At 44.5% G+C, this 72,089-nt stretch overlaps 2 protein-coding genes and 1 pseudogene across 2 annotated transcripts; 1 reads left to right on the top strand and 2 right to left on the bottom strand.

Moving 5' to 3' along the window:
- Nucleotides 1-52,256: 52,256 nt before the first annotated feature.
- On the bottom strand, nucleotides 52,257-58,312 carry LOC109783313 (uncharacterized). Its single transcript, XM_020341928.4, has 11 exons — nucleotides 58,080-58,312; nucleotides 57,476-57,521; nucleotides 57,291-57,377; nucleotides 57,156-57,177; nucleotides 56,979-57,061; nucleotides 53,935-53,967; nucleotides 53,434-53,512; nucleotides 53,290-53,342; nucleotides 53,036-53,096; nucleotides 52,834-52,916; nucleotides 52,257-52,680 (listed from the first exon to the last, which is right to left on the bottom strand). Exons 2-11 carry the CDS (start codon nucleotides 57,488-57,490, stop codon nucleotides 52,585-52,587), a joined length of 612 nt encoding a protein of 203 aa, XP_020197517.1. The 5' UTR covers nucleotides 57,491-57,521; nucleotides 58,080-58,312; the 3' UTR covers nucleotides 52,257-52,584.
- On the top strand, nucleotides 54,506-56,018 carry LOC109783304 (1-aminocyclopropane-1-carboxylate oxidase homolog 1-like; annotated as a pseudogene).
- Nucleotides 58,313-60,745: 2,433 nt separating the features above from the next.
- On the bottom strand, nucleotides 60,746-63,159 carry LOC109783293 (protein transport protein SEC13 homolog B). Its single transcript, XM_020341910.4, has 2 exons — nucleotides 62,854-63,159; nucleotides 60,746-61,974 (listed from the first exon to the last, which is right to left on the bottom strand). Exon 2 carries the CDS (start codon nucleotides 61,947-61,949, stop codon nucleotides 60,996-60,998), a length of 954 nt encoding a protein of 317 aa, XP_020197499.1. The 5' UTR covers nucleotides 61,950-61,974; nucleotides 62,854-63,159; the 3' UTR covers nucleotides 60,746-60,995.
- Nucleotides 63,160-72,089: the final 8,930 nt, after the last annotated feature.

Below are 72,089 nucleotides of genomic sequence, written 5' to 3'. Positions count from 1 at the left end.
ACAACAATTCATCCAGGTTTCCATATAAATTTAATTCCATAACTATGTGAACATGGTGATAGCACTGGTCATACCAAATGATGTAATGGTGTATGCTCGAGGGATCAACCACGAGTAAGACAACATTATGCATATCGTTGGTTCTGACTTGATTTGATGATAGCCCATACGCAAATCAAAGATTTGGGTAAGACAATAGATCCAACAATTGATCACGAGGATCAATCAATGAAGATATCATCTTTCTTCAACACACACACAGACACAAGATATCCCTTTGGAAATGAACTAAGTTAGAGAAGCTTTTATCTTCCAACTCTCCAAGTTGTTGTTTAGCTTGACCAACTAGCTCAGGGGTATCCAACACAGATTCTTGGAGAAGGGGTGGTTTATTGGAAAACCAACTTGTTCACAAACTCAACATATCGGTCAGGGACAACCTGGTGGTACTTCCAAGAAGATATTTGGAAAATCACGATCCACCGACATGTTATTAAGATCGAGAACAATCTTGCTTTTCAGGGCAAGACGATATGACCGAATAAGCAAGGACTGACACTATCCTAACTCATTAATTGAAAAGTGCACCGGGAATAAGGACTACGTAGCACGATCAACCTTAGAATGATGATTCAATAGCCAACATGCTAAGAATGAGAATATTGTCCATTTACTACCAAGCAACGGAGTTGCTAGGAGTATAAATTTCACACATCATAGTTCACTTGTTGGCGTTCCGGTTGCAACAACACGGGACCAAGAAATGAGTGATGATGGCGAGGAGTATCACTGCAACAAGAATTCATAAGAGTTGGTGCAATTCTCATGACATTCTTGACATAAGACGGTAATACTTCAGGGTAGAACAGAATCAAAAGCTGGTTTGGCATTTTGATCTGCGGAATACAACTACTTTGACCCAATCCCAGAGATGGACGAGGTACTGGAGTTTGTTCCTCCTAGCCATCCAGAATAGAATGGCTTGACGGACCACAAGAATAATAGGCATCAATGAGCACGATTGCACATATACTCGTGACTATTAATTGATAGACGAGGGCCAGAAAATTAGCTAAGGAGGGACAACCCAAAGGAACATATGATTTTCTGAGTTGTGGATGCATAGATTAGTATGTCGAATCAAGTTCAACAGGTTTCTTCCGGATAACCCATGCAGAAAGGTAGAACTGGCGGAATCACAATTTTTGAATGGAGAGCTCATCGAGAGCGCTCTTGTTGTGATCATCGGTTCAAAGATCTTCTGCCACAGTGGTTCATGGTATTGGAAGAATGATATACCACGGACCTCGAGGACTATCACAAGGGTTACTAATATCCTAAAGGAACGAGCAAACACTAGCTACACGAGTTAAGTAGAGTGAATCTTGGGTTCAAGAACCCAGAAATAGAATGCCTACTAACTAAATGGCATCACGGGATGCTTTCGAGAATAACGGCCAGAATCATCACACCGGGGATGCAAGCATTGCTAGATTACTATGTGGTCCTCTAAGACACCTAGGGTCATAATAATAACTCCAACATATACAACGAGGTAACGAAGTACCTCAACTCGATGATTAGTGTGGTTAATCTGGCCCAAAGGAACATCGAGAACGGACGGAAAGGATTTGCAAATGCATCAGACTATTTAGGAACCTGGGATGACTCGGACAGCATAACGGCTGTAAATGCTCAGAAAAGATTCGAGACATCCTGCAAAATGGTGGCATAACCACTCAACATCACAATATCAAGGTTCTAAGGCCAGCTATGAACATACGGAAGTAGTAGAAACTGAACTGAGACTTGAAACTATCAATTCTATAAGTCTATGGATTAGTAACACGTGATCCTGATAGATAGACGAGAAGCCTAGTTCTTAATTCCCGTAGAAGAGAAGAGGATGACTTAGATCAGAAGGGCATAAGGTAAAGGAGTAAAAAGAGCCTTACGTTCCATTCCACAATCAATTCCCTTACATAACTAAAGCATTTCTAGACTCAACTTCGACCAGTTTGGCTTGGTAATCCTACAGGCAGTCAGGCTCTGATACCAACGCTGTCAGGACCCCGATTCTAAGTCACACCGATCTAGCCTGTAACACCTCATATCACTTTGCGGCCTCACGCACAGTATTCCCACGGGTGTCGCCTTACCATGGCCCGGGACCGTTTGCGCCTTTTGGCTCACGTATATGATAATGTCGCTAGCATCCATATGACAGAGAACCCGGGCCGACATGACTAGTCGTGAACCCAAAGTGGCACTAACTTACGGGGGCAGGCATACATGAATCAACATCGAGCATGTCGGTCAGCAACGTGTGAATCCGGGCTGTAGCACTTGGCTAACAGGACTCCGGGAACCCGGGCTGTAGCAGGCTAGGCAGGACTCCGGATGTCACCGCGTGAAATTTCCCCGAAGGGACAGACATAGGAACGAAGTGAATCACATGCCGGCCAGTCAGGTGTCCGGAGCAGTAGTGTTGGGCTAGCAGGACTCCGGTGAACCGGGCTGTAGTGGACTACTATGGCTCATGGAAGCACAAGACTACATTTCCCATAAGAGAGGCTACCAAGGATAAACAACTAGGTTGTCGGATCCCACACATACCAAGCATTACAATCATACACGCAATATGCTTGATATGTGTAAATACAACATGGCATCACAACATAACTCTACGACTCAAGTATTTATTCATTAGGCTCCGAGGAGCGAGATATTACAAACATGGGTCTCATGACCCAACATTCAGAGCATACAAGTCAAACACATGCGGAAGCTTAACATGTCTGAGTACAGACATCTACAAATGAAAAAGGCTGAGAAGCCTGACTATCTACCAGATCCTGCTGAGGGCACAAGATCATAGCTGAGGTAACAAGCTAAACGTCGAAGTCCACACGGAACTACTAGCGAGACTGGCGTCTCTCTGCAAAACATAAAATAAGCAAACGTGAGTACAAATGTACCCAGCAAGACTTACATCAGAACTATCTACATATGCATCGGTATCAACAAAGGGGGTGGTGGAGTTTAACTCCAGCAAGCCAGCTTTGACTCGGTGGCTATCCTAACTACGACTGCAAGTAACTCTTGTGAGGTGGCGCACACGAGTCCACATATTCACCATATCAATACTCCACTATGGATCCGCTCCCGTCTCCCTACGAGAACGCCATCCATAGCACTCACGCTTATCTTGCGCATTTTAGAGTATCCACTTTCACTTGTCTATGAACTGTTATAGGCAACCCAGAAGTCCTTTACCGCGGACACGGCTATTCGAATAGATGATGTTAACCCTGCAGGGGTGTACTTCGTCACACACGCTCTCACCACTTACCGTCGTTTACACGACATGTACTCGGCAACCTTCAAGCGGAAGCCCAGCGAGGGTGTCGGCCACAGCCTACCTAAACACTCCAGTCTCAAGTCCAGGTTTATCGCCTATTCAGGTTCCATCCGCAGGGAGTCCGGCCGAGGTTTCCACATACGGCCCCGAACGATGTGTGCAGGGTTCCCGTGACACCAAACGGGCGCCCGGTACACCGTGCCACGTGCCTACCGCATCACAGCCCACCCCTCGGGTCAGCGCGGTCTACGGCCTCCAGCATACTACAAACACCAGAAACTACTTGCAACTCCTGGACAGAGGACAAGGGTGGTTAAGAAGCCGAGAGGGTCCATTGGTTTCGGGCCCAATGCGTGGTAGTAACTGTTTCATGGATCACAAACACAGAACTCAGTTCCTGAGGACGGCTTCAATGAGACAACCCACCATGTACTCCTACATGGCCTCTCACCGCCACCTTTACCAGATCGTGTTCACACACTTAGCTCACACACAGTAGGACATGTTCATCACCATTCCAATTCATCCCCGACGAATCAGACCCGACTCAACTCTAAGCAGTAGCAGGCATGACAAACAAGCAGGAATGAGTAGGCACATCAGGGCTCAAACAACTCCTACTCATGCTAGTGGGTTTCATCTATTTACTGTGGCAATGACAGGTCATGCAGAGGATAAGGGGTTCAACTACCGCAGCATGAAACAGTTGCATCGTTGTTGTCCTAATGTAGTAAAATAGAGCAGAGCGAGAGAGTGGGTTTGTATCGGAATGAACAAGGGGGTTTTGCTTGCCTGGCACTTCTGAAGATATTATAGTTCTTCATCGGTGTCATCGAACTCATCGTCGGAATTACGGCTATCGAGAGGGGACAATTACCGGCAACAGAGAGAAAACACAATCAATGCAATGCAACAATATGATGCATGGTCATGACATGTCAAGAATGTTATGATTTACCTTAATGCATCTAGCAATAGTTTAAATGAAGTCCATATGAACTAAGGGTTCATATGCAAACTCCACATTTAGCATTTAAAATGTCATTATCATGTTTTCACCTATACAGCAGGTATAACTTAGTTTGACATGCATGAAAATGATGCAGATGGATAGATTGCATTTTTCTGATAATTTTTCATATATAATTTGTTTCATTTGGAGTTATGGTTGAATTTCTATGAATTTTAGAAGTTTTGGGTATTTTCTGGAATGTCCTGTATAATAATAATTCCAGTAATTAAATCGTTTATTACGTCAGCAGTGTGTCATGATGACATCAGCGGGTCAGCGGGGTCGTCCAGGTCAAACCTGACGTGTGGGTCCCCTATGTCAGTGTCACTGTTAGTTAATTAAACTAATTAGAATTAATTTAAATCTAACCCAGGTTAATTAGCAGGCGGGCCCCACTTGTCATTGACCCAGGGGAGGTCAAACCCCTGGTCAACTGGGCTGACGCGCCGGCGTTTAGCCGCCGGAGAGGCCAGACGCGGCGGTGGGGTGCGGGATCCGTGCTCCGGCGACCAAATGGGCGGCGGAGAGCATCTACACGCAGCTGGGAACGAGCCGCATCGATTGGTGGTGGTGGTGGAGCTCGGGGTCGCCGGAATCGACACCGGCGATGAGCTGTGCGGCTGCCGGGGTACGGGTGTAGTCGAACCCGTCGCTAGAGAGCACGGCGAGGGGCGTGCGATGGTGCTACGGGCTCCTGGAGATGCGGTGAAGCTAACGGCCATGGTGGTGCGACCGTTGGATGGCCGGAGCCTCGTCGGCGGCAGCGCGTGCGGGCGAGCTACGTGCAGTTGCTACGGAGCTCGAGAGCGAGAACGAGAAGGGGGAGAAGGTAGAGGAGCTCACTGCGGTCACGTAGAAGCAACGACGCGGTCGGGGACGGGCTGACGATGTCGGGAGGTTGCCGGCGATCTCGGAGCACAGGCGGAGAAGTCGAGGGTGCAGGGGGCGATGCAGGCCGTTCGGCGTTGCCTGACTCGGCTGAGAGGACGAGGGCGTCGAGACGGAGCTGCTGGACAGCACGGGAAGGCGAGGGGAGCACGGTTGCTGCGGTGGTGGCGAGCGGTGGCGACGAACCCGTTCGGGTGGGTGAGAGAGAGAGGTCCAGGGGAGGGAATGAGCACGGGGGAGAGCGGGAGGGGTCGAGGGGAGCGCGTGGCGTCTCCGGGGACGTCCAGGGAGAAGCGGCAAGCAGGAGGTGGCCGGGGCGCGTGCCGGCGTGCGGCAAACACACGCCTCGCGTCCTTCTGGCGCGGGGTGGGAGACGACTGGCAGATGGGCCTGGTGGGCTGCTACAGTGCCAGGCCGGCCAGGTAAGCGCCAGGTATTCTCTCTCTTTTTTTATTTGTTTCTGTTTTCTAATATTCTGTAGTCTTTAGGGCTTTATTAAAAATACTTAGACACTTCCAAAAATCATGAAAGTACTCATGATCACTGTTGGGAATATATCCTACAGTAAACATTTTAGTTTATGATTATTTAAGCATTTAAAATATTTAATAGCATTTAAATGCCCAAATGCAAATAGAGTATGATTTAATCCAGAGCCCAAATATGTCATGGAAAAATGTGCATCACCTCTGGTTACTGTTTCCAGCATTTTCCAAGAATGATGACATTTTTCAAAGCCATTTGGATTTACTGAAAATATTTTGGTTGAACCTAGTGAATTCCTTTAATGCTAGGGTTTAGGCAATCCCCATTTCAAGTTTCTTTCAAAGTTTAAACAGGATGCACACATGAAGTTAGCCTAGTGCAATGTCAGAAGCTAGGGATGTGACATCAATGAGCCATTTGATCACCAAAATTATTCCAAGTTTCTGGACAGAAATGATGTTTGTGAAGCAAGTACCATTTTGGCTTGTCCATTTGGTATGAGCTTTTTACAGCATCTTTATATGTCCATATCATGAGGATTTGCCAAGTTGCATACAATTCCATAACACCATGTGAGTGCATCATCCAAATCTTGATTCTGGACCAATTTTGGGGTTACACAGCAACTATATTAGTTTGTGCTCCATTATGCTCCAAAACCTCCAGGATCATAATCCTTCCATAGTTAATCATCCCAGACAACACCATTTGACCCAATCATTTTCCTGTTGATCAGCAGATCTCTGCCAAGTTTGATGCAGTAAACTTTAGAGCTTAGTTACCATTTAACCATAGCACCCCAGATCAAGCCATGGACTCATCAATGCTCCATTTTGGAAGGACTATCAGCTAGACAACATTTTGGGTGTTGTAGAGCATTGAATGCCCCTGTTCACGTGGTGACTACGACAATGGCGTGCCTGTGCGCGCGCTCTGTGCGTAGTGGCCGCGTCCAGGACGCCGTTTCTGCTTCGTCTGCTTTCCCCTCGTTGTCTTAGCGCGCGTGAGCATGTCCATTGTCTTCCTCTCGTCGTCGCCGATCACCTGGCCCCCGCTCCCCCTCCGGCAGCTTCCTCACCGATGCAAGCCGTCACGTGCCCACGGGCGCACAGTGGCGGTTTGGCTCGGTTCGTCGCCGTCATCATCTTCCATGCGCTCCCTTGGCCGCCTCTTCCCCGTGAGCTTTCTCCCTGTGCCTCCATCGTCATCTACCTCCGAGCTCATGCGCGTGGGCACGCGTCTGCGGCACCGGACACGCGTCCGCGGCGACGACAGCGCGGCACACCCCTCTCCCGCCTATATAAGGCCACCCTGACCTCGTCTTGCTTCACCACTGGCCTCCTGCACCTCCTCTAGCCTCCCCTGACCACTTCCCCGAGCTCGAGCCGCCCTCCCCGACCACCATTGTCGCCATGGCCGCCGGCCATGCTCGGCTAAATTCCCTCAACGTCGTCCCCCTCCTTGGCTTCCACCACCACCAGAGGTCTCCACCACCACCCCGAGCCTCCCCAGCCCCTCCCCGCTTAGCCGGAGCACCCGTGGCCACGAGCCCGTCGACGACCGCAGCTCCCTTCCGCCGCGACCATGGTCCCGACCTGCCTGATGCTCCCTGACGTTCGGGTGGTGGAGGGACAGGTCCGCCTCGCCGTCCTGAGCACTCCGGTGGTCCAAGCTCCGCCGGAGGTGGCCCGAGTGGCCGGAGCGAGCGCCGGCGTCGGAGGCCTCTCCTCTGCTTTATGTGCGGCGTCGAGGGAGAAGAAGGAGAAGGGTAGGAGGAGAGAAGAGGCGGCGGGCCCCGCTTGTCAGCGAGACCAAGGCCCGGTCCCGCCACCACTGACGTGTATAACTGGAGACGTACTCCTAGGGAGTACGCTTTCCCTTATCGAAAGCATATTCCGCTCCTTCTTCGGTCCAGAATGCGCTTTCCTCTCTGGAAAGCGTATTTCTGAGAAAGGTGCGTTCTGTTTTTCCAGCCGAGGGCCTGTTTGTGATGATCTCATTACAGATAGGTCCCTGGCGGAAAAACCCTTACATCTTTTTACTCCCAACTCCAAATCAGGTGATTCGAAAGCCCACCTCTTCGTTTCGTCGAGCTCGTTCCGATGGAATCGTTTTCACCATGTTTTGACATTCTGAAAATGACCACTTTGCCCCTGCCCTTATTCAGCCCCTCCGAGAGAGTACGCTTTCCGACGATTCATTCCGCGAGCTTCTCTCACTTTCTTCCGTTGATTTCTTCCACCCCAAGCAAGCCACACCCTCCATTTGCATGATTGCAATGCAGTGACATGGTTTCTTTATTTAAACTTGTTTAAAATATTGTTCTAGCTACTTGTGATATGTTCATGGCATCTCTCGGAGTATTGCTTTGATCTTGCTATTGTCATGATATTGCTTGGAGTTCTAGGACTTATATTTTGATGATTATGTGGATGACATGTGCTTTTGGATTCTTAGTGGCTATTATGATTATTTTCATGATGGTATCTGGTATTATTTTGGAGTATTACTTTGCATATTACGTTGCCTCTGGATTATTAGCGGCTAGTATTATTTTCATCATGATGCTAGTTGATATTAGGTTTTGGAGTATGATGTTGGAGATGACACTTGCATGTGGAGCATAGTTGGATAGTTAGTTCTTGATATTTGAGTAGTAGTCTTATCGTTCTTGGATTCATCATGATAGTAGTGTTATGCTGTCCTCGGAGTATTTTGGTAAGATGATATTAAGCCTTGGATTATTTGTGGGATATTTCTATGACTTGGATTATAGTTTTATAGTTGATATCGGAGTATCAGTCATCACGGTTATATTTTTGGGGATAAATTCCATCATTAAGTTGGAAAGGTGCCACCGAACCGGGCTTTCTCCAGTGCAACCACATTTGCCTTTATGGGAAAGCCCTAATGTGATGCTATTGCCATGCCTCTCGCTGGTGCCTCCAACGAGGGAAGGTTATGGGCGCGCACTACCCTGATCAGGTAGGCGGACATAAGCCATGTGTGCCCGTAGTTGGATTTTGCGCGCGTGTATCCCCGTGTGGGATAGTTTATGTTTTGGCCACGACGGTGGTTGTTGTGTCTTTGGTAGACACGGGGCCACCCAGAACTTGCCCAGTGGGGAGTGAGTCGGAGTGGCCGGGAGAGTGTCATGGCAGTAGATCGGTTTTGTCAGAACGCCGTTGGTCCACCCGAATGGGAGTGCGAGGCCATGGGTTTCGTGGTGTGGGTAAAGTGCGCTACCTCTGCAGAGTGTGTATTTAAATCTATCGATAGCCGCGTCCTCGGTCATGGGCATGGGTTCGTACTAGGTCACACCATTCGATCAACACTCACATGATGGAATGACTTAGAGGTGATGTATATGTTGATATTTTGAGCAGTGCAGATTGGCAGGATGTTGATGATGATGTTAGAGACCAAGTGTTGGTCAGGGTTGTGATCGCCGGAAAGATCACAGTTTGAGACCAAGTGTTGGTCATGGTAGTGATCGCCGGAAAGATCACCGTTTGGTTTTGATCACGAGGTGATCGAGATGGTATATTGCTTGGCCGGTTAGCCAAGAGAGATATGGTTATGGAGATATGAGATGTTGGTTTATCAGTATTGTAGTAGTTCATATTAGGCTTAGTAGTTGCTGTCGTATCATGGTAGTTGTTAATTATTAACCTGTTAATGCTATGTTGTTGTCTTGCCTTGATGTTTATGGTTGTTGTGAGCTTGCAAGTACATTCAATGTACTGACCTGGCGTGTCATGCCAGATTGCCGGTCATGCCATGATTGCTTGATTGTTTGTCGAGGTGTCCGTTCGTGCGAGCTATATCGTGTCCCAGCCAGAGTCCCTGCGGAGTGGAGTTCACCATCTTCGTCGTTGTTCCGCTGCTAGAAGTATTCCGCTGCTACTAGTTGTTCCGCTGCTAGCATAGAGCAAGTGCAGTATCGCAGGCGTAGTGTCGCCGTGCTGATGTGCTTCTTTGTAACATCAGACCCTTGTATTATTATTCTTGTAATAAGAGCTGATTTGTTCTATGTCAAGCAGTGCCGTATTGCAGAGACTTTTCCTCAATCTCTGGGCTGGAATATGGGGCGTTTCGGTTTCTCTTAGCCAAGGTGCCACAGGCTTGGTATCAGAGTTGGTCTGGCTGTAGAACGCCCTAGTCAGCACAAGCGGTAGAAACCGGTAGTAATCAGTAGTATAGGCTCTACCTTGTTTGTTGCAAGTTCTCTCAACAATAATAACATAATTGGATCACATAACTATCCCTCAACATGCAACAAAGAGTCACACCAAAGCCACTAATAGCGGAGAACAAACGAAGAGATTATGGTAGGGTACAAAACCACCTCAAAGTTATTCTTTCGGATCGATCTATTCAAGAGTTCTTACTAGAATAACACCTTAAGACACATATCAACCAAAACCCTAATGTCACCTAGATACTCCAATGTCACCTCAAGTATCCGTGGGCATGATTATACGATATGCATCACACAATCTCATATTCATCTATTCAACCAACACAAAGTACTTCAAAGAGTGCCCCAAAGTTTCTACCGGAGAGTCAAGACGAAAACGTGTGCCAACCCCTATGCATAGGTTCATGGGCGGAACCCGCAAGTTGATCACCAAAACATACATCAAGTGGATCACGTGATATCCCATTGTCACCATAGATACGCACATGCAAGACATACATCAAGTGTTCTCAAATCCTTAAAGACTCAATCCGATAAGATAACTTCAAAGGGAAAACTCAATCCATTACAAGAGAGTAGAGGGGGAGAAACACCATAAGATCCAACTATAATAGCAAAGCTCGCGATACATCAAGATCGTATCACCTCAAGAACACGAGAGAGAGAGAGAGAGATCAAACACATAGCTACTGGTACATACCCTCAGCCCCGAGGGTGAACTACTCCCTCCTCGTCATGGAGAGCGCCGAGATGATGAAGATGGCCACCGGTGAGGGATCCCCCCTCCGGCAGGGTGCCGGAATAGGGTCCCGATTGGTTTTTGGTGGCTACAGAGGCTTGCGGCGGCGGAACTCCCGATCTATTGTGTTCCTGGATGTTTTTAGGGTATATGGACATATATAGGCAAAAGAAGTCGGTCAGGGGAGCCACGAGGGGCCCACGAGGGTGGGGGCGCGCCCAGGGGGGCAGGCGCGCCTCCCTGCCTCGTGGCCACGTCGTTGCTTCCCTGACGTACACTCCAAGTCTCCTGGATTGCTTCCGTTCCAAAAATAACTCTCCCGAAGGTTTCATTCCGTTTGGACTCCGTTTGATATTCCTTTTCTGTGAAACTCTGAAACAAGGGAAAAAACAGAAACTGGCACTACGCTCTGGGTTAATAGGTTAGTCCCAAAAATAATATAAAAGTGTATAATAAAGCCCATAAACATCCAAAAGAGATAATATCATAGCATGGAACAATCAAAAATTATAGATACGTTGGAGACGTATCAGCATCCCCAAGCTTAATTCCTGCTCGTCCTCGAGTAGGTAAATGATAAAAACAGAATTTTTGATGTGGAATGCTACCTAACACATTTATCAATGATATCTTCTTTATTGTGGCAAGAATATTCAGATCCACAAGATTCAAAACAAAAGTTTAATATTGACATGAAAACAATAATACTTCAAGCATACTAACAATGCAATCATGTCTTCTCAAAATAACATGGCCAAAGAAAGTTATCCCTACAAAATCATATAGTCTGGCTATGCTCTATCTTCATCACACAAAATATTTAAATCATGCACAACCCCGATGACAAGCCAAGCAATTGTTTCATACTTTTGGTGTTCTCAAACTTTTTCAATCGTCACGCAATACATGAGCGTGAGCCATGGACATAGCTCTATAGGTGGAATAGAATGGTGGTTGTGGAGAAGACAAAAAGGAGAAGATAGTCTCATATCAACTAGGCGTATCAACGGGCTATGGAGATGCCCATCAATAGATATCAATGTGAGTGAGTAGGGATTGCCATGCAACGGATGCACTAGAGCTATAAGTGTATGAAAGCTCAACAAAAGAAACTAAGTGGGTGTGCATCCAACTCGCTTGCTCACGAAGACCTAGGGCATTTTGAGGAAGCCCATCATTGGAATATACAAGCCAAGTTCTATAATGAAAATTCCCACTAGTATATGAAAGTGACAACATAGGAGACTCTCTATCATGAAGATTATGGTGCTACTTTGAAGCACAAGTGTGGTAAAAGGATAGTAGCATTGTCCCTTATCTCTTTTTCTCTCTCATTTTTTTAGGCCTTCTCTCTTTTTTTAGTCCGGAGCCTCATCCCGACTTATGGGGGAATCATAGTCTCCATCATCCTTTTCTCACTTGGGACAATGCTCTAATAATGATGATCATCACACTTTTATTTACTTACAACTCAAGAATTACAACTCGATACTTAGAACAAAATATGACTCTATATGCATGCCTCCGGCGGTGTACTGGGATGTGCAATTAATGACTCATGAGTGACATGTATGAAAGAATTATGAACGGTGGCTTTGCCACAAATACAATGTCAACTACATGATCATGCAAAGCAATATGACAATGATGGAGCGTGTCATAATAAACGGAACGGTGGTAAGTTGCATGGCAATATATCTCGGAATGGCTATGGAAATGCCATAATAAGTAGGTATGGTGGCTGTTTTGAGGAAGGTATATGGTGGGTGTATGATACCGGCGAAAGGTGTGCAGTATTAGAGAGGCTAGCAATGGTGGAAGGATGAGAGTGCGTATAATCCATGGACTCAACATTAGTCATAAAGAACTCACATACTTATTGCAAAAATCTATTAGTTATCGAAACAAAGTACTACGCGCATGCTCCTAGGGGTATAGATTGGTAGAAAAGACCATCGCTCGTCCCCGACCGCCACTCATAAGGAAGACAATCAATAAATAAATCATGCTCCGACTTCATCACATAACGGTTCACCATACGTGCATGCTACGGGAATCACATACTTTAACACAAGTATCTCTCAAATTCACAACTACTCAACTAGCATGACTCTAATATCACCATCTTCATATCTCAAAACAATCATAAGGAATCAAACTTCTCATAGTATTCAATGCACTTTATCTGAAAGTTTTTATTATATCCCTCTTGGATGCCTATCATATTAGGACTAATTTCATAACCAAAGCAAATTAGCATGCTGTTCTAAAGACTCTCCAAATAATATAGGTGAAGCATAAGAGTTCATATATTTCTTCAAAATAAATCCACCGCCGTGCTCTAAAAGATATAAGTGAAGCACTAGAGCAAACAACAAACTACTCCGAAAGATATAAGTGAAGATCAATGAGTAGTCGAATAATTATGCAACTATGTGAAGACTCTCTAACATTTAAGGATTTCAGATCTTGTTATTTTATTCAAAGAGCAAGCAAAATAAAAAAAATGACGCTCCAAGAAAAACACATATCATGTGGTGAATAAAATATAGCTCCAAGTAAATTTACCGATGGATGAGGACGAAAGAGGGGATGCCTTCCGGGGCATCCCCAAGCTTTGGCTTTTGGTTATCCTTGAATATTACCTTGGGGTGACTTGGGAATCCCCAATCTTAGGCTCTTGCCACTACTTATTCCATAGTCCATCGAATCTTTACTCAAAACTTGAAAACTTCACAACACAAAACTTAACAGAAAACTCATGAGCTCCGTTAGAGAAAGAAACCAAAACACCACTTCAAGGTACTGTAATGAAATCATTTTTTATTTATATTGGTGTTAAACCTACTGTATTTCAACTTCTCTATGGATTATAAACTATTTTACTAGCCATAGATTCATCAAAATAAGCAAACAACACACGAAAAACAGAATCTGTCAAAAACAGAACAGTCTGTAGTAATCTGTATCATTCGAATACTTATGTAACTCCAAAAATTCTGAAATAAATTGGTGGACCTGAGGAATTTGTCTAGTAATCATCTGAAAAAATAATCAACTAAATATCACTCTCCAGTAAAAATTTTTAGCTAATCTCGTGAGCGCTAAAGTTTCTGTTTTTTACAGCAAGATCATAAAGACTTCACCCAAGTCTTCCCAAAGGTTCTACTTGGCACAAACACTAATTAAAACATAAAACCACATCTAACCAGAGGCTAGATAGATTAGTTATTCCTAAACAGAACCAAAAATCAAGAAACTAAAATAAAATTGGGTTGCCTCCCAACAAGCGCTAACGTTTAGCGCCCCTAGCTAGGCATGATGATTTCAATGATGCTCACATAAAAGATAAGAATTGAAACATAAACAGAACATCATAAAGAATATGACTAGCACATTTAAGTCTAACCCACTTCCTATGCATAGGGATTTTTTGAGCAAACAACTTATGGGAACAAGAATCAAATTGCATAGGAAGGTAAAACAAGCATAACTTCAAGATTTTAAGCACATAGAGAGGAAACTTGATATTATTGCAATTACTACAAGCATACATTCCTCCCTCATAATAACTTTCAGTAGAATCATGAATGAATTCAACAATATAACAAGCACCTAAAGCATTATTTTCATGATCTACTTGCATAGAAATTTTACTACTCTCCACATAAGCAAAATTCTTCTCATTCGGAATAGTGGGAGTATCATAAGAGACTTGAATACTATAAATTGTTTCCACATTAAAAGAGTACTGTTCAGAAAAGGGTAATCATAATCATGACAAGTTCTATAAATATAATCATCACTACTTTTATAGCATAAGTTTCATCACAATAATCATCATAAGTAGCAACTTTGTTCTCATCATAATCGATTGAAACCTCTTCCAAGATAGTGGACTCATCACTAAATAAAGTCATGGCCTATCCAAATCCACTTTCATAAATATTATAAGATTCAACATCCTCCAAAATAGTGGGATCATTACTTCCTAAAGTTGACACTCTTCCAAACCCACTTTCATCAATATAATCATCATAGGTAGAAGGCATGCTATCATCATAACAACTTTGCATATCAAAACTTGGGAGGCTAAAAATATCATCTTCAATTAACGTAGCATCCCCAAGCTTGGGGGACAAACATTAATTTCCGCAAATATATTCTCAAATGTGTCATCATCATCAAACATAGCATCCCCAAGCTTGGGCCTTTTCATATCATAAGCATAATCACTCTCATTATTAATAGTATGGATAGCACCAATAGTATAGCAAATATCATCATCACAATGAGTAGTAGGAGCAACATCATTTGGGAGGGATACCTTTTTACCTTTGCTTATCCCTTTTTTCTTTCTCTTCTTCACATCATGTGTGGGTTTAATCCTCTTTTTTGAGCTCCTTATTGATGAGATTGGTTGAATAGAAAGCTCCTCCTCGTTACCTGATTCATCATAAGAAATAATAGGAGGATATTGGGAAGTCTCTTCCCTTTCATTAGTGTTCTCTTCATCTTATATTTGCTTTCTTTTCTTTATGTAATTGGCAATATAAGGATTTTCAATGCAATTCTCTGCACAATACATATAAATTTCCTCTAGATCAAAATCAAGAAGTTTATCACGGGCAAATACTGGAAGATAGTTAGTTATACGTTTCATTTCTTCATAACCCATAAGCAAACTAAGTTCATTATGATGTGCAAGGGAAATCAAGTCATCACAATTTTTGGAAACGATTAGATCATGAAACAATTTGCATCGGATAGTTAAATGACCATGTTCATTGCAAAGTTCACAAGTACGACTAAGAAAAATTAAATTTTCAGCACAAACATCTAGCCTCTCTTGCAACCATTTAGTTTCTAAGTACTTGTGCCTCTTACAAAATCTATCTTCCCTTTTTGGTATGTATTTGCAAACTCTATGCACTCCACCAAAATAGACATGCTTATAAGAGATATTTTCATCATGACTAGTGCAATCATCATTAGTACTATGGATATTCAAAGAGTTCATACTAACAACATTGCAATCATGCTCATCATTCAAAGATTTAGTGCCAAACATTTTATAGACTTCTTCTTCTAGCACTTGAGCACATTTTTCCTTCCCATCATTCTCACGAAAGATATTAAAAAGATGAAGCGTATGAGACAAACTCAATTCCATTTTTTTGTAGTTTTCTTTTATAGACTAAACTAGTGATAAAACAAGAAAAAAAAAGATTCGCTTGCAAGATCTAAAGATATACCTTCAAGCACTCACCTCCTCGGCAACGGTGCCAGAAAAGAGCTTGATGTCCACTACGCAACCTTCTTCTTGTAGACGTTGTTGGGCCTCCAAGTGCAGAGGTTTGTAGGACAGTAGCAAATTTCCCTCAAGTGGATGACCTAAGGTTTACCAATCCGTGGGAGGCGTAGGTTGAAGATGGTCTCTCTCAAACAACCCTGCAACCAAATAACAAATAGTCTCTTGTGTCCCCAACACACCCAATACAATGGTAAATTGTATAGGTGCACTAGTTCGGCGAAGAGATAGTGATACAAGTGCAATATGGATGATAGATATGAGTATTTGCAATATGAAAATATAAAAACAGCAAGGTAGCAAGTGGTAAAAGTGAGCGTAAACGGTATTGCAATGCTAGGAAACAAGGCCTAGGGTTCATACTTTCACTAGTGCAAGTTCTCTCAACAATAATAACATAATTGGATCACATAACTATCCCTCAACATGCAACAAAGAGTCACTCCAAAGCCACTAATAGCGGAGAACAAACGTAGAGATTATGGTAGGGTACAAAACCACCTCAAAGTTATTCTTTCGGATCGATCTATTCAAGAGTTCTTACTAGAATAACACCTTAAGACACATATCAACCAAAACCCTAATGTCACCTAGATACTCCAATGTCACCTCAAGTATCCGTGGGCATGATTATACGATATGCATCACACAATCTCATATTCATCTATTCAACCAACACAAAGTACTTCAAAGAGTGCCCCAAAGTTACTACCGGAGAGTCAAGACGAAAACGTGTGCCAACCCCTATGCATAGGTTCATGGGCGGAACCCGCAAGTGGATCACCAAAACATACATCAAGTGGATCACGTGATATCCCATTGTCACCACAGATACGCACATGCAAGACATACATCAAGTGTTCTCAAATCCTTAAAGACTCAATCCGATAAGATAACTTCAAAGGGAAAACTCAATCCATTACAAGAGAGTAGAGGGGGAGAAACATCATAAGATCCAACTATAATAGCAAAGCTCGCGATACATCAAGATCGTATCACCTCAAGAACACTAGGGGAGAGATCAAACACATAGCTACTGGTACATACCCTCAGCCCCGAGGGTGAACTACTCCCTCCTCGTCATGGAGAGCGCCGGGATGATGAAGATGGCCACCGGTGAGGGATCCCCCCTCTGGCAGGGTGCCGGAACAGGGTCCCGATTGGTTTTTGGTGGCTACAGAGGCTTGCGGCGGCGGAACTCCCGATCTATTGTGTTCCTCGATGTTTTTAGGGTATATGGACATATATAGGCGAAAGAAGTCGGTCATGGGAGCCACGAGGGGCCCACGAGGGTGGGGGCGCGCCCAGGGGCAGGCGCGCCCAGGGGGCAGGCGCACCTCCCTGCCTCGTGGCCACCTCGTTGCTTCCCTGACGTACACTCCAAGTCTCCTGGATTGCTTTCGTTACAAAAATAACTCTCCCGAAGGTTTTCATTCCGTTTGGACTCCGTTTGATATTCCTTTTCTGCGAAACACTGAAACAAGGGAAAAAACAGAAACTGGCACTGGGCTCTGGGTTAATAGGTTAGTCCCAAAAATAATATAAAAGTGTATAATAAAGCCCATAAACATCCAAAACAGATAATATAATAGCATGGAACAATCAAAAATTATAGATACGCTGGAGACGTATCAGCTGGCATCGGTCCGGATCCACTACAGCTCAACCTTTGCATTTCTTTAGTTTTATTTTCTTACTTGTTCTTCGGTGTTTGGTGTCATTTCTGTCCCAGCAGAGTGATGCCAAGTGATCCCGACACTGTTTGCAGAAATGGTGCTCCGGTATCGCGCCGATTTCTTTCCTTCAGCCCCATATTGTTTTGGTGGTAGACATGCTTCTATCCCGGATCGTCCTTTTATCTTGTCGTGTTGGCAAACCTTAATGGTCTCAGTCATCATAAAAAGGGCAATGTCAGCAGACTCAGTTTTTCCCCGCTATCCTTATTTCTTGGACGAGTACGGATATTTTCCGTCCGCTTGATAATAATGTGGTCGCGACATTCATGTCCTGCTACATGGTTACCAAGTGCGTCCTCGCCTCCGAGCTAGTCCAGGTTGCTACCTGGCTAAGCTAGCACTTGGTGTAGCGCTGTTTACACCAATTCTTCCACACATTTATTCGTCCTCGTGCACATCGTCACAGCATGCTAGATCGTAGAACCGGAGATCCCGCGAGATTTGTGTGCTTAAGTAGGCATGCATATTGTGTGACTAGCAGTAAAATGTGACATTGATTGTGTGTGAATTGATTGTCGTTGTGTCCTTTTGTTTAGTTGAGTTTTCTTTTGCTTCTTTTTTTTCTGGGCCCCGGTGTTACATTATTTTTTTCCTATAAAGAGTTGCTCATCAACCAACACCGGACTCAAAGAAGCAACAAGGAGTTTAAATATTTGGAAACTCAACTAAACAGAATGGAATTCTCAGTCGTCTGCAATAAGATGGGAAATATCTAATTTTGAGGCTGATAATCAATTTTACATTAGTGTGCACTCCTCACAACAGTACTGATAACTCAAGTCTACATCAGTACAAAATCCTCACAGCAGTAATGATCAAGTCAGCAGCAAGACAAGTCAGGTACAAGATCAACGGTATATTTTCAGTCAAAGGTATGGATCATATACAAAATTTTGGCTCAGCAAGGCATGATGCTTGAAATATGTTATCATCTGAAATAAAGTCAGAATGTGACATGCTCGAGGAAGACAGTCAAATCATTTTTCTCATGCAAATAACCAGCCTCAGAATATTATGGGCGTGTGCATGGATTTCGGTATGCATATCAGTATGAAGTTTTGGATATAAGAAACCCAATATTATTCCACACGCTATCGGAAGAAATTTATGAGGCAAGGCTCCTCAATTTTTACTCAGCATGATATGTGAACAATTCCCGGCCTACGATACCCGGTCTTTCTCAACAAGATACCTCGGTAAAGGCTTCTGGCAGACGGAAATAAATTTTTCTCAACAAGAAAAACTAAGGAGAAGCTTCTCAAGTACGGGACTCGGGCTTCTCCAGCACAATAATCAGACCAAGCTTCGTGTGTAAGCTATCAAGATTTCTTCTGCATGATACCCAGACAAAAGATTTGCGCAGAAGCTAACAAGTCCTCCTCAGCAAGCTACTCGGATGGCTTCTCTCGTAAGCCACTCAGTCCACGTCAGTACCACACTATTGCCCCGTCCTCAGAGATTATATGATGAGTTGGTAGTATATGGCAGTACATCTCAAGGATCAGATTTGCAATAATTTTGTCAGAGGTACAATTCAGTCAAAACATATGCCTGCCGCAATAATCGGGTATTCAGTTGCATATGATTATTACACATATGGTGAGCATGTATCCCCAGTCAGATCAGTCACTCATACGGGATACGACAATGATCAAACAGATATACCTAAGAAAGGTACGAATCCAACAACCTCATGAGCCATGCAAATGAAGAAAAGCAGAAATACCCATCTTATGTAATACAAGGATCGACAAGATCTGGGGATGACATCATAGAATCAACAGTCTTCACAATGGTCATCAAGGTCATTATTCCCGCAACTGCCAAGAAGATGTCCTAAAACCTTGTCACCTTCTTGTATGATTGGCCTCAGCAATGAGCTCCATACAGCTACAAACCCCGAGTATATGTCATATATGTGCGGACACAGGTCAGAAAAACAAGCACAAGGAATAATGTCAAAAATATTAATCACATCCATGGTCATACAAAAAATCAAGGACAGGCATGGCCAAGTTATTTCAGTAAGGTATCCTGACAAAGCAAATCATGACCGTCAAAGGATGAGACTGACAGCAAAAGTATGTTGATGATTTTGCGCGACCATCAGGGTCCGGATACCCAAGTCAATCGAAAGCCGTAATTCCGTAGGGATCCACAAAGGCATACTCTCAGCGGCCTACTCTGTTTCACAAGGATTTCATATTCCGCTGACCCGCTTGACATGGTTAGTGTGGAATATCCAAGTCTGTTCTGTCAGATCCAAGATTTCTTTTGCAACCTCAACAGTTTGACCTCAGCAGCAGTGTTAAAACATACCACAGCGTACTACCAAAGACGGGTATACCGACAAACTGAGAAAGTCAAAAGCCGAATAATCAGCTCAGCCCCGGTATACTCGCCGACGGAATCAAGAACACGGTCAATCTGTCAGGAAAAGCAATTGTCCGTCAGCCTCCTGTCGGGCAAAGTCTCAAGATGTAAATATTTGAGGTATGACACAACTATAACTCCATACACCGTTATATTGCTCACGCCTGAAGGCAGTCAAATCTCTGGTATATGCCACATGCTCGAGCCAAAGGAATAAATCAAGATAAATCAGTGCCACCTATGAGTAGTCAGATCCCGTCAGAAAATGGCCATGATTCTCAGCATTTATGGAATCAAGAAGACATGCATTTGTTTGAGTAACCCGGTAGCAGAAGTAAAAAAAATTCATGGAAAAGGAAATTTATGATCAGATCCATTGGATATCACCGCATATATGAGAAAATTCACGTCAGCAAAAGGAAGTGGTATATGAGCAAAAACCCGTCAGAATTTGGGGAAAGGTGAAGCAAGCCAACCCAGAGCAAGGTAAGTTGATCATCTGAAATTCTTGGGGGAACAATAAATAAAGGAAAAAGGATGCCCGAGTTGGAAACGGTATCCTCAAGTCATAACTTGTTCCCACAGCAACTAAATCTCGAGGACCAGATTTCTTTAAGGGGGTAAGAGTTGCAATAGCCTGGATTTTGGCCCTTTTCTTTTTCTTTTGATTTATTGGTTTTTGCTCTGTTTTTCTTTTTGGAGTGGTTCTGTGGCCTTGTCACTTGGGAAATCATCTTCAATTCTTCTCCCAAGTGGCTCATCATCCTCGAATCTTTCCCAAGGTCATGCCATTCCCATCCTAGCCCAAATCCCAATATTCTTTTCTTGGGGAAAATTCCTTTTTCATTAAAGGAATAACCTCAATTGCCCTAGGTTGTGAAGCAACCTATATTTCTGTCCATCCAAAAATTCTCATATAATTCTTAAAATTCCTTTGGGTCATATGTTCCTCAAATATGCCCAAACTTTCCTGTCCTAGCTCAAAAATAATTCCCCAATAATTATTCTTCTATTCTGCCCTAAATGGCACTTTGTGAAGGAAGTGTCATTTATATTTTCCTAGTTGCTCCCAAACTCCTTGGGCATTCTTTTATGTCCAAATCATTGCCTCATGCACAAGTTCAACTTTATTTGCCTAGCCAATCTTCCTCAGTGAATTTTCAAAATTTCTGTCAGACAGAAGGCTTTGTGAAGGAAGTATTAGCTAGGAGTATCCAAATGAGTTAAACTTTTTCACACTCCTTCATGTGCTCATATTAAACCCCTCCACCCATTTTCATCCTCATCCAATCATCTATGTGAGCACAGGAGCAAATCTTTGATTCTGGCAATATTTTCAGGTTGTGAAGCAAGTGTATTTTATATTGTTTCAAAAATCCTGATAAATTACAAGATCATTCTTATACCCATAAAACATCTATCCACCCAATTTGGCATCATTTCAATGAGAAATTTGATCACCAAAATTATTCCAAGTTTCTGGACAGAAATGATGTTTGTGAAGCAAGTACCATTTTGGCTTGTCCATTTGGTATGAGCTTTTTACAGCATCTTTATATGTCAATATCATAAGGATTTGCCAAGTTGCATCCCATTCCATAACACCATGTGAGTGTATCATCCAAATCTTGGTTCTGGACCAATTTTGGGGTTACACAACAACTATATTAGTGTGTGCTCCATTATGCTCCAAAACCTCCAGGATCATAATCCTTCCGTAGTTAATCATCCCAGACAACACCATTTGACCCAATCATTTTCCTGTTGATCAGCAGTGCTCTGCCAAGTTTGATGCAGTAAACTTCAGAGCTTAGTTACCATTTAACCATAGCACCCCAGATCAAGCCGTGGACTCATCAATGCTCCATTTTGGAAGGACTATCAGCTAGACAACATTTTGGGTGTTGTAGAGCATTGAATGCCCCTGTTCACGTGGTGACTACGACGATGGCGTGCCTGTGCGCGCGCTCTGTGCGCAGTGGCCGCGTCCAGGGCGCCGTTTCTGCTTCGTTCGCTTTCCCCTTGTCGTCTTAGCGCGCGTGAGCATGTCCATTGTCTTCCTCTCGTCATCGCCGATCACCTGGACCCGCTCCCCCTCCCACAGCTTCCTCACCAACGCAAGCCACCACGTGCCCACGGGCGCATAGTGGCGGTTTGGCTTTGTTCGTCGTCGTCGTCATCCTCCTTGCGCTCCCTTGGCCGCCTCTTCCCCGTGAGCTTTCTCCCAGTGCCTCCATCGTCGTCTACCTCCGAGCTCATGTGCGTGGGCACGCGTCCGCGGCGCCGGACATGCGTCCGCGACAACGACAGCGCAGCACACCCCTCTCCCGCCTATATAAGGCCACCCCGACCCCGTCTTGCTTCACCACTGGCCTCCTGCACCTCCTCTAGCCTCCCCTGACCACTTCCCCGAGCTCGAGCCGCCCTCCACGACCACCATTGCCGCCATGGCCGCCGGCCATGCTCGGCTAAACTCACTCAATGCCGTCCCCTCCTTGGCTTCCACCACCACCAGAGGTCTCCACCACCACCCCCGAGCCTCCCCAGCCCCTCCCCGCTTCGCCAGAGCACCCGTGGCCGCGAGCCCGTCGACGCCCGCAGCTCCCTTCCGCCGCGACCATGGTCCCGACCTGCCCGATGCTCCCTGATGTTCGGGTGGTGGAGGGACAGGTCCGCCTCGCGGTCCTGAGCACTCCGGCGGTCCAAGCTCCGCCGGAGGTGGCCCGAGTGGCCGGAGCGAGCGCCGGCGCCGGCGGCCTCGCCCCTGCTTTACGTGTGGCGTCGGGGGAGAAGAAGGAGAAGGCCAGGAGGAGAGAGAAGATGCGGCAGGCCCCGCTTGTCAGCAAGACCAAGGCCCGGTCCCACCACCGCTGACGAGGATAAGTGGAGACGTACTCCTGGGGAGTACGCTTTCCCTTATCAAAAGCGTATTCCGCTCCTTCTTCAGTCCAGAATGCGCTTTCCTCTCTGGAAAGCGTATTTCTGATAAAGGCGCGTTCTGTTTTTTCAGCCGAGGGCCTATTTGTGATGATTTCATTACAAATAGGTCCATGGCAGAAAAACCCTTATATCTTTTTACTCCCAACTCCAAATCAGGTGATTCCAAAGCCCACTTCTTCGTTTCGTCGAGCCCGTTCCGATAGAATCGTTTTCACCATGTTTTGACATTCCAAAGCCCACTTTCCGGCGATTCATTCTGCGAGCTTCTCGCACTTTCTTCCGTTGATTTCTTCCACCCCAGGCAAGCCACACCCTCCATTTGCATGATTGCAATGCAGTGACATGGTTTCTTTATTTAAACTTGTTTAAAATATTGTTCTAGCTACTTGTGATCTGTTCATGGCATCTCTCGGAGTATTGTTTTGATCTTGCTATTGCCATGATATTGCTTGGAGTTCTAGGACTTATATTTTGATGATTATGTGGATGACATGTGCCTTTGGATTCTTAGGGGCTATTATGATTATTTTCATGATGGTATCTGGTATTATTTTGTTGTATTACTTTGGATATTACGTTGCCTCTGGATTATTAGCGGCTAGTATTATTTTCATCATGATGCTAGTTGGTATTAGGTTTTGGAGTATGATGTTGGAGATGATGCTTGCATGTGGAGCATAGTTGGATAGTTAGTTCTTGATATTTGAGTAGTAGTCTTATCGTTCTTGGATTCATCATGATAGTAGTGTTATGCTGTCCTCGGAGTATTTTGGTAAGATGATATTAAGCCTTGGATTATTTGTGGGATATTGCTATGACTTGGATTATAGTTTGATAGTTGATATCGGAGTATCAGTCATCACAGTTATATTTTTGGGGATAAATTCCGTCATTAAGTTGGTCAGGTGCCACCGAACCGGGCTTTCTCAAGTGCAACCACATTTGCCTTTATGGGAAAGACCTAATGCGATGCTATTGCCATGGCTCTCGCCGGTGCCTCCAACGAGGGAAGGTTATGGGCGCGCGCTACCCTGATCAGGTAGGCGGACATAAGCCTTGTGTGCCCGTAGTTGGATTTTGCGCGCGTGTATCCCCGTGTGGGACAGTTTATGTTTTGGCCACGACGGTGGTCGTTGTGTCTTTGGTAGACACGGGGCCACCTAGGACTTGCCGAGTGGGGAGTGAGTCGGAGTGGACGGGAGAGTGTCATGGCAGTAGATCGGTTTTGTCGGAACGCCGTTGGTCCACCCGAATGGGAGTGCGAGGACATGGGTTTCGTGGTGTGGGTAAAGTGCGCTACCTCTGCAGAGTGTGTATTTAAATCTATCGATGGCCGCGTCCTCGGTCATGGGCATGGGTTCGTACTAGGTCACACCGTTCGATCAACACTCACATGACGGAATGACTTATAGGTGATGTATATGTTGATATTTTGAGCAGTGCAGATTGGCAGGATGTTGATGATGATGTTGGAGACCAAGTGTTGGTCAGGGTTGTGATTGCCGGAAAGATCACAGTTTGAGACCAAGTGTTGGTCATGGTAGTGATCGCCGGAAAGATCACCGTTTGGTTTTGATCACGAGGTGATCGAGATGGTATATTGCTTGGCCGGTTAGCCAAGAGAGATATGGTTATGGAGATATGAGATGTTGGTTTATCAGTATTGTAGTAGTTTCATATCAGGCTTAGTAGTTGCTATCGTATCATGGTAGTTATTAATTAATTAACCTATTAATGCTATGTTATTGTCTTGCCTTGATGTTTATGGTTGTTGTGAGCTTGCAAGTACATTCAATGTACTGACTCTGACGTGTCATGCCAGATTGTAGGTGATGCCATGATTGCTTGATTGTTTGTCGAGGTGTCCGTTCGTGCAAGCTAGATCGTGTCCCAGGCAGAGTCCCTGCGGAGTGGAGTTCACCATCTTCGTCGTTGTTCCGCTGCTAGAAGTATTCCGCTGCTACTACTTGTTCTGCTGCTAGCATAGAGCAAGTGTAGTATTGCAGGCATAGTGTCGCCGTGCTGATGTGCTTCTTTGTAACATCAGACCCTTGTATTATTATTCTTGTAATAAGAGCTGATTTGTTCTATGACAAGCAGTGTCGTATTCCAGAGACTTTTCCTCGATCTCTGGGCTGGAATACGGGGCATTTCGGTTTCTCTGAGCCGGGGTGCCACAAGTTTGTCTCATACGCTTCATCTTTTTAATGTCTTTCGTGAAAATGATGGTAAGGAAAAATGTGCTCAAGTGCTAGAAGAAGTCTATAAAATGTTTGGCACTAAATCTTTGAATGATGAGCATGATTGCAATGTTGTTAGTATGAACTCTTTGAATATCCATAGTACTAATGATGATTGCACTAGTCATGATGAAAATATCTCTTATAAGCATGTCGATTTTTGTGGAGTGCATAGAGCTTGCAAGTACACACCAATTAGGGAGAATAGATTTTGCAAGAGGCATAAGTATTTGGAAACTAAATGGTTGCAAGAAAGGCTAAATGTGAGTGCTGAAAATTTAAAATATCTTTACCGTACTTGTGAACTTTGCAATGAACATGGTCATTTAAATCTCCGATGCAAATTGTTTCATGATCGAATCGTGTCCAAAAATTGTGATGATTTGATTTTTGCACATCATAATGAACTTAGTTTGCTTTTGGGTTATGAAGAAATGAAACGTGCAACTGAGGGTATTCCAAAATTTAACCTTGAGAAATTCCTCGATATTGATCTAGAAGAAATTTATATGTATTGTGCGGTGAATTGCATCAAAAATCCTTATATTGCCAATTACATAAAGAAAAGAAAACAAATAGAAGATGAAGAGAATACTAATGAAAGGGAAGAGACTTCCCAATATTCTCCTATTATTTCTTATGATGAATCAGGTAACGAGGAGGAGCCTTCTATTCAACCAATCTCATTAATAAGGAGCTCAAAAAAGAGGGTTAAACCCACACATGATGTGAAGAAGAAAAAGAAAAGACGGAGAAGCAAAAGTAGAAAGGTATCCCTCCCAAATGATGTTGCTCCTACTACTCATTGTGATGATGATAATTGCTATACTATTGGTGCCATCCATACTATTAATGATGATAATGATTATGCTTATGATATGAAAAGGCCCAAGCTTGGGGAAGCTATGTTTGATGAGGATGACATATTTGAGAATATATTTGCTGAAATTAATGTTTGCTCCAAGCTTGGGTATGCTATGTTTAATGAAGATGATATTTTTAGCCTCCCAAGTTTAGATATGCAAATTTGTTATGATGATAGCATGCCTCCTACTTATGATGATTATATTGATGAAAGTGGGTTTGGAAGAGTGTCAACTTTAGGAAGTAATGATCCCACTATTTTGGAGGATGTTGAATCTTATTGTGATGAATATGAAAGTGGATTTGGAGAGGTCATGACTTTATTTAGTGATGATTCCACTATCTTGGAAGAGGTTTCAATCGATTATGATGAGAACAAAGTTGCTACTTATGATGATTATTGTGATGAAACTTATGCTATAAAAAGTAGTGATGATTATATTTATAAAACATGTCATGATTATGATTACCCTTTTTCTGAACATTACTCTTTTAATGTGGAAACAATTTATAGTGTTCGAGTCTCTTATGATACTCCCACTATTCTGAAAGAGAAGAATTTTGCTTATGTGGAGAGTAGTAAAATTTCTATGCAAGTAGATCATGAAAATAATGCTTTAGGTGCTGGTTATATTGTGGAATTCATTCATGATGCTACTGAAAATTATTATGAGGGAAGAATGTATGCTTGTAGGAATTGCAATAATATCAAGTTTCCTCTCTATGTGCTTAAAGTTTTGAAGTTATGCTTGTTTTGCCTTCCTATGCTAGCGGATTATTGTTCCCATAAGTTGTTTTCTCACAAAATCCCTATGCATAGGAAGTGGGTTAGACTTAAATGTGCTAGTAATATTCTTCATGATGCTCTCTTTATGTTTCAATTCTTATCTTTTATGCGAGCATCATTGAAATCATCATGCCTAGCTAGGGGCGTTAAACGTTAGCGCTTGTTGGGAGGCAACCCAATTTTTATTGGGATAATTAGATTTATGCCCCTAGTTGTGTCCCACTCGGCTGTTTTACCCCTAATTTCCAAAAGTCACTGCTTCTGTCCAAGCCACTTCACTTCTCTTATGCTTTTGCCCTTTGACCGTTTGACCGTCAGTTTGAAAACTTCATAACTAATTCATACTAAATCAAAAAAATGCAAATAAGATACCAAAATGTTCGGAAAAACATCACCTATATGTCAGTGTCATTTGCATTCATGAAAAAAGTGTTTGAAAGTGCCCATCTGGGTTTTAGCTCTTATGCTACCACCATGAATAGTAAAATCTAAAAAAAATCATAAAATTCAAAACAAAATTTGGTGACAAAGAATGACAAATGTTTTAAGTGCTTTCCAATTTCATCAAGGAATGACATTCGTGGGTGCCCCAGCAAAAAAAAAACAATCAGCACTCCAAAACAGATTATTTTTTTGCCACGACTTCCACGAATGTCGTTCCCTGATGAAACTTGGCAGGCACTTAGAACATTTGTCGTTCTTTCCCACCATATTTTTTTGAAGTTTTTTGAATTTTTGTAGATTTTACTATTCATGGTGGTCTCAAAAGAGCTAAAACTCGGATGTGCATTTTGCAACACTTTTTTCATGAATGCAAATGACACTGACATATAGGTGATGTTTTTTGAACATTTTGGTATCTTATTTGCATTTTTCTGATTTAGTATGAATTAGTTATGAAGTTTTCAAACTGATGGTCAAACGGTCAAAGGGCAAAAGCATAAGAGGAGCAAAGTGACTTGGACAGAACCGGTGAATTTTGGAGATTAGGGGTAAAACAGACGAGTGGGACACAACTAGGGGCATAAATCTAATTATCCCATTTTTATTTTTGTTCTTTCTTTTTGGTTCTGTTTAGTAATAAATATTTGATCTAGCCTCTGGTTATATGTGGTTTTATGTTTTAATTAGTGTTTGTGCCAAGTAAGACCTATAGGACCTTCTTGGATGATAGTTATTCGATCTTGCTGAAAATTCCAGAAACTTTCTGTTCACGAAAACAATTGTTTAAAATCACCAGAACGTGATAAAATACTGATTCCAATTGCAGAAGATCAATAATCAAATTATCTAGGTCTTCCTATTTTTGTAGAATTCTTTGAGTTACGTAAGTTTGCGTTAGTTACAGATTACTACAGACTGTTCTGTTTTTGACAGATTCTGTTTTTCGTGTGTTGTTTGCTTATTTTGATGAATCTATGGCTAGTAAAATAGTTTATAAACCATAGATAAGTTGGAATACAGTATATTTAACACTAATACAAATAAAGAATGAGTTCATTACAGTACCTTGAAGTGGTGTTTTCTTTTCTTTCGCTAACGGAGCTCACGAGATCTTCTGTTAAGTTTTGTGTTGTGAAGTTTTCAAGTTTTGGGTAAAGATTCGATGGACTATGGAATAAGGAGTGGCAAGAGCCTAAGATTGGGGATGCCCAAGGCACCCCAAGCTAATATTCAAGGACAACCAGGAGCCTAAGCTTGGGGATGCCCCGGAAGGCATCCCCTCTTTCGTCTTCGTTCATCGGTAACTTTACTTGGAGCTATATTTTTATTCACCACATGATATGTGATTTGCTTGGAGCGTCATTTTATTTTCTTTTGTTTTTCTTGCTGTTTGAATAAAATACCAAGATCTGAAATTCTTAAATGTTAGAGAGTCTTCACATAGTTACATAATTATTCGACTACTCATTGATCTTCACTTATATCTTTTGAAGTAGTTTGTCGTTTGCTCTAGTGCTTCACTTATATCTTTTAGAGCATGATGGTAGTTTTATTTTGAAGAAATATATGAACTCTCATGCTTCACTTATATTATTTTGAGAGTCTCTAGAACAGCATGGTAATTTGCTTTGGTTATGAATTTAGTCCTAATATGATGGGCATCCAAGAGGGATATAATAAAAACTTTCATATAAAGTGCATTGAATACTATGAGAAGTTGGATTCCTTATGATTGTTCTGAGATATGAAGATGGTGATATTAGAGTCATGCTAGTTGAGTAGTTGTGAATTTGAGAGATACTTGTGTTAAAGTTTGTGATTCCCGTAGCATGCACGTATGGTGAACCGTTATGTGATGAAGTCGGAGCATGATTTATTTATTGATTGTCTTCCTTATGAGTGGCGGTCGGGGACGAGCGATGGTCTTTTCCTACCAATCTATCCCCCTAGGAGCATGCGTGTAGTACTTCATTTCTATAACTAATAGATTTTTGCAATAAGTATGTGAGTTCTTTATGACTAAGGTTGAGTCCATGGATTATACGCACTCTCACCCTTCCACCATTGCTAGCCTCTCTAATACCGCGCACCTTTCGACGGTATCATACACCCACCATATACCTTCCTCAAAACAGCCACCATACCTACCTATTATGGCATTTCCATAGCCATTCCCAGATATATTGCCATGCAACTTTCCGTCGTTCCGTTTATTATGGCACGCTTCATCATTGTCATATTGCTTTGCATGATCATGTAGTTGACATTGTATTTGTGGCAAAGCCACCGTTCATAATTCTTTCATACATGTCACTCTTGACTCATTGCACATCCCGGTACACCGCCGGAGGCATTCATATAGAGTCATATTTTGTTCTAAGTATCGAGTTGTAATTCTTGAGTTGTAAGTAAATAAAAGTGTGATGATCATCATTATTAGAGCATTGTCCCAGTGAAGAAAGGGTGATGGAGACTACGATTCCCCCACAAGTCGGGATGAGACTCCGGACTAAACAAAAGAGGCCATAAAAAAAAGAGAAAAGGCCCAAATAAAAAAATAAAATAAAAAATGAGAGAAAAAGAGAGAAGGGACAATGCTACTATCCTTTTACCACACTTGTTCTTCAAAGTAGCACCATAATCTTCACGATAGAGAATCTCCTATGTTGTCACTTTCATATACTAGTGGGAATTTTACATTATAGAACTTGGCTTGTATATTCCAATGATGGGCTTCCTCAAAATGCCCTAGGTCTTCATGAGCAAGCGAGTTGGATGCACACCCACTTAGTTTCTTTTGTTGAGCTTTCATACACTTATAGCTCTAGTGCATCCGTTGCATGGCAATCCCTACTCACTCACATTGATATCTATTGATGGGCATCTTCATAGCCCGTTGATACGCCTAGTTGATGTGAGACTATCTTCTCCTTTTTGTCTTCTCCACAACCACCATTCTATTCCACCTATAGTGCTATGTCCATGGCTCACGCTCATGTATTGCGTGAAAGTTGAAAAGGTTTGAGAACATCAAAAGTATGAAACAATTGCTTGACTTGTCATCGGGGTTGTGCATGATTTAAATATTTTGTGTGATGAAGATAGAGCATAGCCAGACTATATGATTTTGTAGGGATAGCTTGCTTTGGCCATGTTATTTTGAGAAGACATGATTGATTTATTAGTATGCTTGAAGTATTATTGTTTTCATGTCAATAATAAACTTTTGTCTTGAATCTTATGGATCTGAATATTCTTGCCACAATAAAGAAAATTACATTGAGAATTATGTTAGGTAGCATTCCACATCAAAAATTCTGTTTTTATCATTTACCTACTCGAGGACGAGCAGGAATTAAGCTTGGGGATGCTGATACGTCTCCAACGTACCTATAATTTTTTATTGTTCCATGCTATTATATTATCTGTTTTGGATGTTTATGGGCTTTATTATACACTTTTATATTATTTTTGGGACTAACCTATTAACCGGAGGCCCAGCCCAAATTGTTGTTTTCTTGCCTATTTCAGTGTTTCGAAGAAAAGGAATATCAAACGGAGTCCAAATGGAATGAAACCTTCGGGAGAGTTATTTTTGGAACGGAAGCAATCCAGGAGACTTGGAGTAGACGTCAGGGAAGCTTCGAGGTGGCCACGAGGCAGGGAGGCACGCCTGCCCCCCCGGGCGCGCCCCCCACCCTCATGGGCGCCTCGTGGCTCCCCTGACCGACTTCTCTCGCCTATATATGTCCATATACCCTAAAACATCGAGGAACACAATAGATCGGGAGTTCCGCCGCCGCAAGCCTCTGTAGCCACCAAAACCAACCGGACCCTGTTCCGGCACCCTGCCGGAGGGGGGATCCCTCACCGGTGGCCATCTTCATCATCCCGGCGATCTCCATGACGAGGAGGGAGTAGTTCACCCTCGGGGCTGAGGGTATGTACCAGTAGCTATGTGTTTGATCTCTCTCTCGCGCGTTCTTGATTCGACACGATCTTGATGTATCGCGAGCTTTGCTATTATAGTTGGATCTTATGATGTTTCTCCCCCTCTACTCTCTTGTAATGTATTGAGTTTTCCCTTCGAAGTTATCTTATCGGATTGAGTCCTTAAGGATTTGAGAACACTTGATGTATGTATTGCATGTGCTTATCTATGGTGACAATGGGATATCACATGATCCACTTGATGTATGTTTTGGTCATCAACTTGCGGGTTCCGTCTGTGAACTTATGCATAGGGGTTGGCACACGTTTTCGTCTTGATTCTCCGGTAGAAACTTTGGGGCACTCTTTGAAATACTTTGTGTTGGTTTGAATAGATGAATCTGAGATTGTGTGATGCGTATCGTATAATCATACCCACGGATACTTGAGGTGACATTGGAGTATCTAGGTGACATTAGGGTTTTGGTTGATTTGTGTCTTATGGTGTTATTCTAGTACGAACTCTATGATAGATCGAACGGAAAGAATAGCTTCGTGTTATTTTAGTACGGCATCTTGAATAGATAGATCAGAAAGGATAACTTTGAGGTGGTTTCGTACCCTACCATAATCTCTTCATTTGTTCTCCGCTATTAGTGACTTTGGAGTGACTCTTTGTTGCATGTTGAGGGATAGTTATATGATCCAATTATGTTATTATTGTTGAGAGAACTTGCACTAGTGAAAGTATGAACCCTAGGCCTTGTTTCAACGCATTGCAATACCGTTTGTGCTTACTTTTACCACTTGTTACCTTGCTGTTTTTATATTTTCAGATTACAAAAACCTATATCTATCATCCATATTGCACTTGTATCACCATCTCTTCGCTGAACTAGTGCACCTATACAATTTACCATTGTATTGGGCGTGTTGGGGACACAAGAGACTCTTTGTTATTTGGTTGCAGGGTTGCTTGAGAGAGACCATCTTCATCCTACGCCTCCCACGGATTGATAAACCTTAGGTCATCCACTTGAGGGAAATTTGCTACTGTCCTACAAACCTCTGCACTTGGAGGCCCAACAACGTCTACAAGAAGAAGGTTGTGTAGTAGACATCAGCCCATTAGGCCCAATATACTCCCCGGGGGGTTCCGGTAACCCTCCGGTACTCCGGTATATGCCCGAAACACTTCCGGTGTCCGGACATAGTCATCCAATATATCGATCTTTATGTATCGACCATTTCGAGACTCCTCTTCATGTCCGTGATCATATCCGGGACTCCGAACTACCTTCGGTACATCAAAACACAAAAAAATCATAATACCAATCATCACAGAACTTTAAGCGTGCGGACCCTACGGGTTCGAGAACTATGTAGACATGACCGAGACACGTCTTCGGTCAATAACCAATAGCGGAACCTGGATGCTCATATTGGTTCCTACATATTCTACGAAGATCTTTATCAGTCAAACCGCATAACAACATACGTTGTTCCCTTTGTCATCGGTATGTTACTTGCCCGAGATTCGATCGTCGGTATCTTAATACCTAGCTCAATCTCGTTATCGGCAAGTCTCTTTAATCATTCCGTAGTGCATCATACCATAACTAACTCATTAGTCACATTGCTTGCAAGGCTTATAGTGATGTGCATTACCGAGAGGGCCCAGAGATACCTCTCCGACAATCGGAGTGACAAATCCTATTCTTGATCTATGCCAACTCCACGAACACCATCGGAGACACTTGTAGAGCACCTTTATAATCACCCATTTACGTTGTGACGTTTGGTAGCACACAAAGTGTTCCTCCGGTATTCGGGAGTTACATAATCTCATAGTTATGGGAACATGTATATGTCATGGAGAAAGCAATAGCAGTAAACTAAACGATCAAGTGCTAAGCTGACGAAATGAGTCAAGTCAATCACATCATTCTCCTAATGATGTGATCCCATTAATCAAATGACAACTCATGTCCATGGCTAGGAAAATCAACCATCTTTGATCAACGAGCTAGTCAAGTAGAGGCATACTAGTGACACTATGTTTGTCTATGTATTCACACATGTATTATGTTTCCGGTTCATACAATTCTAGCATGAATAATAAACATTTATCATGATATGAGGAAATAAATAATAACTTTATTATTGCCTCTAGGGCATATTTCCTTCAAAGTGGACATGATCATGCTCATGAGCATGCAAGAGGAAATGGACCGGCAGGTGGAGCATATTCTCAACTTCGAGGGCTCAATCAAAGGGAGAAGATTGATCAATCGGGATAGGGTGTCTGGAGCACGGCTATTGCAGGGACTACTTTGCACCGAACCCAACTTTCTCGGATGATCCATTGTTTCGTCGTTGTTTCCGCATGCGAAAACCATTGTCCTTGCGCATTGTGGAGGCACATGATGACTACTTCAAGCTCAAGAGGGATTGTTGTGGCCAACTTTCTTTCTTTGCTAAGCAAAAATCCATGGCTGCTCTAATGATGCTTGCACTTAGTGTTGCCGCATATGTCATTGGTGAGATGGTCAAGATGGGGGAGAGCTCATGCCTAAACACTACTGTCAAGTTTTCCCATGTCGTGGTGTAGGCGTTTGGAGCAGAGTATCTGAGAGAACCAAATACGTAGGACACGGAAAGGTTGTTGGCTATTTGACAGGCCAGAGGGCTTCCTGGAATGCTCGGATTAATCGATTGTATGCATTGGCAATGGAAGAACTGCCCCAATGTTTTGCGGGGAATGTATTAAGGTCACACCAAAGAGGCCACCATCATACTAAGCGGTGTCATCACATGACTTATGGATTTGGCATGCTTTCTTTGGAATGTCGGGATCTCATAATGACATCAATGTGCTTCAATGATCTCCGGTGTTCAGGAGGCTTTGCAATGGGAATCGCCGCCGTGCAACTACACTGTCAAAAGTCATGAGTACAACATGGGATACTATCTTGCAGATGACATCTATCCTCAGTGGACAGCGTTTGTGAAGATCATATCCGAACCACGGGGCAACAAGCAAAGCCACTTTGCAACAATGCAGGAAGCAGCTAGGAAGGATGTGGAGAGGGCATTCAGAGTGTTTCAAGCTCATTGGGGAATTGTTCATGGAGCTGCAATGATGTGAGAATCAGAAACTTTGTGGCAGCTCATGACATGTTGTTATTTTGCATAATATGATTGTCGAGGACGAGGGTGATGTTGTAGCCCAAACGAATGATTTTGTGCCTGTTCGGTTCCTCTCCACTCCCTCGGCCGCGCTCCGGGAGCGAAGCAGACTGCAGCCCATTTTCATAGAGCGGCTCAAACTGAGCTCCACAGCTCCGCAGAGTGAAGCGGAGTGGAGAGATTATGAACAGGGCCTTTGAAGCACCTGGAGAACAATTTCAAATCCCGAAAGATCAAGATGCAGCTCGGCTTATGAACTTTCTGCAGATGCATCAGAATCTTCGAGATCATCAGGTGCACGCGCAGCTACTCAATGATCTTGTGGAGCATATGTGGACCCACAATGGAAATCAAAGAGCTAATGTTTGAGTTGTGCAGTTAAACAAATTTTATGTAACAAGACATATGTATCTTCAGAACCAACATTGGTTATTTACGTGAAACATTGGCGTATATAATCGACGTGCATGGATTTAAGAGTCCGTATTTGATATATGTGAATATCGGGCACAAGATATGAGGGGTTGGCGGGCGCTGTCCGCGGACGCGACCGGATACGCCTGCGGGCGTATAGGGAGGCCAGATTTGCCAAATCCGGCTGTAGATGCCCTTACCGTGGCTTTTGCACCAGGGGAAGAGGCTCGGGATGGAGAAGTAATAAGCTGGCAAATGGAGATGGAATCTGATTGGTTTGTCGTTGAATTTTGATAAGACGGTCCAGGCAAATCCGAGTGAAGCTGAAAAAAGAGAGGAAAAAAATAGGCCCCACACCACCCCAAACTGAGAGTAGTGGAGCAGGAGTACGTAAGTACCCGGTGGATAAGATGATACGAGTGGAGTGATAGTCTCCGGATATTCAATCAACGGCGACCCACTTTATTGATCGATTTCCCTGGCCAGATTTGTTAGAGAAAACTATGTAGTATTATCAGCTCAGGCAAAGTCTACACCAAATCATATATGCCTATCTCAGTCAAAACTAACTAGCTAAGAGCATTTCTAACCGATCCCTTATCCAGCATTGGAGAAGTAAAAGGTCAGGGGTTTTTTGCGGGAAAGTAAAAGGTCGGTTTTACTCGTCTAACTCGCATCTAACCGATCACCAATCCGCTGTAAGGGAGTAAAAATTATACTCTGGCGCCTTTCGTTTCCCTAAATATACTCCATGAAATGGTAAAATTTCTGCTGCTCTGTCGCCCACGCATGCCTCTGTGCCTCCCCCCCCCCCACACACACGCACACACCGCCCGCTGCCTCCCACTGCCGCCGGCGCCCACGACCAACCGTGTCGCCCCTGAACCACCACGTGCGCCAGTGCCCCTCCACGCCAGTCAGCCCATGCGCTCGCCTCCCCTGGCCGCCGATGCTTTGCCGCAAGAGCCGTCCAGATCGGGAGCATCGAGGGAGGTTGAGCTCCTTCCTCTACTCGGACGCGCAGGCGCTGGTGCTCGAGCTCTCCTCCATGCCACTGCCCGCCCTCCCGGCGCGACAACCTCCTATGTGTCGCCGATCTCCCGTCCCTGCTCAAGGTGCTCGAGCTCTCCGGCCACTGGGAGTGGGCGCTCGCGCTGCTCCATTGGTACCTGAATGGCGCCGGCGACGCCATGAGCTTCATCTCCTTGGTGTCGCTTCTCTTCCGTCTCTCCCCCGAGTGCATGACCCACAGCAACACCTGCTCATTGTACCTCCATAGTCCGGGACAGTGGTCCTTGCCAACGGCCTGGAACGCGCGGCACACGAACGCGCAGTCGGCCAGGTACATGAGCACCGGCCCGTAGCAAGACAGGTCATAGGTCACGTTGGCCACGCCAACCATCTACCCGTACATGGACGGCGTCACTATGGGTCGTGCTCATGCTCATACCCTCCAAAGACTGCTCCGTCCGGGTGCTAAGGGCATGTTTGGTTGCCGTTTGCTACAGTGCCTGCATCGCATACACTTCTCAACCCAGCCTGGTTGAGCAAAAACAGGCCCTAATACACCATTTGCAACTTGTTTGGTTGCCTGCATCTAGTGTCCCTGCATTAGGTAATACGCAAGTGCACTTTGTTTGGTTGCCTGCATTGGCCCAAGCGGCACATGAACACGGCGTTTGGTTGCATACGACGTACATGTTGTGCTTACCTTGTACCCTAGTTGGTGAGCTTACCCACACCTAGCACACCAACGCCACAACACAGCAATGTCGATGAACTGGGCGAAGATGATGAAGTTCTTCAGCTTCAGCCCAAACTAACGATCCACCTTAACACCTCCAATCTTGCCACTGTCAACACTGCTGCCTCCATGCTTTCGCACCCAGTCGGGGTAAGCTTGTTCTGCTGCCTGCCTAGTCTTGAACCCTCTATGGGTGCTGTTGCTATACGATGCCACTTGTGCACTGGCTTCTTCCCATGAACTATAAACCCCTGGAACCTTACCGATGAACACGGCATACCACTTGCCCTAGCAATGCACAAGAGCAAGAGTTGAAGCAGCAAATCAATGGAGCACACAAGTAGCAAGCAAAGTAGCACACAAACAACAATGGAGCAGAAGAGAAGAAGTAAAGCATGCATGATCATACAGCATAGCAAGTTCTTCCTAGCACTAGCTTGGTGTTAACCTACCACCACATCCAAAAGAGGGTGTCGTCCTACCACCGCAAGTTCACCATCAGCGTGAGGGGTTAGTATATACCACCTCACCAAAATATACAGACCATCAAATAGTTTTTGAGCCCTAGCTACACAAAATGTACGTCGTCATCGTCATCGTCGTCATCGTCGCCACCGCCATCGCCGTCGGGGATCATGCACGCTCACAAGCAGCACTACTCTAGTAGTAGTGCTTGCCCAGCCAGCTCCTGAGCCACAGCACCCTGTGAGCGCCGGCCATGGCAACGAACCCAACACCCTGGGCCTTGTTGTCAAGCAGGTGGCTGAGAGCTGCCATGAGAGCCTCGTCGCTGAAGCCACCCTGGGTCATGACAGCGCCATACAGGTCAGGGTGGACGTCGAGGGGCTTGCACTCCCTGATGGATGTTGCCACCTCCTTCACCGCCTCAGTCATGCTGCAAAAGACATTGATCTCCTCCTCCATCAGGCCTCCTCTCTTCGGGGTCAAATGGCTTGTCGAAGGGCTTCGCAGCGGGCTTGTCAGGGCCATCAAGGGCCTCGACGTCCGGGGTCCCAGGGAAGTCTGGCATGGGAGAACCAAGAGGCTCCCCCGAGCCCATGGCATGCTTCCCAGTTGCCAGCCCAAGGAGAAGATGTGCTGCATTTGGCTCTAGTTTTGTATGAGTGTGTTGAGAAACTCAACGTCCCTTGGGTGGTCCTAAGAATGAAACACAAGTGTTGTTAGTTGCGATTAGGAGTAGACAATGGTGGACGGTATGAAAAGAAAGTGGGATGTGAGCTAACCGCGACATGGCCGGCATAGTGCTCTGCCTTCAGAACTATGGAGCAAGTGTTCTCATCCCATGAGGCGCCACTAAGATCTCTTAGCTTGGACACTTGGATCCATTGACCTCTTCATTTCCTCAGGTGGTTGTACACCTGGGTGGCAGACACCTCCTGCCCACAGAACTCGAACACCTGCTTCGCAACGGTGTTCAAGTGCACCTCCTTGAAGCCCTTGTCAGTCCTAACTCCACTAGAGATGAGCTCACACATCTTGTTCAACACGAACATGGACATGAACGGCTGCCACTTCATGTTGTTCGACCTACCATCCTTCTTTGCCTTTGCTCCTGCTACCTTGAGTGCAGCGGCAGCAGCGGCAACATGAGTTGGCTCAACGAGCACTACTAGGACATCGAGGGAATCAGACGCGAAGACCTCTGAATCAGGTGCCATCTCGGACATAGGCTACGAGTCCTCGACAAACGATGGAGCAAACTGGCTGTCGGACAGGACAAGGGCCTGACTAAGATCTTGCGTCTGCGTGGTCATGTCCTACAATCGTAGCACGCATTGACAGTAAGCATAGCACACAACATACCGGACAATCCATGAAAGCAGAAGCATACATGTACATGGTTCATCACTATCATAGTAAGCACATGCTTCATCGCTGTCATACCAAGCATACCGGACAACCTATGAGCAGGAACGTACATGTACAACAAACAGCATGCTACAAATGGACCACCAATAGCTACAAATCACATATCTAAGCACGAATCAACACAAGAACAAGGTTCAACTTCAAACTCTGCTACTAATCTAGCCTACCACATGCTTGAACATCTAGCCCTACCACAAATTGCAACCGCACCATAGCAATCAACCATATCAGCTCACAGATCATACCACTAACCAACCATGCATCTAGATCAAACCCTAGCTGCAGCTCAGATCTAGCTAGAAGGAACAGAGAGAAAGGGGGATTGAACTCACAGAGGCCATGGCGAGGACGATGGGGGACGGTCGTGGAAGATCAACGCCGGCCGGTGAAGTGCGCCGACGCCGTGGACCGCCGGCCGATGAAGATGGACCGCTTACCTGCTTGTCGGTGCCGATGCGCGTCGGCGGGAAAGCTCGAACGGAGGGAGAATGGTGGCGGGAGTTGGGGCGGTGAGGGAGGGGCTAAATAGGGGTGGACTCGGCGGGAGGTGAGCCAAAATCCTCCCGCTAATTTTTCGGCGATGCGGGCGAGCTTGCGCCATCTCCCTGCTCGCACGAGGGGAGAAGCGCGTCGCCCTCCCCTGTCTCGCCCGAGCCAGGCTCGTTAGCTACTGCCGATTAGGGCGTTTCCCCTAGGTCTGGCCTGGACATACTTTAAGTTTCGTGTGATGCGGGCCGCATAGTGAACGTAGGCTACCAAACGGGCTCAATCTTTCCCGCACGGGCCAGGCTGGGCCATATGCAGGCAACCAAACACTCCCTAAGTACCGGAGCATCGACCGCTAGTCAATCACTTTATGTGCATATGTGTATATCGGACCCCGCATCCCGCTCCGGCCCGCAAATATTTTTGCGGGGCGCGGCAAAACTTCTCCCCCAACCTCTAGTTTCACGGGCTAGGAGGACGACCCGAGCTCAGCCCCTATCCACAGCGAGATTTGGCAGGAGGGACATTTCCGCGCGGCCTTTCCTGCTCCCCCACCCTCCGCCACCATTGCCCCGCCACCGCATGCTCTGGTGCATCTTCCCCGGCTGTCCTTCGCCGCCATGGACGATTCCCTGCTGTCCCCCGTCACCGTCGAGGTCGCGCACGCGCCTTCCCCTCGGGCGGATCTCGTCGACGGCCATGTTGGCCCCGTCCTCGCCCAAGCTAACGCCGCGCCTGCCCGCAAGCGGCAGGGCAACGTGGTCGTGCAGGGCGGGAATCCGGCAGCCCCCGCCGCGAAGGCCCGCGCTCCGGGCGCCAACGCTGCTGCGCAATCTCGGCCGGCGGCGGAGAAGGTCACCAAGGCCGCCGGTGGCAAGAGGAAGAGGATTCCGGCTACAAATAAGTCGCCTCCTTCATCCGCTCACTCCATGCCGGAAAAAGGTGCCCCGGCGATGCCGTTCAACGGTGGTGCTCCCCCCACAAGCGAGGTGTTCGACGAAATGGCCGGAAGGTATGCGTCTTTGGTCATGGCGGTTTTCTTTGCTTTCCGTCATTTTCTTAGATACAAAGACATGGAAGCTTCGGAAGGCAAATTCTTCAAACTAGAGCATTGTTGGGAGTTGCTCCAAAAGTGCGAGAAGTGGAAGTTGATCGACAAAGAATCCCCACCGAAGAGAGGCTCACTTACAAACATGGATGAAGATGAGGATGATGATGGCCCAAGAAATTGGAACAAGCCCGATGGCGACAAGAAGACTAAGGAGAAGATGAAGAGAGAGCAAGAAGCATCGAGCTTGAGGGAGAAGATTGATGCCATGGTGCAATCAAACGAGTTGATGCTGTTGAAGTTGTTGGAGATCAAGAAAGAGTTGGCCGAGAAGAAGGCGAAGGAGAAGCAAAAAAAGTGGCAACTGCTCAAGGAAGAGGGGCTGCGCAAAGCTGCCATTGAGGAGAGAAGAGCACGCGCGGCTGAAAACAAAGCCATGTCCAAGTTGCTCGCCGAAGAGAACAAGATCATGTCAATGAACCGCAATGACATGGACGATCTCACCAAAACATGGCATGATATGGCAAGGAGGGAAATCTTGAAGAGGAGAATGGTTGCGTCGGCTGGTGCGTGTTACAGTTCCGGAGATGTTTTCTCTACTCCATATGGTGGCAATGTCGATGATTTCGGTGCGGGAGTTGGAACAAGCGCCGGAGGTGGATTCGATGATGGCGATGAACTTCAAGATGGACTCGATGGCGCGGAGTGAAGATCGACTATGATGCCGGATATGGGCGTACCTTTTGCAAGGCCCTCTTTTGCGTTTGTCGTGTTGAACTTGGCTTTTATTTGCGCGTGAAACTGCGTTATGGTGTTTGAATTTGAACTTATTTGTGGGAAGTTATGTCAAATGCGAGAATTGGGTGTTTTCTGTTTGCGGGTCGACGCGGCGGTGTCCGAGCAGACTGTAAAGCCGACCCGTAAAAACACATATTCCGTGAATATACTTTTATACGGGTCCGTTTGGGGGGTCTGCATATGTGGTCGTCGGCGCCGGCCCACAAAGGCCGTTTTTCGCGAACTGCAAACGCGTTTTGCGGGCCGGCGGGATGCGGGGTCTGCTAGAGTTGCTCTTAGTAGAGTAAATATACTCCACTAAGTTTTGCTCGGTCGGATACTCCTCTAAATTATAAGAGGCTCTGTTAGAAATACCCTAAGCAAATGATTTTTCGAGTGAGGACCAATTCACTGTTGAGTTGTTAAAAACAAACAACACCAGCATCTCGTCCTCATCAGTCTCTGAGCAGAGTTTTCCCTAGCTACTAGTACTTCCCGTAAAGAAATATACGAGCGTTTAGATCACTAAGAGTGAGTACTATCAAATGAAATCCTCAAAGCTGGAGAGATATCGAAAGTACCTTTCTACACCCATTTGCTCCTGGTATGAACAGTAAAATAAAAAAAGCAAAAAAATACTAAAGAAATTCTGAAATTATTTTGTGACATACTTTCACAAATGTTTGTTGTGCATGCAAAATTTCATCACGAAATCACATTGGTGGAAGGCGTGCCAAAAAAAACAAAATCAGAGCTCCAAAATGCTTTTCTAAGTAACATTTTCAGAGCATCGATTTTGTTTCTTTACCACGCCTTCCACCAATGTGATTTTACGATGAAATTTTGCATGCAAAACAAACATTTGTGAAAGTATGCCACACAAAAATTCAGAATTTTTTGAATTATTTTTTATATTTGATTTTACTGTTCACATCGAGTAAATTGCAAAAAACCACCACAATTGTGGACGCGATTTCACAAAACCGCCACCTTTCATTTTTTTCTTTCAAAAAACCACCACGTTTGTGTTGATAGTTTTCAAATAACGTTGATCAAGCGTTTTGCCGCGTCTGATAGCAAACCTGACCAGTTGGGCCCGCTGTCAGGTGCCACGTGGACAGGAGGCGACGGCGGCCGTCACGCGCCGTTAGACGGCGTCGCACAAAGCCTAACGACCCGATCCAGAGCAGCCAGTTCCCCCTCTCCTCCCCCGATTCCCCCTCCCCCCATGGCGACCGGCGGCAGCGGCGGCGGTGACGACAGGGACGACCCCCACCTCTCCATCCTCGATTCCGCGGGCCTCTCCGCCCTTCGTAGCTCGCCGACGGTGCTCCCTGGTACTGCTGGCCCTGTTCGATCCGCCATTGCCGGCGTCGATGAGCGCGGCGAGGAGGTCAGCAGATTCAAAGCGAGCTCCGACGACCTTGAGTCTAGGGCGGCGGCCAATCTGGCCCAGGTGTGGAAGGCCAATCCAGGGCATAGCCATCGGTACACATCCGGCCTTGGTGGCGTGGAGTGAGTTTTTTCCCCTTTCCAGTTATTTGCATTGCAATTCTGGTAGTGTAGGTGAACAATTGATGTGATTTAGGTATTGTGGTTATAAGGTTTCCTTTGTTTGCAGCTGAATGTAGGAACTAGGGCAGTGCAATTAGGGTTTGTAGCTCAACTAAGGAATTAGGGTTTGTAGTTGTAGAATTGTTAACTGAATTGTAGCTCAATTAAGGAATTAGTTTTTCAATTCAGGAGTTAGGGTTTTAATTGTACAATGGTGTTCAATTTGCTATGAGCTGAATTTTCTTAACTGAAATCTCTTAACTAAATATGATGTTTACTTACTTTTGCTGTGAAACAATTGGGTTTTAATTGTTAACTGAATTCTCTAAGTTTACTGAATTTGCTGTGAAACAATTGGGTTTTAATTGTTAACTGAATTCTCTAAGTTTACTGAATTTGCTGTAAAACAATTGGGTTTTAATTATTAACTGAATTCTCTAAGTTTACTGAATGTGCTATGAGCTGAATTTTCTTAACTGAATATGTGGTTTACTTACTTTTGCAGTTTGGATGAAGATGAACCTTGGGATCTCAGGTTCCATTTTCAAGGTTGTGACAACCTGGAAAGGACCATATGTGAATCTGATATCACATACATCAATATGTTAGCTATTATTGGGATTGAGGGGTATGATCAGAAGGACTCAATGTATTATGTGAAGCAACATGGTGTGGGAATGGCAGGCATGAAGCAAATCAAATCTGAGGAAGATGTTTAAGAAATGCTGATATTATATGAGGACAAGAGGTGTGTCAATGTCACAGTGATGAAAGGAAGAGAGTCTGACATGGAAATGAACATTGGAGATGGATGTGAGCAGTAGATTCCAATTTCTGAGATTGGTTCTCCTAAGGTATATAGTGTAGATGATGCAAGTGTGATATATCAAACTCAGACCAGTGAACCACAGCCAGAAGATTCTTATGGTGAATATCTTTTCACATAGGAGAGTTGCAATGTTAGAAGTGGGAAGGACACAACAGGTATCAAAGTATTAGATGACTTTCTTAATGAGTTTGCTGACATACCAGTAGTGCATGAAGAAGATTACATGGAAGAGGACAAGGAGGAAGAGGTGCAAGAGGAAGAGGTGCAAGAGGAAGAGGAGGAAGGAAAGGAACAACAGGAAGATGAGCTAGAGGAAGAGGAAGATGAAGATGATGTAGACTTAAATCAGAAAATAAAAGACTTGAAGAGGAAGAGGGTTTTTGAAGGTGATTGTGAGCCAGAAGACTTATTCTGTGAGAATGAGGAGGAGGAGGATGGAGAGGGGTTTGTTCAAGCACCACCTGTGCAGAAATTGCCTGTTAAAGAGGTCCAACAAATAGAGCACATTGCAGTTCACAAGCTGAACTTGAGGCAGACTACATTCCTGTATCTGATGAAGATATGGATGAACTTTATGTTGATTCAGATGAAGAAGTAGTGGTGCATTGTCCCACATCTGGAAGAAAGTCCAGGGCAAAAAAGAGGAAGGCCAGGATATGGTATGATGAAAATAGACTTGTGCCAGAGCAACAAATATGTTGGCATATGTGTTTTGTTGATGTTTACCAATTCAGAAGAGCACTAGTTAACTTGCATGTGACACAAAGGAGGAACTTCCATTACCATAGGAACAACAAAGACAGGATCATAGTTGATTGTCTTGAGGAAGGCTGCCCCTTTCACATGGTTGCATCTGTGGTTGCAAATGAGAAAACATTCAGCATTAGGAAGCTGCAACTAGAGCATACTTGTGCTCCAAGTGGTGAGAATTGCAAGGTTTCTGCTAGGTATGTGGCCAAAGCTGTTGAAGACTGCTTCAGGACTGACCCCAGAGCAGGTATTGAGACTGTCATAGACAAGACAAAGGAGAAGTATGGTGTGGAGGTTGGAAAGATGAAGGCTTATAGGGCAAGGCAGCAAGCTTTGAGTGTTGTGTAGGGTGACCAGGAAGCACAATATACTAGAATTAGAGACTATCTGCAAGCTGTTTTGGACACAAATCCTGGGAGCAGATGCATTGTGACAACAAGGGTGGTGAAAGAGCATCCAAGCAAGAATCCAAGATTTCATAGACTTTTCATTTGTCTAGCAGCTCAAAGGGAGGGTTTTCTTAATGGATGTAGACCTTTCATTGGTATGTGTTAGCTCTCTTATTTGTCTTTTACCTACACACTATTGCTATGTTTCTAAGTTCTATTTTTTTTAGGTCTAGATGGTTGTTTTGTGAAGTTAAACACAGGTCAACAGATCTTGGCAGCTACTGGCAGAGATGGAAACAATAATATATTTCCTTTGGCCTTTGGGGTAGTTGAGAAGGAGGACACCCCTACTTGGTGCTGGTTTTTAACTCAGCTCAAGATTGTTCTTGGTGGTGAATCAGGACAATTTGGAAATTACACAATAATTTTAGACAGGCAGAAGGTAATGTCAATACCACATTCCTTGAGATTTTCATTGCACACCATAGTTCTTGTTGCACAACTTAGTTATAGCAAACTTAATTAGTATTTTCATTTCTGAAACCAGGGTCTGCTTAATGCCATTGACCAAATATTTCCTAGCTGCCCTCAAAGATATTGTTTAAGGCATATTTATGCAAATTTCCAAAGTGCTGGATTTAGAGGAGATGAGCTTAAACAATATATGGATGCAGCAGCTTATTCTTACACTAGGAATGGGTTTGAAGAAGCAATGGAAGAAATTAGAAAGGAAAGTGAGGATGCTTGGGTCTGGCTTAAGAAAATTCCTGTAGAAACATGGGCTAGATATGCTATGGACACCAACTGTAAAACTGATCTAGTAGTGAACAACATTAGTGAGGTGTTCAACAGGATGATTTTGGATATTAGGGGCAAACCCATTAAAACAATGGTTGAAGGGGCTAGGTCCAAATTGATGGTGAAGTTCAATGAAAAAAGAAGTGGGGGCAGAGTGCTAGATGGACAATAACCCCAACATATACAGAAATGCTAGAGGAGTCCAAAGAATGGGCTAGGAATTGCAAGGCTTTGATGGCTGGGCCAGATCTATATCAAGTAAATAGTGGTGAGAAATCATATGCAGTTGACTTGAAGAAGTGGACATGTGGCTGCAGAAAATGGGACATGAGAGGTGTACCATGTAACCATGTTGTCTCTGCCATCTACAAATCAAAACAGCAGCCTGAAGATTTTGTACACCAGTTCTTCAAGAAGCCTATGTACTTAGAAACTTACAAGCCAATGATTTACCCTGTTCCTGGACCTGACCTATGGAGAAGAACATATTCAAGAGACATAGACCCCCCCCCTGTGTTCCATAGGAAGAAGGGAAGAAACCAGACTCAGAGAAGGAAGGGCCAGTTTGAAGTACCAAAACCCAAAGACACATCAAGAATTGGAACTATAACTTGCAGCAACTGTGGAAAGCAAGGGCATAGGTACACAAATTGTGGTGATCCTTTGAAGCCAGCACTTGCAGCTAGGAAGAACAAGCATAAGGTCATCAATTTAATAGCTTTTGCATCAAATTTATATTTTATATCTCACTGAACAACTAATGCACACCTTTGTTCTATTTTAATTTTGTGTCAGGAGAGAAGATCTGCCCCTACAGATGCAAGAGATCCAAGAGCAACATCTGGTGGAAGAGTTGCAGCTGAACAGCCTGCTCCAACAGCTGCTGCAAGTTCTAGGGCTGCATCATCTGCTCCCAGGCCTACTTCTGCTACTGCTGCAAGAGCCTCTTCATCAGCAACAACAGCCAATGCAGCAACTGCTCCCAGGGCTACTTCTGCTGCTGCTGCAAGAGCCTCTTCATCAGCAACAACAGCCACTGCATCAACTGCTCCCAGGCCTACTTCTACTGCTGCAAGAGCTTCTTCATCAAGAGCTAGGTCTTCATTTGCTCCTCCAAGGACTGCCACTACTACTCAATCTGCTTATGGAAGGGTGAGGAAGAGGCCTAACAGACTTAGGGATTACTTCTATGCTAGTGGAAATTAGAGCATATCTAGCTGTTGTGCTTGTTGTGCTGCTGGCATGTCTTTTGGAGAAAAACTATGTGCTTGTTGTGCTACTGGCAACTTGTCTTTTGGAGAAAACTATGTGCTTGTTGTGCTGCTGGCAAGTTAGAACTTGTTGAATGCTGCTGCCAAACTATGTGTCATGTTGCCAAACTTGTTATGTTGTGGTGCTGGCAAGTTAGAACTTGGTGTAATGTTGGCAACCTATGTGAACCATGTTGTTTATTGTGAACCTGATGTCATGTTATGGTGTTGTTCAACTATATGGCTTCACATTCTGTTGAAAATGGTGTTGTTCAACTATATGGCTAGGGGTATGCTAACCATAGTGGTGGATGCCTCTCGTCGACGGTTGTCGAGAGGCTAGGGGTATGCTAACCATAGTGGTGGATGCCTCTCGTCGATGGTTGTCGAGAGGCTAGGGGTATGCTAACCATAGTGGTGGATGCCTCTTGTCGACGATTGTCGAGAGGCTAGGGGTATGCTAATCATAGTGGTGGATGCCTCTCGTCAACGGTTGTCGAGAGGCTAGGGGTATGCTAACCATAGTGGTGGATGCCTCTCGTCGACAGTTGTCGAGAGGATAGGGTTATCCAAACCTTGGATAACCCTATCCTCTCGACAACCGTCGACCAAAGGCATCCACCACTTTAGTTTGCGTAACCCTACCCTCTCGACAACCGTCCACAAAAGGCATTCAACAAAAAGGTTTGGCTAACCCTACCCTATTCAATTCGGACCAGAATGCATATCAATAACACAATTCCATATGAGCAAATTCAACTAATATCATAGCTCCAAACACATATATAGTTCAACAAATATTCCATTGCACATTACAACATAGTCTTCACACACCACCATACATAGTTCAACATCATAATACTAAGGTTCATATTGGACCCCAATAGTCTTCACACCACACCATACATAGTTCAACCAATAACAACCAGCAAAGCAGAACACATAATACCAACAAACATCATACTTTACTCATTGAAAATTTCACTGATTTTCCTTGTCTTCATCTTGTTCTCCTCCCCAGCCTTAAGCAAATCAGCTATGATATACTCAAGTCTTTTCTTCTCTTTCTTCAACTGTTCCATACCTTGCTCTGCTACAGCATTCTTCCAATTACTAACCAACTCATCATTGCTCTGCTTGATCACTTGGAGTGTTGTCTTCAGTTCCATATTCTCTTTCTCTAACCTAGCCCTTTCTTCATGGGCTTCAACTACAGCACTTTCTACATCACCATCCTCCGTAATCTTCTTGTAATTCTCCTTCATCACATTCTTGTGAACTGTTGCAAAAAAAATGCTTGTTTCCTTGATGTGGTTGTGGTGCTTCTCCTGGATTAGCCTCTTCTCTTCTCCAAGCTTCACTATGAGCTTTTCTTTGGATTCATTCTCTTTGCTACTCTGCTCATACATATCCCAAAGTTTGCGAAGTGCATTTTTCATGGGTTCTGGCCACTGTGGGTCAATCCACTGAACCAGACCACAATTGTCTCCCTCCTGTAATAACAATAATTAATAACCATTTACTAAAACCTGCCTAATTCAGTGAGATAGCAGGACAGGGTAATAACAAATTTGTAATGCACACCTTTGTTCTAATTAAAATGATGGAACAAATAACAAATTTAATAGCAGGACAACAATATCAGCTAACTAACACACATACTCAGTAGACAACACAACAAATTATTTTCAGTTAACATAGTAAAACCTGCCAAATCTCATCTAACAAATATATTGAGTTAACCATTCATTTCACCTACCAGATTAATTCATGAAAACACCAAATAATACACCATTTTCATATAACTAAGTAAACTGTTGTCAGCTAACAAACAAACCTACATTCAGTTAACCTGCAACTAACCTCATTACCACATCCGTAAAACCTACGGCCAGTGTTGATTCCTTGAAAAACAACAGCCCTGTGCACAGCAACGTTGTGGCAGCACACCGGTCCTCCGGCAACAATGCCACACCACTCGGGGTCAACAATGGTATGCGGGATCTACAATAGTGCAATATAACTCATATATACTCCCAGAGCTCAAATCAATGAAAAGCAAAGCTCAAATCGATGGAAACCCTAACCCTAATCCACGGGCAAATCATACTCACATAGGTTTCGTCGTCGTGGGCGTTGAAGAGGGGTGACACAGAGTCCTCGCTACTGGTTTCGCCGTCCTTCCAGTCGACCATGGCTGCGGCGGGTTTCGGCCGGCGGCCGGCGGCGAGAAATGAGCGGCGGAAGAGATGGGAGGCAGAGACTGGATCGAGAGCGAGGGGAATGGACGACTGGGTTCGGCTGCACCAGGCTTTGTGCGACGCCGTCTAACGGCGCGTGACGGCCGCTGTCGCCCCCTGTCCACGTGGCACCTGACAGCGGGCCCAACCGGTCAGGTTTGCTATCAGACGCGGCAAAATGCTCGATCATCGTTATTTGAAAACTATCAGTACAAACGTGGTGGTTTAAAAAAAAAGGTGGCGGTTTTGTAAAATCGCGTCCACAATTGTAGTGGTTTTTGCAATTTACTCGTTCACATCAGGAGCATTTGCTCCTGGTATAGAAACTGCACGTCCGAGAGATATGCGCTTGTACTAATAATTAGCAGCGGCACCGGATGTGGGCATGACTTTTCTCCCTCACTCGCTATCACTGGTGCGGTTGGACGTAAACCCACATGCACGGAGCACGGTTATAAATTACAATCGTTTTCCGTTCGTTGTCACCGACAGGGGGCTCTGGACAAGTCCTGTGTATATTCAAGGATCGATCGGAACGGACGAAGGTGGAAACCGAAAGGACGAGGGTTTCCGCTGACAAGTCAGAGATCGCCTCTCCTGAAAAAGTCTCTATGAGTACAGGTACAGTATAGCAGTCGATCGGATAGATAAAAAAAATCTCCATGGGTGCTGAAATGTGGCACTAGAATTCTACGTCCTTTTTCTCTTCATTCTCTTGTTGCGTTCTCGAGATCATGCGAACCAAAGATGTCTTCTTCAGCTAATCAGTGCGTGTGTGTGTACCACTATGATCCACTACTGGGAGTATAGTTGGTTAGTAGCACGGGTCTTAAACGGTGGCCTTTCTTCTAATTCGCCAACCAGGAGTCCGCATGTCCTGAATTTAGCGTCATGACAGCTAGCTTATGCGCTGACTTCACATTGTTATCATGTTCTCCAGTTGATTTAGAGGACTAGATCATGAATCACCTGTTTTCATGGTAAATTTTTGGCACAAATATGTCTTTTCTAGTGTATTTAGTCCATCAACATGTTTCTTTCTGAGCGCCTATAAGAAAACGTGTTTTTTAGCAGATTTTGGCGTGAATAAAATGCTCGGGGTGTATTTTTAATTATGCTCAGGGCATCTTTCATTCATAGATAAAAAAGCAAGGGATTGTTAAAGAAAAATAAACACAAGATTGCAGTGTCATGTCCACCAATTTTTTTATCATTCTCTATGACACTATGCTCTCTAATTTTAAAGAGTCCACATTCAATTAAGGTCTTCAATTAGAATTGAGTCGCCCGATTTTAACCGGGTCAATAGTTTCTCAAAGCTCTCTCATTCAATTCTTTTATACTATACACTATGCTTCCTAATTTTTAAGGCCTCATAATTAATTGAGATATTCAATTTAGATTTGGGTCACCCAATTTTGACCGGGTCAATAATTTCTGAATGAGCTCTCCTTTTCAAAAATAATTAATTTCCTATGTTCCCGAATTTAAAAGCTCTTTCATGCAATTGAGGTACTCAATTTTGGATTTGGTATATGATTTGACCGGGCCAACGATTTTTTAAATCAATCAAAAGCAACCACCTATAAAAGCACATCATTTGCGTACCGTCCCACCTTCTAGAAAAAATAAGCGCCACCATCGGATACTGTAGCACCAATATAGTACATGCATCCGCCGACGTAGATATTTTCTCACATAAATATACGTCGGTTAGCATATCACACCAAACCACACCATGAAGGCCCATCAAATCACCGCATTATAAATAAAAAATAAAACACACTCCATCATCTCCGCCGCTGGCCAAACTAAATATTTCACCAGTTTCAAAATATAAGGGGTGTAAGCTTTTTGGAAAGTCGAATCTCTTTAACTTTGACAAAGTTCAGAGCAAAAAATATCGATATCCACAATATTAAACAAAAAAGTATGAAAATTCATTTCATGATGAATCTAATCATACCGATTTGATATTATGGATTTATATATATTTCTCTACAAATTTGATCAAACTAAAAGGTTTGACATTTCAAAAAAGTAATATACCTTATATTTTGAAACAAAGTGAGTATTATTTTTAAGAAACCCAACAACACCAACGGCGCAGCAAAGCGCGTCCAACCCTTCCAGTACCATATGAAAGCTGGAAAGCAAAGGATATTTAATTAAGAAGTTAGAACAGGTGCAGAATTTCATTTGAAATGTAGTGCAAAGTAACCAGGAAAAACTCAATTCATATGCGACTATATCTTTCGTTTTGCGAGAAAACTTCAATTATATTCATCATCAATCATGATAGTACAACGAATACCAAAAATAATAAAATTACATCCAGATCCGTAGACCACCTAGCAACGACTACAAGCACTTAAGGCGGACAAAACTTGTTGTAGTAGACAGTAGGGAAGTCGTCGTGCTAAGGCCCTATAGGACCAGCGCACGAGACCAGCAACCGTCGCCGTTGAAGAGAAGTTTAGATCGGAAGGATCCAACCTGTAGACACATGGACACACATGAATAAAGACTGGATCCACGTGGATCCATCGAAGACAAACGCCGACCAAATTCTGCGAGGTCTGCCGGAGACAAATCTCCACACACCCTCCGATGACACTAGAAGCACCACCGGGACGAGGGCTAAGCTGAGAGAATCTTATTTCATCTTCAGAGAGCCGCCGCCGCCTCATCTCTCTGAGTAGGACATAAACCCTAAGAAAGCTAAAAAAACAAAAATGAAGCCCTCCCGTCAGTAAGGGCCGAGATCCACCATTGTTTCCATGGCCCTAAGGCCACAGGAGACGAGATGGATCAATGCCGGCACTGACAGGAGGCAGGAGGACCCCTAGCCGCGGCTGGGTACGAGGGCTCTTTCCCTGGCCGCTGGAACCCTTGGCCACTTTGCCTTCTGTTATGCTAGCACTTGCAGCGGCATATAATTCCCCATATGGAACCCTTGGCCACTTTGCCTTATGTTATGCTAGCCTTGCAGCCGCATATAATTCCCCATATAGGACTATAGCAATGCAAATGAAACAGCTTATAGGAGAAATCAGATAATATTCCAGTGTACAAATAAAAAAATCTCACATAAAATTTTTCCTAATTAAATATCCATATAGAAGAAATCACAAAAGTATTATATTGGTACAAATAAAAAATTCCCTCGTAGAGAAATTCCTAAGGAAGAAGAAGGGGTCTGGGCTTGCCGTGTATAACACAGGTCAAGGGAGAGGAAGGAGTTTCTGTAAGATATGTTCAAGTGGTCACGAGGGGTCCCATCTCTTATCCGATTCATCTATCCACAATCCAGTGGCTCCGTTTTACAGTTTTCAGGTTTTCACGGAATTCCAGTTTTCACTGGATACGCCGGCGGGAAGGTAACGATAACAAAACCGAAAGAAAATTGTCTTCTAACTTGTCAGTTTTGTCATAAACCAATCTTTATGCTACTCCTAACTTATGTCATATACAGACTCATTATTTTCTTTTCCAAAACGGAGAATTTGCAAGAATAAAAGCATAAAATAACAGCCTGCAAACAGAGCATTTGCTTTTCTCGCAAGCTGATACAACGAACAGCGTGTCAACGAATTAGTTATCTCATTTCTCAAAGATAAAATGCCTCTCAAATGATACAGCAGCATCTAGACGAATTAGTCATCTCATTTCTCAAAGATGAAATGCTTCTCAAATGATCACCGGTCACCGATTACAGAAGCTGAATTGTTCCAGCATTAATTATCGTTTCGCTGACATTATCAGGTAGCGGTTGCAACAAGGCTCCAGTACACTACTCGCAACACTGCATCAGAGCTGTGTCTGACCTTTGCTGAGATCCAGGTGCACGGAGCCACGGCGACGTCTTCAGCAGCCACAGACCAACGGAATGGCGCCACCTGAAGCAGCAATTTTCACTTCTTTGAAGAGGTGCCGAACCCGCCGAAGCCCATCATAGCAGCAACATCAGGGTCAATGTCCTCAGGTTCATTCTGGCCAGCCTGCTCTTTCTGAAACCAGTTCATACCATGTCATTACAAACTCTCATGATTCTCAACAGCCCAATGGACTGACAGACTGCAAGTCTCGCGTTCAACAGAAAACACGTAGTAGAAACAGGAAATTACATACACATAGACACACATAAAAGATTGTACTTATACCTTCTTTTCTTTCTTCTTTTCTCTGCGTTGACGCTTCTTCTCCTCCTCCTCTTGCTGCTGCTTCCATATTCTCTCATCCAAATCTGAAGAAAAGGCGAAGAAACCAATTTTAAATTTCAGACAGCAATCTGGTAGACAATTCTGTGGACAATGAATTGAGAGGAGAAATGACATCCTAGAGGATGTTTTCGCATTGTATCACCTTGTTCACTGAAGCTGGCTGGGTCCTTCCTCTTCTTAAGTGCCTCAAACCGTTTTTGAACCTGCGGGCAGAATTATTAACATTTAAACATATGGAAGGTAACCATGCAAGCAGCTGTCACTTGGCTTAGATAACCCGAAGATTTTCGTTTTAAATTTGCGACGATAAACCAATGAAATAACCAGCACATGATGAATAATGATTTTAGTTATTAGATGGACTCGGGTCCAGAGACAAGCTTCAATTTTTTTTACCTGTTCGAGTGACGCCCTTTCAACACGCATAGACATGCCCAATGCTCTCTGATCTGTCAAATGTTCAAACCATAAAACATGAAACTGATGATAGGCAAGTTTGCTAGACCAACTGAACTTAAAATAGAGTTTGCAGATACTTACGCTTCTTGCCATTTATATGATCCAAATAGTTGGCTGAATCTTTAACAACACACTCACATACTGAACAGTAGTATCCAGCCTGCCAGAAAGATGGTAAACTGAGAACAAGCTTTTGTGCGATACACTGAGCATGAACAGTATCTAGTTAAGCATTAATATTTGCATCACCCTCCAAACCCATGGCAAGCGAGATTAATTATGTAGCAATAGAACTGTTCTAAATTTCATGCATTGGTATGTTAAAGAAGATCAAGCAAGTGATGAGTCAAACACTAATGAGTAATGACTGATTGTGGAAGCATGAGACCAAAATCTGAAGAACAACACATAAAACAGGTTTTCTGAATTAAGATCCCACCGAGTTCTCAAGTACAACAACAACAAAAACAAGAAGTCACATACTCTGGTAGAATGTCTATCAAGTAAGCCAAACTGAAAATTTTACAAACATTTGCAATTTCTAATCTAAAATAACAAGCCGTGTGAGATTTTAGGACAAACCTGCTGACTCAAAGGTGCGATTGGGGTTACCACCTGAAAAGGAGGCAAAATAATACTGTTAGTTATACATTTAAGTAATAGAGCATCTATTTTATATGTACAGATTGTTTTATAGCGAACTAAAAAAATAGCTTATCGATGATAAATGAGTAAATGACCAAACCGAACCACCTATACAAATAAAACATTCATACGTGGATTTAGAGTTACTCATCTTTTGCAATACTCATTCATACTTCTTCTAATCTTCAAATCTTAAGCACACTTTTATGATTTCCATCCTTAGGATTTATATTCAAGAATTGAATTAGGCTACTCACAAGTGTTTAAAGGCTTTCAGCATTGTCCTAGTCATGTGCTAGTAATATCAAACTGTTAATCATTGTCCTAGACTCCTAGTAGTATATAGTAATACAGCACAGCGGCAGTACTACTCAAAGGAGTCCTCCGGTAGAGTCAATCTAGCCACACCCTTACAGAACACTATAAAAGTCCGCTCTTCTTAAGGCCTTGGCTATTATTCTTCTTATTTGGCTAACTCGAACTAGTGAAATTACGATTCGGGGCCTGATCTTTGATAGGGACACAATTATTTTCTTTTTCTTTTCGGAAAATGATTGGGAAACAATGATGGATCAACCACCGTACTGATTACATAAAGAACTGCAAGTTAGGTTGTCTCTTGCATAGCAGTTGGGAAAAGATAGGTGATGCAGAAAAATAATATTTAGTAGATCAAGCTTTTCAATCTCGCACGATTTGCACCGGCACAGAGTTCCTTTAAAGGAGTAGCAATAATCATCTAGTGGAGTAGTACAACAATTGATGGCCTCCGACTCTGATCGCCTTCATGCCCTCAAGACCTTCGACGACACCAAGGCCGGTGTCAAGGGCCTCGTCGACGCGGGCATCACCACCATCCCCTCCATCTTCCACCACCCCCTCCCCCTCCTCCATTTGCATGCAGATCATGAGCACCACTTCACCATCCCGGTCATCGACCTCGCAGCTGCCGTGGGTGCTGCTACTACTACTACACCATCAGAGCGAGCTGAGCTGGCCGCCGCGGTGAAGGTGGCCGCAGAGACGATGGGCTTCTTCCAGGTGGTGAACCACGGCGTGCCCAAGGCAACCATGTCAGAGATGCTCGCGGCTTTGCGGGCCTTTCACGAGGTGCCAGCGGAGGCCAAGGCGCCCTACTATAGCCGGGAATCTCACCGGCATGTGAGGTACCAGAGCAACTTCGACCTGTTCCGGTCCCCAGCGGCCAACTGGCACGACACCCTTTTCATGCAGACGGCGCCGAAGCCGCCGCCGCCCGAGGAGATCCCGCCCGCTTGCAGGACCATCGCGCCCGAGTACATGAGGCTGGTGCAGCAGCTGGGCTGCACCATACTGGAGCTGTTGTCGGAGGCGCTGGGCCTCCACCGTGGGCACCTGGAGGAGGACGCTGCATGCCTGGAGGGGTTTGCCGGCCACTACTACCCATCCTGCCCAGAGCCGCACCTGACGTTGGGCACCACCGCCCACTCCGACCCCTGCTTCCTCACCGTGGTCCTCCAGAACGCTGTGGCGGTCTCCAGGTACTCGTCGACGGGCTACAGGAAGACGACAAGAAGTCGGTTTCCGTGTGGGTGGACGTGCCGGCGGTGCCGGGCGCGCTGGTGGTGAACATCGGCGACTTCCGGCAGCTCGTCTCCAACGGCAAGTTCAGGAGCGTGGAGCACCGCGTGGTGGCCAAGAGTGCTGGGCCTCGCGTCTCCGTGGCCTGCTTCTTCCGGCGGCAGGGTGCGGCCACGTCCACGAGAGTGCTACGGCCAATTGTCGCCGACGGCGAGGCGCAGTACAGGAGCACCACCATGGCAGAACTGGTCCGGCGCTACAGGGCCAAGCGCCTCGACGGCAGCTCTTTGCTCCAGAACCTAAGGCTCTTAATCCATCCGATCAAAACTACAAGCTAGTTGCTCGCTCAGCACCCCAATCATATCCATCCTAGCAATGCAATATGTTTGGATTGTGTTTGTGGTTCGAGTTTCAATGTATATGTAATTATGTATCCAAGCAATGCAAGATGCAATTTATCTTTTTTGCTTTCCAAAGTGGACGTCATGGAATGATTGGGCATCCAACACAAATGAAACAGGGAGCAAGACAACGTCTCAGTTCAGCTTCCCCAAATTTCCAAGAGAAGTCAGGGAACCCTCCCCGCTTCCATTTTAGCAGGTTCGTTACAGGCCAAATTATATATGTCGCGCATGAATGCAGATGCAGTTTCCAGAACCTGAAACATGGCTGGCTTGTTGGTATCCATGAATTGCAGAGAGCGTCAAATTAAGGCTAGCCATGGCAACATTATAGTATATATGCACAGAAACTGCATATATATTGTTGAGTACATTTTCTGTATTCTGACTATATATACAAGGGCGCATCTACTTGATTGGTAAGGTCTGATGAACAATGAAAAGTTGCGATGACATTTGTATCCTTTTTGGCCCTTGATCAACTAAAATTCAAATTTCATGAGGGCAAGATAAACAAACATCATCGACATGGTAAACCATACCATAATTAAAATGTTATGCAAATAAAGCATCCAATTCTTAACGAGCTTAGCTGAAGGGGGACTCATTACTTTCTTTCACTACATATACTGACATAGATGTTTTTTTAAGTTAATTTAATATGTTGTCTGTCTATAACTGCCCAACACAACATTAAGCATATACGGCTGTTTGACAGCCTGTATGGGAAAATATCAGCATAAAGAACATACAATGCCATGACATACTAAAACACCCAATACCCACAAATCAACATCCAATAATTTACATTTAAAAAAAAACAATAATTCAAATCAAGCATAAACATGAAGTCTCAGGTACTAAGTTGCAAATTAACCTAAATAAGGAACTTCCAAATGAACCACGCAAGATATACATAAGAAGAAATCACGCCCAATTGGGTTCACAGGTTATACAACAATGAGGAAACATGGAAAAACAATGAGAAACATTATTTGAAACCTATATGATCTGACGAACCTGGGTTTTACCAAGACGAGACTCAAGATCAACTTCATAATCCCTATGCTTCAAAGGCTGTCTTTGCACAGGAGGGCCCCTGTCTGACGTTTGTAGAGGAAATAATTCAGTTTTGCATGATAATAACAGTAAGGCTACAGATTTAATAGAATTAATAACTTTACACGGAGTGCATACCCTTGCCTCTCCGGGCTTCATCCTGCATAACCAAGGGAGAAAGACAGAGCAAATGTTAGCAATGTATTGAACAAGAGAGAAGTATGAATATGATCATGTTTAGTTTTCAAAAAACAGTAGGACGCCGTGGAGGACCTTCTCATCCCGCTCTCTCTGTCGAGCTCGCTCCAAGTACTCCTCCTTGTCAAATTTCCTACGGAAAGTGTTATCCACACCTGCAGGCTACGCATCATAACAAGCAGAGGATCAGCTCAAAATCCTCAAATGCACCACACTGGCTTCTCTGCAGATAGAAAGAATTACGAGTAGCAGCAACTCACATTGCCGCCAGACATCTTGCCCTGTCCACTGCCAATCAGATGCTACCTACAAATCATCACATGTACAAGAAAGATAAGAAACAAAACAATAACCTGGAACGAATTTTTGACGCGTGACAAAGCGAACAAAACGTGCCTCTGTGCAACCACCAGAGAAGCTGCACATGATGGCAGCAGGACTCAACTAAATGAAACAATATAAATCCCTAGGCTGAAAATTAACCAGAAGAGTAAACTACCCACAGCACACTTGTTGTGTGACATAAAAAGAAGTATGGGACCGAGGTGCAGTTGATGTGAAATTCGAATCATAAATCAAAATCGATAAAGCATAGCAAAACAACACAGCGTGGTACAGTATCCATCTTGTGTTTTAGTATTGCAATGAAACTGAACCAACCGAATGAATTGAACCCTAATAGTATTGCATGAAACTGCATCGAATTGAAGAGAACCCTAATACGGGGCACGGCAGCATAAACAGCAGGGCGTTCCATCAATCAAACTAACAACACATCGAAGGATGGCTAACCCTAGCATCTATCGGGCACCAAGGGATTATGAGGACACTAGGGAATCGGAATCAAGGGAGCACGGAACTCACGGTGAGGGGATCCGACGGCAGGAGGAGGGGTGCCGAGGAGCGCTTGCGGGGACTGGCGCGGAGGGAGGAGGCGGTGGTGGCAGCCCTTCCAAGTTGAAAGAGCCGGGGCGGCACCAACGCGGGCCGGCGGCGGCGACGGCGGGATCCCCGGGGAGCCGAGGACGGTGGGAGGGATAGACGAAGCAGCACAGAGATTATTTTTTTTAGGGGTGTAAGCAGCGCCGAGATGTGGCCTGTGATGGACTGAGGGGCTCGTGGTTGGGCTGGGCCACATAAGGGAGGGCCCGAAGTTTGGTTTCTGCAATAAGCCTTGAGGCGGTAAGGGCATTTCCTATTTGGCGCTGCAGGCGCCGGTTATAGCTGTTTCCGCAAACCGGCGCCTGCAGCGGCGCTAGCTGGGCTCGGCCCAACTACCCTTTCCCCACTGTTTTCGAAACAAAAAAAGGAGAGTTAGCGAAAGCGTGCACAGCCAGGAATCGAACCAACAATCTCTCAGTTAACAGAAAATTCACAGACCACTACGCCACCGCCCTGACTCGTGAACAGATGCCTCCTTTCTGTCTTTTTATACCTTTGTTTCATGCGTTTGTTCCCCTTTCTTTTTTTGTTTCCTGTTTTCTTTTCTTAAATGCGAAAAATGTTTACAAATAGACGATTTCTAGTTCGTGAACTTTTTCTGTATACCGATGAACTATTTTTCAATTTCAATGATTTGTTTTTCAAACTCGATTAACTTTTTCGAAAGTGAATGAACTTTTAAACTTTTTTTGAACTTATTCTAAAAATCGATGAACTTTTTCCAGATTCCGATGAACTTTTTTCAATCCGACGAACTTTTTTTCCAAATCGAATGAACTTTTTTCGATTTGATGAACTTTTTTTCCAAATCCAATGAACTATTTTCAATTTGATGAACTTTTTTTAATCTGATGAACTTTTTTCAAATCCAATGAACTTTTTTCAGATTTGTGAACATTATTGTTCAAAATTGACGAACTTTTCTTAATATTATATGACCTTTTTTCACAAACATATTCAAAGTTGTAAAAAAACGGAGGCCGGTCTTTTCCCTGAACCAGAAGCGCAGCACAGCCCAAAAAAACCCAGCGATGCGAGTCTGTTTTTCTTCAGCGAGCGAGCGAGCAAACGAAGGGGGAGCGAGGGAGTGATCTTCTCTTAATTTGCCGCAGCCCATGGCTGGTCGCTGCAGGCGCCAGTTCTCCAACGGACGCCTACAACGTCCAATAGGAGCTCCCGGCGGTAAGAGCATTCTAGCAGATCCTCAAACCCTCGAAGCCCTGCCAATTCGAGAGGCACTAGCCCTCTCAGAGGACCTATATCTACGGCGTATACATGTGGCCTCGGACTGCAAGATTATCATAGAAGATATCCATAAGGAGAATGCGTCCAGTTATGGAGCGATCATACATGAAATTTTAGATCATTCTTCGACTTTTGATTTTTGTAAATTTAGTCATGAATTTAGGAGCTCAAATTTTGAGACTCACAATTTAGCGAACCATGCACTTTCTCTAGGGCTTGGCCGCCGTGTCTGGTTAGGTCATCCCGGAGATCTTCCATCCGTCCCTGTAAACACCGTGACGACTTAATAAAAGCTTCGTGAGATTGTTTAAAAAAAACAGATCCCACAAACTCTTGCCTCAAAAAAAAAATCCCACAAACTCAACTCAAAAAAAAAAATCCCGCAAACCGGGTCATCTGGTATAATAACCCCGGTTTGCGGGATGTATCCCGTAAACCCGTCCCGAACAGCTCCTCCAAATCTGTTCGTCTTGAAAAAAAATTTATGGGATCTCGAATCTGTGAGCCCATTTCCTCTATATCTATGGGATTTCGCCCGGTTTGGAGGGTCCCCTTTCCGTTGGCGGAAGGGAAATTTCAGCCCCAACCGCTTTCCTCGCAGCCGACACCATGACTTCCCGAGCTTGATTCCGGCCAAATCTCACCCCCGCCGCCGCACGCGAGGTGTCGCACGTCGCCGTCCGCCGCCGCCCGCGAGCTAGCTAGCTACCATCCATCCCCGTGGTCCTCTGTCTTGCTCCATGGCAGCGTTGTCACCGGCAAGACGCACGCTCCTCCTTTGTCCCTGACAAGATCATCGCGATGGGAGCGGTCGAGACCAACGTTTTTAGGGCGGTTTGTGCAATTTTACCGGGACAATAAAATATTTTACGGGGTCTGTTCTGCCGAAACAAAAGTCATACGGTAAAAATGCTAAAAAGGAACATTTTGCAGTATCCTTTAAACCGATTTTTGCGGGAAAGGGTATACGGGATCTGCTAGAGATGCTCTAAGTAGCCCGGATGTCCATGGTGTCAAAGGCGATGCACACGGCATACCGGTGAGTGAGAGACGCCGGCCAGCGGGCGGCAGCAGCCTCAGGTCTCCGGCGGCTGGGACGCAAATAATGAACTGGAGAGATGACGAGGAACAATCAACAATCAGGTTCTTTCAGGGCCACGAGCACACCTGCGCCAGCAAGAATTGTTCCCCAGCGTCCAGGTTCTTTCACGGCCACGAGCACACCTGCACCGCCCAGCCATCAACCTACGGTGTAGATGCGGCCGCGGCGCTGGCACTCTGGTGGCCGTCAACATGGTTCCACATGCATCATGGACCTTTACACACACACACACGAGCACACATAACACCGATAACAGCTATTGCAGGATATAAGCAGTTCAAACAGACGATACATTCTGACGGTGTGCACAAGAGTACATGACCAGTATAAAACTTAACAGTGCAATCAGACATTGTCCATATAGAAACAAACGGCAAAAAAGATGGCAACGAGTATCTCTAAGAGTATCTGGTGAAAGCAAGTCATGGCCTTGGCGCTAGAAACACGAATCACGGTCCGAAATCGACACGGGCGATGTGGTGTCGACTCCCCTACTGCATGGCCTCCTCGATCGCCTGCTCCTCCTGCGGCGGCTCCTCTGAGGCCTTGGTCCACAGCGACTCCCACTGCCCGTCCGACGATTCCTTCCACAGAGTTATGTCGCCCTCGCCGGCAGCCACGGACAGTATGTTTCCCGTCAGGGACCAGGACACCCTCCACACCGGAGCCTCGAAGTCGCGCATGAGCTTTCCTTCCCACTTGCCTCCTCCTTTGCCACTGGTCCAGATGACAACCTTGCCGTCTTGGGACGCGCTGGCGATGGTTGACTTTGCCAGGCCCAGGACCGGTGCCCATGAGACGTCTCTCACGCACTCTTTGTGCATGTCGGAGACCAGAGCGCTCTCCAGCTTCCAGCCACCATTGACAAACTCCCACACCTTGACGACACAGTCAAAGCCACCAGACACGATCTTGTGGACGAGCTGATCTGAGCCAACCATGGACCCAAGTGCTGCTGCTGGAGCCCAGGAGACTGCTGTCACGCCAACAGGGTGTGCCCGCTCGATGGTTGCGGCCTCACATCCTCCTGTATCAAGCCGCATGGAGATGACAGAGATGGTGCCGTCAGAAGACCCACAGGCAAGGCAAAGGCCAAGTTCATATGGAGCCCAAGCAATGGAGTTAACGGAGGCCTTGTGGTTGTCAAACACATGGAGCTGAGACCATTGCCCAGTGGCAGCCTCCTTCCAGACTATTACACGGCCATCATAGCCACAGGATGCGAGAATTGAACCATACTTGGGATGGGCCCATCCGACACGCCACACAGGACCATAGTGGCCAGTGAGGGTCGCAACGAGCTGGGACGGGGCAGATGCACCCCCAATGTTGGTGATCTTCACAGTGGAGTCAGAGGAGGCTGTGGCAAGGCGCTTCCCATAGTAGTCAATGGCAGAATCATGAACCATGTCCTTGTGGTCTAGCTCTATCTTCTTCGACGACATGTTGGCACCAACCTGAACTTTGATCCTACATATAATTAAAAATGAAGTAATGAGCTCAATTCAGGAAAACAGACCTGATAGTGCTATTAATTGTACAGAGACTAACTGCATCAGACAATCCAAGTTGCATATGAAACAATTAACACAGTAACTAAACTGCAGAGAAAGGCATGTGCTTTCCCCAGCCTCACCCTTGTTGAGATAAACAACAGGGAGAAAAGCAACAACTCACTTTCCCACAAACCCATAATGTGTAGTGTCTGCTATTACAACAGACATCAGTTGGACGGAAGAAAGAAAAAGAAAGGAAAAAACATGAGACTTGCTAGTGTGGCAAAATCTGTACCCTGGACATAGGATTTGCTAATAACCTACTGGTGCTTGAAAACTCTCAGCATTATCCTGCAACTTGCTGGATCAGATATACACCCTCCCTCTATCTAATTTTTCAGAAAATTCTACTTGAATCTAGTCATGGCAAAGATAAGAGGTCTAAAGACTTGCACAACCAAAATAAAGAGGCAGTACTGAACCAATATGAATGAGCGAGCAGCAACTCCAGTACAAACTTCAGATCTACTCACTGGACACTGGAATTACCAAACACCGGTGCCTAAGGTTTTTCAGAAAAGAAATAAAAGCGTAGGCAGAATCCGTCCGGATCAGGGCCTGCTCTACATCGAACGCCGGATCTGGCGAACTCCCTGGATCATCATCTTTTGCATGCCCCTGGATCATCCTAGCGCCACCTGGGGGCAGAGGCAGATCTAGATGGTGTGGCGGGGGTGCACCGGCAAACCGAGAAATTGTGCAGGTCCTCTTCCTGCCCTAGCGGAATTGATTGATTTTTTGGAAACAAAGAGAGTTGATGCTGCGGTGATGCAAACAACCTAGCTGTTCATACCTCGGAGGAAGGAAGGAGATCCTATGGCCAGGATCTCCCGGGGGCGAGGAAGAAGGGGAACGGCGGTGGCGGTGGCGGTGGCGGGCGAAGCGCGTCCCCGAGTGGCGGGAGGAGGGGGGCGGATCGAGTCGCCGGCGGTGACGCTAAGGCGGCACCGCGGCAGTTGAAGGTAGATCCGCCGCGTTGGAACTTGGAAGCGAAGGTCAGGACGCGAGGGGTTCGGAAGGGGAGAGAAAACGTACCACACGGTAAAGAGGTGTGAGTTTGGCTCCGGATAACTGATTGCTTAGCTGGGAGTTTTCATTGCTTTTAGGGGTGTATATGTAAAATTAAATATTTTTTTTTTGCAGAGGGTGTAAAATAATTACTTAGCGTCTAGATGCAACTTCTTCTCCAAAATCCACATAATTTACCTAGCTCCGGCCATGATGTTTTCCGATGGCAATTCGAGTCACGCAAAGATGGCAACTTTCAATGACACGCGGCAAGCTTCTGTTAAAAATAAACGGAAGCATGAAAGTTGAGAAAGGCATGTCTACCATGCTTGGGATATCCCGTGCATGTTGCAGCCGTTCATTTGTTTAGAGATTCACATGTATTAATAAATACCACTTATAGTTGGTCAACCTTTTCTCTCATTACCTGCAACCATACGGTTCTAGCTATGCTCCATCATCCCATTCTTTTTTTATGTTATTCCCAGGTTTAAATCGATTTTGTCTTGAGAATCGGCAGCCCAACTTTATGACCCGTTTGCATGTTTGTGTTTATGATGATGAGGACTTCTAAACGGGGCCGCATTTGATTATATTTCAACGAGTTTTAAAATTCATGTTTTGAAACATGGTTAAACACGATGGTTCGCTTTGGAACAAGATGCCCCCAAATAAAAATTGGATATAAACTACTCTTATTTACTAATTTTGCATACAGTACGGAACAATATAAAGCACGCTAACACACGATGAAACACAATGATACAATCTGGATCATGAATTTATGATGGACCTCAATGAAACTGAACCTTTTGCTGCAATAAAATATATTGATATTTACAAACTTTGACATTCTAAGAATTAGTTTGATACACATTGGTAAATAGTGTAACATTATGATACACTACGACCCATAGTGAAACAATAAGATTATTTATGCGAAACAGAATAAAACTTTTTGATTTTTTTGCATGGAATTAATGAATTTCAATGAAACAAGTTTGAAGCCCGATGATTTAGTTGTCAAAAAGATAATTTCAGAAAATATATTCAATATTGGTCTTGTTTAAAGATCTTGCCAGAAAATCGCATTTGTGTAAATAGAAGGTGAAACAAATTTGGGCCATTTGCATTTCTGTCCCTAACTCGAACCACCTAATCAGATATACCCCTAATTTGAAAGCCTGCTCAAAAATGCCCCTCCGCCGTTAGGTGCCCTTACAGAAATGCCCTTCCGTGCCGTTACCGTCCGGTCAAAGAGCTTTGACCGCTATCTGGCCGTTTCTTTGACATTTTTGCCCATGTGTCCATGTGCCACTTACCGGTGGGTCCCACTCTCAAAAAATAAAATGAAAAACACTTTCTCTCACCCTCTCTCTCTCACACACACACTTACATGTGGGGACAGTCTAAAAAAAGAAAAGGAAAAAAGGACTTTTCAAACAGATATTGGGCCCACATGTCATTGCCTTATTAATATTTTCCAGAAATATTTTGTTTTAATTAGTGCTTTAATTAATTCTTTGTTGGAAATATGCCCTAGAGGCAATAATAAATTGGTTATTATTATATTTCCTTGTTCATGATAATTGTTTATTATCCATGCTAGAATTGTATTGATAGGAAACTCAGATACATGTGTGGATACATAGACAACACCATGTCCCTAGTAAGCCTCTAGTTGACTAGCTCGTTGATCAATAGATGGTTACGGTTTCCTGACCATGGACATTGGATGTCGTTGATAACGGGATGACATCATTAGGAGAATGATGTGATGGACAAGACCCAATCCTAAGCCTAGCACAAGATCGTGTAGTTCGTTTGCTAAGAGCTTTTCTAATGTCAAGTATCATTTCCTTAGACCATGAGATTGTGCAACTCCCGGATACCGTAGGAATGCTTTGGGTGTACCAAACATCACAACGTAACTGGGTGGCTATAAAGGTGCACTACAGGTATCTCCGAAAGTGTCTGTTGGGTTGGCACGAATCGAGACTGGGATTTGTCACTCCGTGTAAACGGAGAGGTATCTCTGGGCCCACTCGGTAGGACATCATCATAATGTGCACAATGTGACCAAGGAGTTGATCACGGGATGATGTGTGTTACGGAACGAGTAAAGAGACTTGCCGGTAACGAGATTGAACAAGGTATCGGGATACCGACGATCGAATCTCGGGCAAGTAACATACCGATAGACAAAGGGAATTGTATACGGGATTGATTGAATCCCCGACATCGTGGTTCATCCGATGAGAATCATCGTGGAACATGTGGGAGCCAACATGGGTATCCAGATCCCGCTGTTGGTTATTGACCGGAGAACGTCTCGGTCATGTCTGCATGGTTCCCGAACCCGTAGTCTACACACTTAAGGTTCGATGACGCTAGGGTTATAGGGAATAGATATACGTGGTTACCGAATGTTGTTCGGAGTCCCCGATGAGATCCCGGACGTCACAAGGAGTTCCGGAATGGTCCGTAGGTAAAGATTTATATATGGGAAGTCCTGTTTTGGTCACCGGAAAAGTTTCGGGTGCTATCGGTAACGTACCGGGACCACCGGGAGGGTCCCGGGGGTCCACCAGGTGGGGCCACCGGCCCCAGAGGGCTGCGTGGGCCAAGTGTGGGAGGGGACCAGCCCCAGGTGGGCTGGTGCGCCCCCCACAAGAGGCCCAGGGCGCAGGAAGGGGGGGGGAGGGGGAAACCCTAGGCTCAGATGGGCCTAAGGCCCATCTAGTGGGGCGCCCCCCTTCTCTCCCCCCCTTGGCCGCCCCCCAAGTCCCATCTAGGGCTGGCCGCACCCCTTGGGGGGGGAACCCTAGATGGGGGCGCAGCCCCTCCCTTTCCCCTATATATAGTGGGGGTTTGGGGCTGCCATACACACGAGAGAACATCTCCCTCATAGCGCAGCCCTACCCCTCTTCCTCCTCCTCTCCCGCGGTGCTTGGCGAAGCCCTGCAGGATTGCCACGCTCCTCCACCACCACCACGCCGTCGTTCTGCTGCTGGACGGAGTCTTCCCCAACCTCTCCCTCTCTCCTTGCTGGATCAAGGCGTGGGAGACGTCACCGGGCTGCACGTGTGTTGAACGCGGAGGCGCCGTGGTTCGGCGCTTAGATCGGAATCAACCGCGATCTAAATCGCTACGAGTACGACTCCCTCATCCGCATTCTTGCAACGCTTCCGCATCGCGATCTACAATGGTATGTAGATGCACTCCCCTTCCCCTCGTTGCTAGATTACTCCATAGATTGATCTTGGTGATGCGTAGAAAATTTTGAATTTCTGCTACGTTCCCCAACAGTGGCATCATGAGCTAGGTCTATGCGTAGTTTCCGCACGAGTAGAACACAAAGTAGTTGTGGGCGTTGATTTTGTCAATTTACTTGCCGTTACTAGTCTTATCTTGATTCGGCGGCATCGTGGGATGAAGCGGCCCGGACCGACCTTACACGTACTCTTACGTGAGACAGGTTCCACCGACTGACATGCACTAGTTGCATAAGGTGGCTAGCGAGTGTCTGTCTCTCCCACTTTAGTCGGATCGGATTCGATGAAAAGGGTCCTTATGAAGGGTAAATAGAAATTGGCATATCACGTTGTGGCTTTTGCGTAGGTAAGAAACGTTCTTGCTAGAATCCCATAGCAGCCACGTAAAACATGCAACAACAATTAGAGGACGTCTAACTTGTTTTTGCAGGGTATGCTATGTGATGTGATATGGCCAAAAGGATGTGATGAATGATATATGTGATGTATGAGATTGATCATGTTCTTGTAATAGGAATCACGACTTGCATGTCGATGAGTATGACAACCGGCAGGAGCCATAGGAGTTGTCTTAATTTATTGTATGACCTACGTGTCAAAGAAAACGCCATGTAATTACTTTACTTTATTGCTAACCGTTAGCCATAGTAGTAGAAGTAATAGTTGGCGAGACAACTTCATGAAGACACGATGATGGAGATCATGATGATGGAGATCATGGTGTCATGCCGGTGACGAAGGTGATCATGCCGCGCCTCAAAGATGGAGATCAAAGGCGCAAGATGATATTGGCCATATCACGTCACTTTATGATTTGCATGTGATGTTTGTCATGTTTACATCTTATTTGCTTAGAACGACGGTAGCATAAATAAGATGATCCCTCACTAAAATTTCAAGAGACGTGTTCCCCCTAACTGTGCACCGTTGCGAAGGTTCGTTGTTTTGAAGCACCACGTGATGATCGGGTGTGATAGATTCTAACGTTCGAATACAACGGGTGTTGACGAGCCTAGCATGTACAGACATGGCCTCGGAACACATGCGAAACACTTAGGTTGACTTGACGAGCCTAGCATGTACAGACATGGCCTCGGAACACAAGAGACCGAAAGGTCGAACATGAGTCGTATAGTAGATACGATCAACATGGAGATGTTCACCGATGATGACTAGTCCATCTCATGTGATGATCGGACACGGCCTAGTTTGACTCGGATCATGTATCACTTAGATGACTAGAGGGATGTCTATCTGAGTGGGAGTTCATTAATCAGATGAACTCAATTATCATGAACATAGTCAAAAGGTCTTTGCAAATTATGTCATAGCTTGCGCTTTAGTTCTACTGTTTAATATATGTTCCTAGAGAAAAATTTAGTTGAAAGTTGATAGTAGCAATTATGCGGACTGGGTCCGTAAACTGAGGATTGTCCTCATTGCTGCACAGAAGGCTTATGTCCTTAATGCACCGCTCGGTGTGCTGAACCTCAGCGTCGTCTGTAGATGTTGCGAAACATCTAACATACACGTTTTGATGACTACGTGATAGTTCAGTGCGTAATGCTAACGGTTTAGAATTGTGGCACCAAAGACGTTTTTTGAAACGTCGCAGAACATATGAGATGTTCTGAAGACTGAAATTGGGATTTCAGACTAGTGCCCACGTCAAGAGGTATGAGACCTCTGACAAGTTTCTTAAGCCCGCAAACTAAGGGAGAAAAGCTCAATCGTTGAGCATGTGCTCAGATTGTCTGAGTACCACAATCGCTTGAATCGAGTGGGAGTTAATCTTCCAGATGAGATAGTGATGGTTCTCCATAGTCACTGCCACCAAGCTATTAGAGCTTCGTGATGAACTATAACATATCAGGGATAGACATGATGATCCTTGAGCAACTCGCGATGTTTGACACCGCGAAAGTAGAAATCAAGAAGGAGCATCAATTGTTGATGGTTAGTAAAACCACTAGTTTCTAGAAGGGCAAGGGCAAAAGGGATACTTCATGAAACAGTAAATCATTTGCTGCTCTAGTGAAGAATCCCAAGGTTGAACCCAAACCCGAGACTAAGTGCTTCTGTAATAAGGGGAACGGTCACTGAAGCAGAGCTACCCTAGATACTTGGTAGATGAGAAGGCAGGCAAGGTCGACAGAAGTATATTGGATGTACATTATATGAATGTGTACTTTACTAGTACTCCTAGCAGCACCAGGGTATTAGATACCGGTTCGGTTGCTAAGTGTTAGTAACTCGAAATAAAAGCTGCGGAATAAACGGAGACTAGCTAAAGGTGAGATGACGATATGTGTTGGAAGTGTTTCCAAGGTTGATGTGATCAAGCATCGCATGCTCCCTCTACCATCGAGATTTGGTGTTTGCGTTGAGCATGATTGGATTATGTTTATCGCAATACGGTTATTCATTTAAGGAGAATAATGGTTACTCTGTTTATTTGAATAATACCTTCAATGGTCTTGCACCTAAAATGAATCTCGATCGCAGTGATACACATGTTCGTGCCAAAAGATATAAAATAGTAATGATAGTACCACATACTTGTGGCACTGCCATTTGAGTCATATTGGTATAGAACGCATGAAGAAGCTCCATGTAGATGGATCTTTGGACTCACTCGTTTTTGAAAAGATTGAGACATGCGAACCATGTCTATTGATATATATGCATGAAGAAACTCCATGCAAATGGATCGTTTGGACTCACTTGATTTTGAATCACTTGAGACATGCAAATCATACCACATGGACAAGATGACTGAAAGGCCTCGTTTTCAGTAAGATGGAACAAGAGAGCAACTTGTTGGAAGTAATACATTTGATGTGTGAAGTCCAATGAGTGCTGAGGCACGCAGTGGATATCGATATGTTCTTACTTCACAGATGATTTGAGTAGATGCTGAGAATATTTACTTGATGAAACACAAGTCTGAATTATTGAAAGGTTCAAGTAATTTCAGAGTGAAGTTCAAGATCGTCGTGACAAGAGGATAAAATGTCTATGATATGATCATAGAGATATCTGAGTTACGAGTTTGGCACACAATTAAGACATTGTGGAAAGTGTTTCACAATTAATACCGCCTGGAACACCACAGTGTGATGGTGTGTCCGAACATCATAACTGCACCCTATTGGATATGGTGCATACCATGATGTCTCTTATCGAATTACAACTATCGTTTATGGGTTAGGCATTAGAGACAACCGCATTCACTTTAAAAGGGGCACCACGCAATTCCGTTGAGACGACACCATTTAGAGAAACCTAAGTTGTCGTTTCTTAAAAGTTTGGGGCTGCGATGCTTATGTGAAAAAGTTTCAGGCTGATAAGCTCGAACCCAAAGCGGATAAATGCATCTTCATAGAATACCCAAAACAGTTGGGTATACCTCCTATTTCAGATCTGGAAGTAAAAGTAATTGCTTCTAGGAACGAGTCCTTTCTCGAGGAAAAGTTTCTCTCGAAAGAATTGAGTGGGAGGATGGTGGAGACTTGATAAGGTTATTGAACCGTCACTTCAACTAGTGTGTACCAGGGCACAGGAAGTTGTTCCTGTGGCACCTACACCAATTGAAGTGGAAGCTTATGATAGTGATCATGAAACTTCGGATAAAGTCACTACCAAACCTCGTAGGTCGACAAGGATATGTACTACTCCTGAGTGGTACGGTAATCCTGTCTTAGATATCATGTTGTTAGACAATACTGAACCTACGAGCTATGGAGAAGCGATGGTGGGCCCATATTCCGACAAATGGTTAGAAGCCATGAAATCCGAGATAGGATCCATGTATCAGAACAAAGCATGGACTTTGGTGAACTTGCCCGATGATCGGCAAGCCATTGAGATAAATGGATCTTTAAGAAGAAGACGGACATGGACGGTAATGTTACCGTCTATGAAGCTCGACTTGTGGCAAAGAGTATTTTCACAAGTTCAAGGAGTTGACTACGATGAGATTTTCTCATCCGTAGCGATGCTTAAGTCTGTCGGAATCATGTTAGCATTAGCTGCATTTATGAAATCTGGCAGATGGATGTCAAAACAAGTTTCCTTACCAGTTTTCGTAAGGAAAGGTTGTATGTGATACAATCAGAAAGGTTTTGTCGATCCTAAGGATGCTAAAAGGTATGCTAGCTCCAGCGATCCTTCCATGGACTAGAGCAAGCATCTCGGAGTCAGAATATACGCTTTGATGGAGTGATCAAAGTTTTTGGGTTTATACAAAGTTTGTTAGAAACTTGTATTTACAATAAAGTGAGTGGGAGCGCTACAACATTTCTGATAAATATATGTGAATGACATATTGTTGATCCGAAATGATGTAAAATTTCTGGAAAGCATAAAGGGTTGTTTGAAAGGAGTTTTTCAAAGGAAGACCTGGATAAAGTTGCTTACATATTGGGCATCAAGATCTATAGAGATAGATCAAGACGCCTGATGATACTTTCAAAGAACGCACACCTTGACATGATTTCAAAAGAGTTCAAAATAGATCAGCAAAGAAGGAGTTCTTGGCTGTGTTACAAGGTGTGAGTATTGAGTAAGACTCAAGACCTGACCACAGCAGAAGAGAGAGAAAGGACGAAGGTCGTCCCCTATGCTTTAGACGTAGGCTCTACAGTATGCTATGCTGTGTACCGCACATGAAGTGTGCCTTGCCATGAGTTGGTCAAGGGGTACAATAGTGATCCGGGAATGGATCACATGACAGCGGTCGAACTTATCCTTAGTATCTAGTGGACTAAGGAATTTTCTCGATTATGGAGGTGAAAAGGAGTTCGTCGTAAAGGGTTACGTCGATGCGAACTTTGACACTAATCCGGATGACTCTGAGTAGTAAACCGGATTCGTATGGTAGAGCAATTATTTGAAATGGCTCCAAGTAGCGCGTGGTAGCATCCACAAGATGACATAGATATTCGTAAAGCACACACGGATCTGAAAGGTTCAGACCCGTTGACTAATAACCTCTCTCACAAGCATAACATGATCAAACCAGAACTCATTGAGTGTTAATCACATAGTGATGTGAACTAGATTGTTGACTCTAATAAACTCTTTGGATGTTGGTCACATGGTGATGTGACCTGTGAGTGTTAATCACATGGTGATGTGAACTAGATTATTGACTCTAGTGCAAGTGGGAGACTATTGGAAATATGCCCTAGAGGCAATAATAAATTGGTTATTATTATATTTCCTTGTTCATGATAATCGTTTATTATCCATGCTAGAATTGTATTGATAGGAAACTCAGATACATGTGTGGATACATAGACAACACCATGTCCCTAGTAAGCCTCTAGTTGACTAGCTCGTTGATCAATAGATGGTTACGGTTTCCTGACCATGGACATTGGATGTCGTTGATAACGAGATCACATCATTAGGAGAATGATGTGATGGACAAGACCCAATCCTAAGCCTAGCACAAGATCGTGTAGTTTGTTTGCTAAGAGCTTTTCTAATGTCAAGTATCATTTCCTTAGACCATGAGATTGTGCAACTCCCGGATACCGTAGGAATGCTTTGGGTGTACCAAACGTCACAACGTAACTGGGTGGCTATAAAGGTGCACTACAGGTATCTCCGAAAGTGTCTGTTGGGTTGGCACGAATCGAGACTGGGATTTGTCACTCCGTGTAAACGGAGAGGTATCTCTGGGTCCACTCGATAGGACATCATCATAATGTGCAAAATGTGACCAAGGAGTTGATCACGG

This window comes from Aegilops tauschii, chromosome 2 (genome assembly GCF_002575655.3).
Source record: "Aegilops tauschii subsp. strangulata cultivar AL8/78 chromosome 2, Aet v6.0, whole genome shotgun sequence".
NCBI classification, from domain to species: domain Eukaryota; kingdom Viridiplantae; phylum Streptophyta; class Magnoliopsida; order Poales; family Poaceae; genus Aegilops; species Aegilops tauschii.
Note: the sequence above shows the minus strand (reverse complement) of the source record. Positions and strands in the feature narration are given on the sequence as shown.

What these genes read in the sequence shown, in the direction of transcription:
- LOC109783313 (XM_020341928.4), bottom strand. An exon ending in CTCGTCTTGGTAAAACCCAG is followed by an intron (nt 53,968 to 56,978) that starts GTTCGTCAGATC and finishes CCTCCTTTTCAG; the next exon opens with GTGGTAACCCCAATCGCACC. An exon ending in AAAGGGCGTCACTCGAACAG is followed by an intron (nt 53,097 to 53,289) that starts GTAAAAAAAATT and finishes TTCTGCCCGCAG; the next exon opens with GTTCAAAAACGGTTTGAGGC.
- LOC109783293 (XM_020341910.4), bottom strand. Translation starts at nt 61,949, where the DNA reads ATGTCGTCGAAGAAGATAGAGCTAGACCACAAGGACATGGTTCATGAT.